This window comes from Pelobates fuscus, chromosome 1, assembly GCF_036172605.1.
Source record: "Pelobates fuscus isolate aPelFus1 chromosome 1, aPelFus1.pri, whole genome shotgun sequence".
NCBI classification, from domain to species: Eukaryota; Metazoa; Chordata; class Amphibia; order Anura; family Pelobatidae; genus Pelobates; species Pelobates fuscus.
This window is the reverse complement of record NC_086317.1, coordinates 443211844-443283932: the sequence shown is the minus strand read 5'-3', so window position 1 is coordinate 443283932 and position 72089 is coordinate 443211844. Positions and strand designations below refer to the sequence as shown.

Here is a 72089-nt window from a genome sequence, read left to right as displayed (position 1 = left end):
GTTGGGTACCTCAGGAGGATGTTCATGCTCCCCGTCTCCGCAGGGCATTTCACTCTCGCTTCCCTTCTCGTCCTGGTTCCTTCCGCCCGGTGGGCGTATCTGAGAGGGGGGGTACTGTCAGGGTACCTGAGGTCTCTACCTCCGAGAGAGGTAGAGACTTAGTCGTTCATCCATCCGGACCGCCTGTTTTCCCTCTTCCTCGCGGTCCATCCGGTCATGCAAAGCCGGCCGCGAGGGAGTGACTCCCTTTTATAGCATGACGCCCGGAAGTCGACGTCAGGACGTCAAACCGGAACGACCTGTCACTCAATTGGTTCAGGACCAATCAGGACTCGTCGGAGGTGTGTCTACTTATCTGAACAGGGCATTTAACAGTGCTTCTTTCGTTAGCTCATTGCCCTGTCGTGGTTCTAGCTTGTTCTAGTCACTCAGTGCTCGTGTTTTCTAGTTATCCATTTTGGTTTTGACCCGGCTTGTTTGCTCTACTCTTCTTATCTCTGTTACCCTTGATTCGGCTTGTCTCTCGCTTACCTGTCTTCTGTTACCCTCGACCTCGGCTTGCCTTTGACCATTCTCTACTGTACTACTTACGTTAGTCCGGCCATTCTAAGGTCCGGTATACGTATCTGGCTACTGTTTGTACTCTGCGTGTTGGATCCCTGTCCCGATCCTGACAGTACCGATGCTGTTGTCATGTATTTTTGTGATATTTAAACATTGTATGTAAGTTTTCCTATTTGAGAAATAATTGGATTAGCTTAATTGGAGCTCAATTATCTCTCGAACACAATGTCTTGTGGGAAAGGAAACCCCTGTGAGTTTGTATTGGAGACCCCATGCTAGGGGCACTGCATAAAAAGCTGAGTGTGGCCTAGTAAAGTTCAGATTGCTGCTTTTACCCAATACGACTGGTTGTGTCCATTATATTGGGGAAACTCTACACACAGGGAATACATTTACTATATTCAGCACATCTTGAATTAAGACTAGTTCACTGACAGACAACATGCCCTCACTGATACACATACACTAACTGACAGTCATTTTCTCATGTCTCACACACTGTTTAACCAACACACACGTTCACTAACAGACACACACTGACACAAACACACTCTCAGATACACATGCACTCACTGACACACACTCTGACAGATACACACTAGCAGATACACACTGACAGTCACACAAAGACACACTAAATGACAAACACACAGACGTCACGACAGACACAGATGCTGACAGATTTGACTAGTTTTATTAAAAACACCTAATCTAGGCAAAAAATAATGGGGGTTTAGTTACACTATATGATCATACATTGCATAAGCCTGCCACAAACGTCAATGTACATCCAATTATTTTTTGCCTAGATTAGGTGTTTTTAATAAAACTAGTCAAATCTGTCAGCATCAAAGTAGCTGTTTAGTTGATAAGTGAGTGCGCTGGATTTCTATTTTTACATACACATTGACTGACACACTCATTCATTGACAGATACACACATGCTCACTGACACACTAACACACAAACACTGACAGACACTAATTGACAGATACACACTGATAGTCACACACACACTCAATGACACTCTCACTGATTTGACAGACACTCACAAACATACACACACACACGCACACTCACAGACACACTCCCAGACACACACACATACACTCACTCACAGACACACATACACATTCTCTCACACACATTCACAAATTATCAATATTATTATTAATTAAATTTTTCCACCCTGCCTGCCTACCTAGGAGAGCTGGCATGGAGCTGTAGTTGGGGTCCAGTGGGGCTGCTGTGAGGCGGGCGGCTGTGTTTACATCAGAGGCAGTGAGAGAGCTGTGATCTTCCTACTCTGCTCCCTTGCGCCTCGCGGAGCCAGAATGACATCATATTCTGGTTCCTGCGGAATCAACAAACGGCATGCAAGGGAGCAGAGCAGGAAGCTGATAGTTCTCTCACTGCCTCTGATGTTAAAACAGCCGCCCGCCACGAGGTGGCCAGCCGGCTAGCTCTTGGACCCCCCCCCATAACAGGAGACAGCATCACAGAAAACACCAGGGACGTCCAAGTGGGCATTTTAGGATAGTGCCATACAGCACTGGCTAGTAAACACATTCTTGGGATGATGATGACAAAGAGTGCGACTGTACCCATCAACTAGTGGCAGTAGTTTAAGACTGAGCTAGTGGACACATTGTTGGGATGATGATGACATGGAGTGCGACTGTACCTGTGGACTAGCGGCACTACGTTCAACATCCCTCCTGCTCTGGCTGTGCAGAATCAGATACATTAACAGTGGGCTTGTTGCCTGCCCTTGTACTTTCTTTTGCTTCTTCTTTCCTCAGTAATACAGACTTGTGATGTATTTGTATATGTTGATTCATATCAGAACTAGTTAAATGTCCCATCATTCCCCCCCAACTCACTTTCTGGCTGCAATTACCCTTCTTGGAGGGACTTCAAGAAATCTCAAGCTTTGCTTTGGCACAATATACACAGAGCTGTGATGTAGACATACCCACACAATAAAATGTATATGTATAATGTTCCAAGCTATCCCTTACTCTAACTCTCCAGCCCTCTAGAATTTCTAGCTGTCCTTTTTCAATACAGACACTCCTCACTTACCGACCGAGTTCCGTTCCTACGATCCGGTCTAAAAACTAAGTAGTCGGTAAGTGAAGATGCGCTAGTGAGCATGCGCAAGAGAGAAGGTCTACGTTCGGGGGAATTCCCCCAAACATAGACCAGTTCACTAGTGCAGGGAATTCCGCGAATCTATGTTTGGGAAAACTTCCCCGAACATAGATTAGCTCAATAGCACAGGAAATCACTGATATCTATATTCAGGGAAAATTCCTTGAACATAGACCAGCTCTCTAAAGAGGGGAATCCCTTGAATCCCAACGCTAGTTGGCTGGTTGTAAGTGCGAGCCGTTGTAAAAAAGGTAGGTCGTAATGTGAGGACCACCTGTAATTTCCAGTAGTCTTCCTGCTATGAAAACTTTAACTTTCTAGTAAATATTGCTGCTGCTGTTATGAAACATGTCAGCTACTCCTGACTCACTATTACATCTGCTGATTGATCATATTTACAGCAAAATGAGTATTAGAAATCAAGTATTGATACCGGAGAAACTGACGGAAGCCAAGCACAGAGAGATGGACACAGGTTTCTTCAGGAAGGAAGAGATTCTTTATTGGATCACCGATCGGGACTCAGAGGGACTAGCGTCACCAAAATACAGCAAAGTCTGAGTACTGAATACATAGAGTACATTCCTTATATAGCACTGTAGCTCCTCCCACAATTAACTACACCCACACATACCCTTAACCTATTTAATAAATAGAGTCTAAACTCATCCATCCGGTCTAACCACGTGGCTCATCTGATACAAAGGAGAGGGACGCGTAATTCCAGTTCTTACATTCCTGCACCTGGTCAGTACAGTGATAACAGTATCTTAGCTACGTGTAATTAACTAACTGATACTACAAACACATATACATACATATGCCTTGTGGCAATCTTAGCCTGCTAAACTTGTATTTTACTGGAATTACATCACATTCCCCCCTTTGATGCCTCTGATATTTCACAATTACTTGAGGCATCACTTAACCTTGGTTTGCATATACCTCAGGTTACCATGAACCAGACCAGACTTATCTTATGATGTGAATCTTTTAACACTCATCTTCCTGCATTGGTTCTCCTTGATCTAGAGCCTTATACTTATATATCGCCATTATCTGTGCAGCAGCCTTCCTCTCTGCTATACTTCCTATCAGGCTTTGCACAGACCTAACTACTAAGGGTATAAGACACGGTAGGAGTAGACACAACAGTAAAATCAGTAGGACTCCACCTACCACTGCCTTAAGCCCTCCAAACCACTCATACCAGCTACCAAACCAACTACTTGGATTGTACCCTTTCCATACCTGAGTAGGCACATGCACTAGTTTAACCATATGGCTAGTAAGCTCAGCTATTGCTTGCCCTTCGTCATCTATTTGAAGACAGCAATTGCTCAGGTTAAACTTCCCACATACACCTCCCTCTACTGCCAAAAGGTAATCCAAGGCTAATCTATTTTGGTACACTGCTGTCCTCATCCTGGTATTATGCTTCGCTAGAAGATTGAGTGCTTGTGAGGTCTCATTAGTAATAATCTCAACCACCGCCTGTAATCTTATAATACGGTTGAGCATATAAATTGGGGTTCTATAACCAAAGGTACCATCTTCTGCCCACGTGGCTGGCCCATAATAATCTATGATACGCTGGGGAGGCCATTCATTATCTTCCCAGGTGCCTATCTCTAAGGGTCCCCTTTTCTTCCTATGATTCACATCATACACTTTAACACCTAAAGTCTCACCTGTTTCAATCGGTAACAAGAAGAAGGATGGTTTGAGCATACCCAACACACATGCCCCTTCCCAGTCCTGTGGCAACTCCGAATAGGCTTTCTTACCACAGATCCAGTACAAATTTGCTGGGGCTCTCCAGGTAGATGTGATGGATAAATCAAACCACACATCCTTTAAACTGGCATATCTAGCAAACGGGTTAGATGGTTCTGAGACATTTGAAGCCGACCACCAAGTTGTATTTTTAGTATCATCATCATAAGCTTTTTGCCCTAGACAAGTTAATTCTCCTACAGAAGTATTATACATTATTCCTTTCCTTGCTATGCAAACATAACCTATGATGGAGGTCTTTAATCTCCACTCAGATTTACCTCTAACACTCAAATGATAATCGGCTTGTGTAGATATTAGTTGGTCAACTGCCTCAGAACCGGACATTACCTCCTTTGCTTCCCAAGGCCATTGGTCTCCCATGTTAGTACCTCCACACACATAGCAGTTGGTAACATTAAGACTACCGGCAATACTTTCAGCTAGGTCAATGAACAGGTTTTTAGCGTTATGGGGGATCTTATTATCTATACTCATCTCTTCATAAAAGGAATGGTATACTTGATGAGTCTGGGAGGATACCGTATCAGTCTCTATTCCTATAAACAATAATGTCCCAGGATCTAAACCCGTCCCGTATATCTGAAACCCAAATAAATTTCCATACTTATCTAGGAACTTGTCGGGGTTATTAATAAGTATATGGACTGGGTTGCATTCCATAGACTTACAATAAGGGCTAGTCGGCAACTTAGTCACTATCATGTCTTTATCTACTGTCTGTCCCCAAGTCGCCCACCCCACACAAGACCAATATGGACAAAAGTTATAGTCTTTATTTGGGCATCTAGGACTCACATATTTATTTTTACTACTGGGACAAATATATTTATCATTAGACCCATACGTCCTCTCCCATCTAAGATCCCCACATACATTCCACGGTTTTCTACCACTTGATATCGCCTTACATGCATCAAATAGCAGAACACCCGAAGAATGTACGGATTCTAACACCGTCTTATTAATTAGGGTCCCCTGAGGATCTCCATTCCTGAGAGTCAACCAAATTGTACGAGGTTGATACTCTGGACTGAAGCACTTAGGTTCTCCTACTCCTAAATGGCACACACTATAGTCTATATTTAGGTATCTACATCTTGATACCTCTCCTTTACATTCGTATTGTGAATGCCAAATTAGGGTTTGGGAAATATGGTTACCTGTTCTCGTAGTCTTAATGCATACCTCACAGCTAGGAGTGTCGGTACCTCTACCTTCCTGAATATAAAAACACATATAAATAAACACAATCAAAAGCACATCTTTCGCCGTCATCCTCAGTCTTCGTCCGTGCGATGGAACCTCAGCTTCCAGGATGTGAGGGCTGCAGGGAATGGAGTTCTGCTCGTCTTCACAGGTGTCCCTTCGAGACTTTCCTGGCTTATACACTATGTGTTGGTAAGCGGACAGGCTTTATTATGGCCTTCTCACTCACACCTGTAACAATAAAATTTGTAATCCACAATAATTCCTCGTTACTCCGACTGAGTAGTGCGTTTCAACCGGATCTTGCAGGGATTCTCTGGATCTGCTGTAATTTGCCAAGAATCGACTGCTGCTGGTTTAACCCTGGAGTGATGTATCCACGGAGTTACTTCGGCTACTTTTATCGCTGTAGGGGTAGACAAAAGAACAACATAAGGACCTCTCCACTTGGGCCCTAACGGTACATTATTCCACTCTTTAATCCACACTTGGTCTCCTGGATGATAACTATGAACAGGGGGATAAATATTCACAGGTAATCTATCTTGTACCCATTTCTGTACCTCCTCCATAGTCTTACCCAACTCTACAACCTGCTGCCGGGTAATTCCTTCTCCCAACTGACTCAAGTCCCCCCTTAAGTTACCAAGTACGGGAGGTGGTCGCCCATACATGATTTCAAAAGGAGAGAGGCCCATCCTTCTGGTAGGGGTACTGCGGATTCGCAATAAAGCTATGGGTAAGAGAACGTTCCACTTAAGTTGGGTTTCCTGACACATTTTAGCCAACTGGTTCTTTATAGTTCTATTCATTCTCTCTACCTTACCAGAACTCTGGGGTCTATATGCAGTATGAAGCCTCCACTTTATACCAAGCATATGAGTCAGTTGTTGTAGGCACTGATGAACAAAAGCTGGACCATTGTCCGATCCTATAGAACAGGGTAGTCCATATCGGGGTATTATTTCTCGTAGCAGGAATCTTACAACTTCTCCTGCTTTCTCTGTACGAGTAGGACATGCTTCTACCCAGCCTGAATAGGTGCACACAATTACCAACAGGTAACGATGTCCACCCGATTTAGGCATTACTGTAAAGTCTATTTGTAGATCGGACATGGGGAGTCCCCCCATAAACTGGACTCCTGGTGGCTTTACTGGTCCTTGTCTTGCATTATTCTTAGCACACGTTACACATCTGCGTACAATGGCCTGAGTCAAGTTGGACAATCTTGGTATGTAGAAATGTTTCCTGAGAGATTCTTCAGTACTGTCTCTCCCAGAATGTGTCCCGTTGTGATAATTTTGGACAATTTCTACCGCTAGTGATGCTGGTATGACTATTCTTCCATCTTCTAGCTGATACCACTTGTTCTCCAAATACTTTCCCGGTTCAGTCTTTAACCACTCCTCTTCTTGAGCTGTATAAACTGGAGTCCATTGGGACAGTGGAGTTGGTATAAGAGCAGCTATATGCCCCACATACTCCTGTCTTCCTGATTCAGCAGCACGCTTAGCTGCACTATCTGCCATCCGATTTCCCTTGGTTACATCACCATCTCCTCTCAGATGCGCTCGACAATGTATGATACCGACTTCTTTCGGCTCCCACACTGCTTCCAATAGTTGTAGGATTTCAGCTGCGTACTTGATTTCTTTGCCTTCTGAATTCAGTAGTCCTCTTTCTTTATACAAAGCTCCGTGGGCATGAGTGGTTAAAAACGCATACTTAGAGTCCGTATAGATATTTACTCTTAAACCTTCAGCCAATTGTAACGCTCGTGTTAGTGCTATTAATTCTGCCTTTTGTGCTGATGTTCCTTTCGCCAGTGGCCGAGCTTCTATCACCTTGTCTATTGTTGTCACTGCATATCCTGCATAGCGGATCCCTTCTTTCACATAACTACTGCCGTCGGTGTAATATTGAACATCGGGGTTCTGGATGGGAAAATCACGAAGATCTGGTCTACTTGAAAATACTTCATCCATTACTTCCAAACAATCATGTTGACTTTCAGTAGGTTGCGGCAAAAGGGTAGCTGGATTTAAGGTGTTTACAGTCTCTAAATGCACTCTTGGGTTTTCACACAACATTGCTTGATACTTGGTCATACGGCTGTTACTAAACCAATGATTTCCTTTGTAATCCAACAACGTCTGTACTGCATGTGGGACTCGTACATAAAGTTCTTGACCCAGAGTGAGTTTATCGGCTTCAGCTACTAGCAGGGCGGCTGCAGCTACGGCTCTTAGACAAGGTGGAAGTCCGCTGGCCACTGCATCCAGTTGCTTAGACATGTAGGCAACAGGTCTTTGCCATGATCCCAAGTACTGTGTCAATACTCCCACAGCCATTCTTCTTTGCTCGTGTACATATAAGTAGAATGGTCGTGTGTGATCAGGTAGACCTAATGCTGGGGCACTCATCAAAGCCTTCTTCACATCTTCAAATGCCGTTTGCTGTTCTTGGGTCCATAAGAAGGGGTCGTGCTCTGTACCTTTGATGGCTGCGTACAGAGGTTTTGCCAGTATCGCATAGCTGGGAATCCATATCCTACAGAAGCCTGCTGCCCCCAAGAATTCTCGCACTTGTCTTCTATTCTTGGGTATTGGTATTTGGCAGACAGCTTCTTTTCTCTCTGGCCCCATAATCCTTTGACCTTCAGAGATATGGAATCCCAGATACTTGACAGTTGGCAAACACAACTGAGCCTTCTTCCTGGACACCTTGTATCCTGCCTTCCAGAGAATATGTAGTAGATCGTGCGTTGCTTGCTGACAAAGGCGGAGTTAACCATTCGGGAATTGTCTGCGTCTTCCGGATTAAAGGGGGTATACAAGCGGTATGCCTCCAATAATCGGTCATAAAAGACACTGGGCGCTTCATCGCTTTTCTGGATCACCTCAACTGTCTTCGACATGTTAATGGCTTTCTTTCCTCCGGCTTTCATGCCAGCAATTATAGCGTCTCTATAGGCTCTGAGTTGAACCATATCAGCACCATTTACGTTCCAATCGGGATCGGTGTTGGGATAGTGTGTCGCGGCCCATGCTGCTGGATTGGCTTGGTTCAAAGCACGGGCTCTATCCTCTAATGCTTTAATGGCTGCTTGATTTATTCTTGTCCTTTCCTCATTGTTAAATAAAGTCATTAGTAACTGCTGGCAATCAGCCCATGTCGGATTATGCGTCTGTACTATTGAGGTGAACAGATCAGTCATAGCTTGTGGTTTCTCAGTATACGAGGAATTATGGGTCTTCCAGTTTAAAAGATCGGTTGTGGTAAATGGGACATATACGAAGACTGGGTCAGCGTGTGCCATTTGACCTGCGGCATCGATATAAGCTGACCCGGGATTCAGACGAAGAGGCATCTGATAGTGCTTTAATTGTTGGGCACCAGTCAACTGTCGGGTTTGGATGGGGCTACGTAGAGAGGCGTCAGTCATGGGTTCCGGTCGGGGAGAGATAGGGTATGGGGATGTGGGAGGTCGGTTTTGGGAAAAGGTCGTAAATAAAACACTTCGAGCCGAGCTAGATGAAGCTTGACCGGAAGTCTGAAGTGGCGCCAAATCAGGATATTCGTTTCTAATGGGGGTGGATTCTGGTTCCGGAAGGGGAGATTTAGTACGAGGGGGGGTGGATCCTGTACTGGAGGAGGAAGCGGAAGTGGATGAGGGTAATGAGGGGAGGGGTGCAGGACTTCCTGCGTTTGCGTCACTTCTTCTTAACGGAAAGTAAGGGGGCGGCAAAGGGATCTCGGACTCAGGGGGCGTGTCCAAAATGGGCCTAACACCAGTCCTAGTGGACGAGCAAGTCCTAGTTACCATGAGGCGACACTGCTCCTCGTGGCATGTCTGGAGCCATTTTGGCGAGTCATTTACGGCCTGTCTCCAACAGTCAATATAAGGAAACTGGCCGTAAAGTTCAGGCCTACCCGATACAGCCACGTGTAAGCGCTGTACCAGAGTTGGATCCAAACTGCCACGTGGCGGCCATGCCGCAACCAAAGTAGGCCACTCCCTAGTACACAAAGTGACCAAACGTACAGGAGACATCTTTACCCCAAAATCACAAACTTTGAATCCCTTTTTAAAATTCTTAACCATACATCCTAAGGGATCCGGAATCGTTGACTGCGACGCACCCATACTTAACAATGGAACGTCGTCGACAACGAATACTATACACGCGTACTATTCAACAGTCACACCCGTTTCCTCTGGCAACAGCACCACGTGGTACGGTTACCAAGTGAAACGTACACAATAACAATAAACACTCAGGGAATTCCCGTACACACACAGCTGTTACACCAGTCACTATATAATCAATATTATGCCCTTTGGCGTAACTATACAGTCACCCACGCTATAATTCTCTATATACGAATTACCCGTCTATAACACACCCCAGTAACATCGTCTTTTACAAATAGCGGTTACAGTACGGTTAGCATAGGTCAAAGCACAAGTTAAGGTCACAATACAATTATTAGTGGTTATGGTGTTAAACATGCAATGGACGACAATGATTAGTACTTATTATATAATGTCAGTAAATATACAGGGTTATGGTACCGTGCACTATAATACAGCAACACACTATTAACACTCTCGCTAGACGGCTGAGCTCGCGCTATCTAACAAGATATACACTTTACTAAAACAATCGTTAACACATTTACAATTCCCAACTAAACTATTGGCCAGTACCTTGAATGGACTACCTAAAACTATATACACCCGTTTTGGTTAGCCACACTGCCCAATCACCACATATATAGCGAGCTAGAGAACCGAATTTACACAGGCGCCTCTTAGTCGCACTATCAAAAGTCTAGTGGGTTCCAAATTTACACGCCTTCCCACTTAGCCCAGATAGGATGAGAACTAGCGAACCGAATTTACACAGGCGCCGCTTAGTCTCCCGGTCCCTCCGACCTAGCGAACGTAATATACACCCTAGAACGCTAGTCTAGACAAGACACCGGTGTCCGGCTAGGGCTATTTACACCAGGACCCCGCCTGACTAACCAAATCAAACGGTCTGACTAAAGAGCGTTCGATCGAGCGGTGCGCCTTCGCTCCTTCCCTCCGACAGAGGGGGCAGATACACAGATTCAAAACCCCTTTGGGCCTACCGCACAATCGGTATACCCCTAGTGGGTCCTGCCGTCTAAAACAGCAGTTGTCTTACCTCCTCGTTCCTGAACCTGAGTTCACACTCATCGACGGGGACACCTCAGCACTTCTCACGTAGAGGCCGATGATCTCCTGGACAACAGACCAGTGGCGCCGAGACGAAGGGAGGTCCACGCAGAAGTTCAGGGGTGCAGCCGTATAGAACGTGGGCAAAGATAGACCGTCTCACGCCTCTGCCTCTCAGCTACCGTTGAACGATGAGCTTCCCGGCCAATGCACCAAATGATACCGGAGAAACTGACGGAAGCCAAGCACAGAGAGATGGACACAGGTTTCTTCAGGAAGGAAGAGATTCTTTATTGGATCACCGATCGGGACTCAGAGGGACTAGCGTCACCAAAATACAGCAAAGTCTGAGTACTGAATACATAGAGTACATTCCTTATATAGCACTGTAGCTCCTCCCACAATTAACTACACCCACACATACCCTTAACCTATTTAATAAATAGAGTCTAAACTCATCCATCCGGTCTAACCACGTGGCTCATCTGATACAAAGGAGAGGGACGCGTAATTCCAGTTCTTACATTCCTGCACCTGGTCAGTACAGTGATAACAGTATCTTAGCTACGTGTAATTAACTAACTGATACTACAAACACATATACATACATATGCCTTGTGGCAATCTTAGCCTGCTAAACTTGTATTTTACTGGAATTACATCACAGTATGAGTATAAAATGTAGTATTTTGCCTACTATTGACAAAAGGCGGCGATACCTTTTGACAAGCTGAAAAAGTCTCTGACCATGGGGAATTCCGCTGATGTTGGCTCCTGGCAGTTGAAGCGCCAGGAGCTGAAGAGGACAATCAGGAAGAAGATGGCGGCTGCGAGGGACAGGTTTAGGTAAGTATAGGTAAGACCCTAGACAGAATCAGGTTAAGTGAGTGCAGTAGCATTGGGGAGCACTTTTTTTTTTATTTATACTCTGCACAACAGTTTATTTATTTATTTACCATAATTTTTATTTTAGTTTTAAAATGATTTTTTATCATATTAAAGTATCAAAAATATATCAAATATATATAAAGAAATATATAACAATATTACACAAAATATTTTTCATAATTTTCAAAGTTTATTAAAAAAATTATGAAATAATTTGGAAAGCTTATCCAACAATATTAAATCAAGGCCTTAGTCCTGAGGGTTTTATTTTGATCGTATATCTTGGAAATACATGTTAACAATCATTAAGACCTTTTCATAAAGAATCTGTCTTTTTGAGAAAAAAAAACACAAGTCACAATGCTACTTTCTACCAATTTAACATTTTTTTTTGTAGGTTAATGTAAAAAAAAAAACACGTGCTTTTATGGCCGATAATGAGAAATGGAGATATTTTGCCTGGGTTTCTGGAATCCTACAGTTAATCTAAGTAATACAATGCCACCAAGTGGTCACTGTGAGCTGCAACATGAATATTAAAAAGTATAGAAGCAAAACATCAGACCCAATATTACAATTTACAGTAGAATGTCATGATAGACCACATACAGACTCAATGATTCAGGTCAGGGTACCCGATGACAAATTTTAGGTAAACACTTAAAGGGACTCTCCAAGCACTATAAAATAATTGCATAGGTTCTGGTGCAAGGAGATCCACTGTCTACTTGCTCACTCACTGATTTAAAAAAATAAAAATACAGGAAAAAAGAAGCCAGTCTTTGGTTAGAGACATTTTTGTCCCTTGCTTGCAGTTTAAATTTCTATGTTTCTTCTCTGACTGCACTCTCCGAGCCAACCCTTTAATAACCGCATTAATACTCCCATAAAAGAACTTTACTACTAAAAATATGACCTTTTCACTGTTTAGTAGATAATCCCCCAAAGAAAAAGACATGTATTTTGTTTTGCATGTTTTCTTTGATATATATGACAAAAATGCTTACAAAAGCTGCAGACCTGGTGTTCGCAATTGTTGCAAGCTCTTTTTTCAAACTTTTAGTCTCTGCCGGCAGACTGATGCATGTGGTTGCAGCAGAGTATGATTGACCATAAGGTGACTCTAGGGCCCAGGGGTTAGACAGGGGCCACAGAACCATGAATTTTCTTGGCCCCCATTAACCATCCCTTTATGAATCCTAATAAAGCCTTATCTTGAAGGCCTCAACCAAAAAATGAAGGAACGGTAACCACTTAATGTTCACCAAGGGTCGCCAAGTAAAAATAATTCTGTGTTCATGGTCACAGCCAACTTCAGCGGGTATGGCTAAGATGGCTGAAGTCTACTGTGCCCGGGTCCCATATGACTAATAAAGGATTTACTAACCATTTAGTAAAGATGGTTGAATTCCTGGCAACGTGCAGGACAGCCTCCAATGATGATATGGTGGAGGCAGAAAGATGCTTCCGCCTCACGCTGTACCAATTCATACCAGGAATTGGGGCAGCGATTGGCTGACGCTCTCAGCCAATCATTGCTCCGTACCTCTGCGATAGCGTGAAGAGGAGCATATCGCCATTAGTGGATGGACTTCAGGCAGAGAATCTCTACTAAACAGTGTACGTCTGGGAGATCGTTCCTTCCCGCTGATATTGAACACGTCATTTTATTTATTTTTTCCTGATTTTTTTTTTATGCATTATGAATATTAAGAAATAAAAAGCAAGTCTATGAGGGCCATTAAACAGATTAGATATTTTTTTCCAACTATAGTTCACAATGTTTTTATTTTATAATTTCTTATCCAATCTGATGCTTCTCAAAGAAGCATTGAGAGGCACATTATGTAAGAAGTACAAAGCAATCATTAAGAGCACTCTCCAGGCCGGCTGGCTTACTGTAGGGCAAGTGCAGCTTAGCAAACTGAAGTGCTTTAGGTGTTGGTGTTGTCTTTATGTAATTTCTATATTTGCCATATTTGGCATTTGAGGTGCCCTTTAGTATGAACAGATTTCAGTTCCTTTGCAAAACAGCAATGTGACCTCTCTACTAGGACATTGTCCCTTTAAGAGTGTTCCTTCCCCCAGCTCCTCAGCTGCAGAATAGCAGCTCTGACGTTCTCAGCAGCACGTGGCACAGTGCAGGCTGCCCTGACTGGGTTGACCACGTGACCCGACCAATCAGACCGCCGCCTCGCTCCCCCCCCCCACCGAGGAGTCACGTGACCCGAGCGAGGAGCCTCTGGCAGACGGCGCGAAAAAAAAAAGGCCTCCTCTTCTCAAAATGGCGGACAGCGAGGAATCGTGTGATGGCTGCCAGCGCTCCGCGTGTAAGTTGTGGCGCAGCCCAGATATTCCGCAGTAACTGTGACTTGGTTTTATACTCGTGCTATTCTGTGGGATGAGGTTAGTCAAAATGGGCGCCCTCCCTCCCCTCCGTGTGGGAGACAGCTTCTATAATACTCTGTCTGTCTCTGGGGCCGCAATGCATGTTGGGAGTTGTAGGCCTGCAACAACTGGGGAGCCACCATCCTCCGTTGCTGCCCCTGATGGGATGTCTGCACAATCGGGCAGCTGTAAAAGTTCATTTAATGGGTAGTTTAAAGTTCAATAAAAGCTCTTAAAGTTAATAAAAGTTATCTTATAGTTTTCCTTTTTGAATTTAAATTACAGGCTGTGTATAGAGCATGGGGCACAACATGTAAATGTGCTAACAGCATGTGGCTGCCTGAGACACTGCTGTAGGAAATGGCAGCACACATGCCCTGTTATGAAATGTCACAATATGTGGCCAAACATAGAGCATGCAAAGAGGGACCTACTAAAAGGAATGACAGTATGAAATGCCCATAGACAATAAAGGAGGAGAAAGGAATGACCATAGAGAATAATGAAAGCAAACTATTTGAATTAGAGACAGAACTATTAGACATATCAAATACATATTCTGCTGGCATACACTCCAAGTTCAGTGGCAATTTTTTTAAAATTGAGATTAAGTGGGATTATCATTGTTGTCTATGGAATGACTAAAGAGAATGCCCATAGAGTATAACGGGAAGCAAAAAATAAAAACTAGTTTGCAGGCAAATCTGTGTTACATAGCAAATTAACCTTTACCACAGGTGTTCCCCAAGTATAGCAGCAGATTGTAAAATTAAAAGTAACTGGGAAAATAACTCTTTTCTATGGAATGACAGGTGACTGATACAATGGAATGCCCATGGAGTATAATGGGAAGCAATATGTGACTTGGAACTACAGCCCCAAACCACCTACTAAAGCCCTTTAAATCCAACAGCAGCCCCTATTCCTTCACTGCAGCCCCAAACACCTCTACCACAGCTCCTTATTCACACTGCAACCTCTATCCCTAAATGTAGCTCCTATTCCCCACTACAGTCCCTACACTCCAAACAAAGCCCCTATTACCCTACTACAGTCAGATACCCCCAACCTCACTACATCTTACCCAATTTCAGCCCATATTCCCAACACTACAGCCATTTTCTCTAATTGCAGCCATTCCCCAAATCAGCCGCTAACCCCTGTAACACAGCCCATATACCCCCCCACTAGATATCCTAACACCCCCTCCTCATTAGAGGCCATACACTCCACAACAGCCCAAACCCTCCTAATGCAGTCCCTACCTTCCTAATATAGCCACTGACCATCCTACTTCAGTCCCTACCTCTCCACTACAGCCTCAGTCCCCTACTACAGCCCATTGCCGCCTACTAGAGCACCTATCACCCTATTACAGCCAACTAACAGTGCCTCTTCCAAGATTAGGTTCTGGATCTGCCCCTGGCACTGATTAGCTATTTTGGGACACAGATGGCACTGATTAGCTATTTTGGGACACAGGTGGCACTGAGTAGCTGTATGGGGACAGAGATGGTACTGGGAACCAGGGCACAAAGATAGCACCGATAAGCTTTTTAGTGGAAAAGCTGGCACTGTACTAATTGGGTGACACTATGGGCATTCTCTTTAGTCATTCACCCTTGTCATTCCATAGAATAAAACATTGATAATCGCACTTTATCTCAATTTTAAAAATTTACACTGAACCTGGAGAGTATGCCAGCAAAAGATTTACTTGATATGTTTCATGGTTCAGATTCCAAGTCACATATTGCTTCCCATTATAGTCTATGGGCATTTTATTGTGTCATTCACCTGTCATTCCATAGAAAAGAGCTATCATCCCAGTTACTTTTAATTTTACAATCTGCTGCTGTACCTGGGGAGCACCTGTGGTAAAGATTAATTTGCTATGTAACACAGATTTGCCTGCAAATTAGTTTGTTTTGCTTCCCATTCTACTCTATAGCAGGGTTTGCCAATTAATTGTTCCCTTGGAACCCTTTGACATGGTATAGCAAAACTTTGGAACCCGAACAAAAAAAATGTGTGCCGTAGCGCAGTGCAGCGGAAACCTTTCAATGAGCAGAGTGTAATGATCTCTTTTGCTGGCAAATTATTTTTATATCTGGTTTAATTGTTGACAATTGTATTTGCATGTCTGCAGTTGATACTTTGTTTTTGTAGCAGAGCGAGAATTCAATTTCACATAAGTATGTGCTGGCGAATGGCAACAGAACTTTGATTGCCCGCTTGGAATATTCTGGGTATTCTTTGCGTAAATCATCCCAAAAAGCAATAAGAGAAACTTCTTTAAATTTTTGGCTTAGTTGACTGTCAGAAGTTATATCAATCAGATTCTCAAAATCTACATCAGAAAAAATGTCTGGCTTGTCTTTTATGAATGGATTTTGAATCCACTCATTATTGTTTTCATTCAAGAATGGAAAATACTGATTAACCCCTTAACGACGCATGGCGGAAATGTTCCGTCAAGGCAGAACTACCCTTAAGGACGCTTGACGGAAAATTTCCGTCAATTACTAAAGTTAACGCCAGATCGCCGCGATCGTGGGGTTAACGCTGTTGCTGGGTGCCTCGGCGTTTGAGGAAGCCCAGCAACAGCCAATAGCGCTGTCCCAGCACATGTGATCGCTATGACAGCCAGTCACAGCGATCACAGTGCTGCTGGGAATTCTGATCCTCCTCCCTCCACCTCTGTGTGTGATTAGAAGTGGAGAGAGAGGGATCGTTTGAAACTTTGTGTCCCTGACAGACACAAAGTGTTTAAAAGTCTAAAAAAAAACCTTACCCCCTTTACCTTTAAAAATTAACAAGGGTTTAACCATTTGATCACTGGCAGCAGTGATCACAATACTGATCACAGTACTTTACTGAGATAAGAGTTTTTTTTTCACCCTCAGGGGTTAACTTTATTTTCTTTTTAACCCTCAGGGGTTAAATATATTTAATTTGTTTTTGTTTTTACTATTTTCTGTTAACCCCTTAAGACCGCAGCCAAATGTACAAGTTGTGAACAAAACGTAAACAAAACCTGGCATTTGCGCTATATGTCTGTCCAACCGTAATTCACCTCTTTCATATTAAATGAATCCCCCCTTATTATATATAATTTTATTCAGGGGAAACAGGGCTTTCATTTAACATCAAATATTTAGGTATGGAACATAATTTAATATAAAAAAAATATAAAAAATGGGAGAAAATTTTTTTTTTTTTTTTTTTTTTTAGTTCTACGTGACATTTTAACTGTGGATGTCAAAATACTGTTTGCTTTTACTGCAATACAATACACATATTTGTATTCAGCGATGTCTCACGTGTAAAACAGTACCCCCTATGTACAGGTTTTATGGTGTGTTGGGAAGTTACAGGGTCAAATATAGCATGTTACATTTGAAATTGAAATTCGCCAGATTGGTTACGTTGCCTTTGAGACTGTATAGTAGCCCAGGAATTAAATTTACACCCAGAATGGCATACCATTTGCAATAGTAGACAACCCAAGGTATTGCAAATGGGGTATGTCCAGTCTTTTTTAGTAGCCATTTGGTCACAAACACTGGCCAAAGTTAGCGTTAGTATTTGTTTGTGTGTGAAAAATGCAAAAAACGCCAATTTTGGCCAGTGTTTGTGACTAAGTGGCTACTAAAAAAGTCTGGACATACCCCATTTGCAATACCTTGGGTTGTCTGCTATTGCAAATGGTATGCCATCATAGGGGTAATTTTCATTCTTGGGCTACCATAGGGTCACAAAGGCAACGTAAGCAATCTGGCGAATTTTAATGTGAAAAAAATGAAACACAAGCCTTATATATTTTTTTTTTTATAAATTCTTTATTTTTGTTGTGCACAAAATGAACAAACTGCCTTGGCGCGCCACAACAGCGACATCGAGGTAAGTTAGCAATCAGAGGTATTACATGTCATGGCAGTCGATGAACAGGCACATTTTTAAGTATAAGTTTTAACAAAGATTAACGTTTTTAGGTTTCAATGAAGGAGAATTGTACAGGTAGTCCTACCATACGTCTCCTCTGCATGAGCACGGTCTCTATACATGTTTAGAATTACAAGCACATTTCTATCAATTAATTAAGGGGCTTACATGTGGACAGAACTTCCAAGTGTTGTGTGATTTCAATTCAGATTAGATGGTCTGGCAATACCCTCATGTCACCGTACAATGTATACTTTGCAGAGCCCCGAGCATAGACATAGGTTAACTAACTTTTCTGGGGTATGTGTAAGGGATCGTCATCGCTAGGTGGCTAGGCACAATGTTGAGCATACATAGGGTGCAGGAGGATTTTCACTCAAAACCTAAGTATAACTTACTAACTCTTCAAACGAACAAGCTAAGTCAACGCTTATACGTTGAAAAAGGCAAAATAAAATATAGCAGTGTCAGATCATGCACAATTTTGTAGTTACAGAGGCAAGAGTAGATACTTGTTTGGTATCACTATCATGTGTTTAGAGCACAACGTACGTTCTTAGGTGTTCACTTTCTGGCTAGACTTTATAGGTTGTCTTTTAGCTGTACCTTTTACTCTAATAATAATAGGTGAGATAGACAGTGGAGCGATACAACATCAGATTAGGAAGATTGGGCTATACAGTTACGCAGGATTCAACTATCCGTCTTTGTGAACACCCAAGACCATGCTGTTATCGCCTAAGGGCGGTTCAAGCATGGTTGCTGGGTTCGACATAGAAAAGGATAAAAAAGCAAATAATAATAAACAGAATAAGGAACGTTGTAACATGGTTGCATAGGATATTACGTTATACTGTTTTAGCACACCTTTATGTTAAGTAGAGTTTGCATTGGGGCCCGTGATCCCATATACTGCACAACATGGGGCTCGCGGTTCCCACTGCAGGGTCCGGGTCATTCACCCTGTGCCAGATGCGTGGAAGGTGTTGCTGACATGCTGGTCGTCATGTAGGTCGTCGGTGATATCGTGTGCGTGGGTGTGTGTCCCTCTCTCGCCCATTACTGACTTAGCGTGTAGTGCGCTCTCTAATAAACTGGGAAGCGCCTACCTATTGGTGGAGGGTCTCCGGGTTACCCAAGTAGTCCAGTGACCCTGTGTCGGTCAAGCGCCTTGGCATATACTGTGGCCTGGCGGCATATTTGGCCTAAGTGTTAGCATGTAGAGTATGGCAGGACTGGATGTCCTCGGGTGGAGCAATGCCTACTCAGATGGGCAGTATAGTGTAGGGAGGCAAGGTTGGCGTTACCTTGTCGTGATGCAGCACCTAGGAAAACAAGGGAGGGAAAAAACAAAGGCATAAAAACAAACTTTTGAGTCCCGGTATAGATGTGCAGAGGCTCCATGGTCGGAGCAGCGGAGGTGGTTCGTACGTCCGCGTGAAAGTCAAGGGTGTGGTGAGCCTACAAGTGGCCGCTAGGGCTGGAGTCCTCCATGTCCGCTACCGGCTCTGTGACCGTTTGTGGTGAGGAAATGTGGGCCTCAGTGTCAGAGTTTATGTCCCTCTCAAGATAGCCTCATATGCTGGGGTGAGTCTTTGGTGAATCAATCTGTGTTTGCGGTGTGCTCCAGATTAGTCATCCTCAGGAGGCAGTCAAGGAGTGTTTGCGGATCTGGGGTTCTCCGGTCTTCGAGTCGTGTAGAACGCGGTAGGGTGAGGAAGTCAGGGCCAATGTGTGCGGTCCGTGAAACAAGTAAAACAAAGAAACCATAGAATCCAGGAAGCAACAGTTGGGTGAGAGTCCAGTGGCAAGATGAGCCGGTCCCCAGAGTCTCTGCGGGCAGCTCATGGTGTCGTGAGGATAAGTGGAGGGTCCCGTATCCCTCATTTATGTGGTAATCGATGCGTATGCGTCCGGCGTATTATGCCTGGGCACGAATGTGGTAATTCGTGTCGGGTCCCAGCTGTGAGTTGGGGAGGTATGGTCTTGGGATCCCGCTTGGGTGTGAGGGAGCTGTGGTAGGCCCATATTTCGCAGGAGATTTGCTGCGTCCTGTGTGTCGTGGACCTGGTGTGATTTTCCTTCATGCTGTACTAGGAGTGTTTGGGAGGGTCGCCAGCGGTAGGGAATATCGTGTCGTCGGAGTAAGGACGTGAAGTGCTGAAGCGACCTGCGCCAGGCTAGTGTGCCTCCGGACAGGTCGGCGTAAAAGGTCAGGTGCATGTTCTCCAGTTGCAGTGGAGTTCTGTCTCGGAGGGACGCGAGGACCGCCGCTTTATCTTTCCCGCTTCTGAAGGTGACTATGGTGTCCCTTGTGGCTGCAGCTGGGGCCTTGGGAGGTTTGGGAACCCGGAAAGAATCTACGGGTGTGATGTACTTGGCCTGGCCGGGTGGTAGAATGGCAGTCAGGATTCGTTTTAATGTTTGCGGCAGCTCCGTCTCCGGCAGCACGTCTGGGATCCCTCTGACCTTTAAATTATGCCTCCGCCTGGAGTCCTCTTGGGCATCAAAGCGCCGTTCCATTATTATGTTCCGCCGTTGGAGATCCTGCACTGCTGTCTGCAGTGAGGATATATGCTGTTGGCTGTCTTGGGAGGAGACCTCCAGTGTCGAAATGCGGCCTGTCAGGCCCTGCAGCTCACCTCTGAGAGCGGTGACGTCTGTGAGTATGTTTTTCTGCAGGTCCGCCAGCAATGTTTTCAGGACCCCGGTGGTTACCAAATCGGAGTCTGTGTCAGCCCTTGGTTTGGTGGGGTTCGGCTTTTGCTTAGGGGCCGAAGCTGGGGGGTAGTCATCCTCCGCATCCCCAGAGCAGTCATCCGAGTAGAAGTCGGAGCAGCCTCCGTGGAGAGCCGCCATGTTGACTTCGCCCGTGCCGCGTGCTTGCCGCCACATGTCTCCAATTGTCAGTCCCGGAGCTGGTCTGTCCGTCGGCGATTTTTTACTTTTTCGACCCATGATGCTGGGTATGTTCTCTCGTCGGTGTTGTTGTGTTTGGAGGTGAGATTTGCAGTAATTAGAGTCGGTTTTCCCGTTTTTCGCTGGGAGCTCAAAGATTGTGCTTCTGCTTGTCTCGGCAGTCAGGCTCCGCCTCCCACAAGCCTTATATTTGACGCTGTAACTTTTGAAAACACCATAAAACCTGTACATGTGGGGTACTGTTGTACTCGGGAGACTTCGCTCAACACAAATATTTGTGTTTCAAAACAGTAAAAAGTATTGCAGCAATAATATCGTCCGTGTAAGTGCTGTTTGTGCGTGAAAAATGCAGAAAACGTCACTTTTACTGGCGATATCATCGTTGTAATACATTTTACTGTTTTGAAACACTAATATTTGTGTTCAGCGAAGTCTCCCGAGTAAAACCGTACCCCCCATGTACAGGTTTTATGGTGTCTTGGAAAGTTATAGGGTTAAATATAGTGCTAGCAAATTAAATTCCCTATACTTTCGGCATGGGTTGTCAGGCAGGTACCGCTAATTGTAATTAATTAGGATACCTAATTATGTAAAATTATTACATAAATATATGTGTAGAATTAATATATGTATATATATATATACATATGTGTGTATATATACGTGTGTATATATATATATATATATATATATATATATATATATATATATATAGTGATATTAACATATATATTTATGTATATAGATATATATATATTATTTCGTTCTACGTGTATTTTGATATAAATATATATTAATATCACAATACAGTTAGAACGAAATAACACACATCTATATATTTTTTAATTATTTATTTTTAAATATTTTTGTAATTTTATTTTTTTACGTATTTAATTTTTTTATATTATATATAAATATATATAACAATAATTATATATATATATATTTAATCAGTATCAGTCTACGTGTAATTTGATATTAATATATATATATTAATATTTAAATACACTTCGTATGTGTGTGTGTGTATATACAGGGAGTGCAGAATTATTAGGCAAATGAGTATTTTGACCACATCATCCTCTTTATGCATGTTGTCTTACTCCAAGCTGTATAGGCTCGAAAGCCTACTGCCAATTAAGCATATTAGGTGATGTGCATCTCTGTAATGAGAAGGGGTGTGGTCTAATGACATCAACACCCTATATCAGGTGTGCATAATTATTAGGCAACTTCCTTTCCTTTGGCAAAATGGGTCAAAAGAAGGACTTGACAGGCTCAGAAAAGTCAAAAATAGTGAGATATCTTGCAGAGGGATGCAGCACTCTTAAAATTGCAAAGCTTCTGAAGCGTGATCATCAAACAATCAAGCGTTTCATTCAAAATAGTCAACAGGGTCGCAAGAAGCGTGTGGAGAAACCAAGGCGCAAAATAACTGCCCATGAACTGAGAAAAGTCAAGCGTGCAGATGCCAAGATGCCACTTGCCACCAGTTTGGCCATATTTCAGAGCTGCAACATCACTGGAGTGCCCAAAAGCACAAGGTGTGCAATACTCAGAGACATGGCCAAGGTAAGAGAGGCTGAAAGACGACCACCACTGAACAAGACACACAAGCTGAAACGTCAAGACTGGGCCAAGAAATATCTCAAGACTGATTTTCTAAGGTTTTATGGACTGATGAAATGAGAGTGAGTCTTGATGGGCTAGATGGATGGATTGGTAAAGGGCAGAGAGCTCCAGTCCGACTCAGACGCCAGCAAGGTGGAGGTGGAGTACTGGTTTGGGCTGGTATCATCAAAGATGAGCTTGTGGGGCCTTTTCGGGTTGAGGATGGAGTCAAGCTCAACTCCCAGTCCTACTGCCAGTTTCTGGAAGACACCTTCTTCAAGCAGTGGTACAGGAAGAAGTCTGCATCCTTCAAGAAAAACATGATTTTCATGCAGGACAATGCTCCATCACACGCGTCCAAGTACTCCACAGCGTGGCTGGCAAGAAAGGGTATAAAAGAAGAAAATCTAATGACATGGCCTCCTTGTTCACCTGATCTGAACCCCATTGAGAACCTGTGGTCCATCATCAAATGTGAGATTTACAAGGAGGGAAAACAGTACACCTCTCTGAACAGTGTCTCGGAGGCTGTGGTTGCTGCTGCACGCAATGTTGATGGTGAACAGATCAAAACACTGACAGAATCCATGGATGGCAGGCTTTTGAGTGTCCTTGCAAAGAAAGGTGGCTATATTGGTCACTGATTTGTTTTTGTTATGTTTTTGAATGTCAGAAATGTATATTTGTGAATGTTGAGATGTTATATTGGTTTCACTGGTAAAAATAAATAATTGAAATGGGTATATATTTGTATTTTGTTAAGTTGCCTAATAATTATGCACAGTAATAGTCACCTGCACACACAGATATCCCCCTAAAATAGCTATAACTAAAAACAAACTAAAAACTACTTCCAAAAATATTCAGCTTTGATATTAATGAGTTTTTTTGGGTTCATTGAGAACATGGTTGTTGTTCAATAATAAAATTAATCCTCAAAAATACAACTTGCCTAATAATTCTGCACTCCCTGTATATGTATATGTGTATCTATGTGTATCTATATATACCGTATTTTTCGCTCCATAAGACGCACTTTTTTTCCCCTCAAAAGTGAGGGGAAATGTCTGTGCGTCTTATGGAGCGAATATGAAGCTTTACTTACCTGTCTTGCAGCGTTGGCCGGCAGCACAGGGCGCACCGCGGTAGTGGAACTTGAATTTCATGTTCCGGTTTCCGGCGGGACTGAAAGGAAGTGTGCACAAGCTGAGTGCGCACTTCCTTTCAGTCCTGCCGGAAACCGGAACATGAAATTCAAGTTCCACTACCGCGGTGCGCCCTGTGCTGCCGGCCAACGCTGCAAGACAGGTAAGTAATTATGGGACAAGGGGAGGGGGACAGTTTGGGAGAAGTCTATGGGGAGGGGGGGGGGGAGGAGATGAAGTCTATGGGGAGGGGGGGGGGAGGAGATGAAGTCTATGGGGAGGGGGGGGGGAGGAGATGAAGTCTATGGGGAGGGGGGGGGGAGGAGATGAAGTCTATGGGGAGGGGGGGGGGGAGGAGATGAAGACAATGGGAGAGAGGAGAGGAGAGGGAGGGGGGGACACTATGGGACAGGGGAGAAAAAAAATATTCTGTACAAACTGTCCCATAGTAAGAAACACTATGGGACAGTTTGTTCAGAATATTTTTTTTCTGGGTTTCTTCCTCTAAAAACTAGGTGTGTCTTATGGTGAGGTGCGTCTTATGGAGCGAAAAATACGGTGTATATATATATATACTTAGATCATATATATATGATCTAAGTATATTTTATTTGTAACTGTATTTTTTTAATTTATTTTTTAACTAATATTTTATTTTTTTTACAGGAGAGGGGCAGAGACCGTGTCAGCCAGTGATTTCACATCACTGGCTGACACACCGGATCAGTGATCACAGTGACTGCCTGTCACTGTGATCACCTCCTGCAGATTGGGTAATTGACCACAGGGGGGAGTGCCTGGGTGGTACAAGCACTCCCCCCTTCCAATCTGCAGGGGGATCATTGTGCCAGTTACGTGTCAGCCTATAGGCTGACACATGTAACACTGATCGCAGTGACAGGCTGTCACTGCGATCAGAGCGCTCTGAGATCGCAGTGACAGCTTGTCACTGCGATCTCAGACTTAGCAGATCGCGGTCACTGACCCCAGGGGGACTGCCTGGGGGGCCAGGTAAGTCCCCTGACCGCGATCTGCACAAGGGGAAAGCCGCCGGCCACGTGTGTCAGCCGATTTGAAATCGGCTGACACACGCTGAATACTGATTGCAGTGACAGCCTGTCACTGCGATCAGAGACTGCAGATCGCGGTCACCGGCCACGGGGGGGTTGCCTGGGGGGCCAGGCATCCCCCCCGACCGCGATCTGCAGCGGGCGATTAGCGCCGGCCACGTGGGCGGCCATTATAGCGAGGACGTACAATTACGCCCACCGGCGTTTAGAGCCGGCTCCTGCAGGGCGTAACAGTACGTCCTCCGGATTTAAGGGGTTAATTAGTTAGCTGGGGTGGATTGAAGCTAGGGGGAATTGGGGAATCTAGCATTAGTGTAGCTAGGAAGCTGAAAAGTTTTAGAAAGTTATTAAAAGTTTGTAAAAGTTATTAAGTTTATAAAAGTATAAAAAAAAGTGAAAAAAGAGAACAAAAAGGTAGTTTATTTTAACCCCTTAAGGACACATGACGTGTGTGACATGTCATGATTCCCTTTTATTCCAGAAGTTTGGTCCTTAAGGGGTTAAGTCAAAGCATTTCTGCTTTGCTAGGTGTAAGCACTGTGTTTAGCGGTGATCTGATTTCTGTTTTTACCCACAGGGGTTCATTTTTTAAAACGTTTTAAAAAAAAGTTAAAAAAAAAAGGATTAAAAAAAGATCAGAAAACAAAAAAAAAGTTAAAAAAACAAAACAAAAAAATACGTTATTTAGTTAAAGTTAATTTTAAACTTTCACCATGCTTAGAAGGTTTAGTGCCGAGGAGGCATATAATATATTAGCAACCGACACTGCCTCAGAGAGTGCAGAGGGTGACTATGTGCCAGACACAGATGAAGAAAGTGACGATACCCCTGGCACTGCTCCTGGCGCTGATATCTGGGTGCCCCTTAACAATTTTGTCCCCGACATCCCTCTGTTCACTGCGACTCCTGGTATTCAGGGAGACGTGACCAGCTATAACTCCCAGGATTTTATGGAGCTGTTCCTTGGGGATGAAAATTTAGGGCAGATAGTTACACGAACAAATATTTATGCAGCGCAGTATCTGGCACAAAATGCAACAAGTCACCTTGCCACAAAAGGGAGCTGGTACCCCACCAGTGTGCCAGAGTTAAAACAGTTCTGGGCACTAACCATGCTAATGGGAATTATAAAAAAGCCCAGCATCCGAATGTACTGGTCCAAAAACCCAGTATGCAATACTCCCATTTTCTCTCAGACCATGAGTAGGCCGAGATACGAATCAGTACTGCGTTTTCTGCACTTCAATGATAATTCGAAGTGCCACCCCAAAGATCATCAGCAGTATGACAAACTCTATAAAATCCGCCCCCTAATTAACCATTTTAATAAAGAATTTGGCATAATTTATACTCCCCAAAAGAATATATGTATTGACGAGTCCTTAATGAAATACAAGGGTAGACTGGGGTTCAAGCAATACATCCCAGCCAAAAGATCCCGGTATGGCATCAAGCTATACAAGTTATGTGAAAGTAGCAGTGGGTATGTTTATACCTTCAGAGTATATGAAGGTAAAGATAGCCACCGGGAAACCCCAGGTTGCCCGATTGTAGTTGGGACTAGCGGAAAAATAGTTTGGGATCTAATGAACCCGCTACTGAACAAGGGGTACCACCTCTACCTTGATAATTATTACAATAGCATACCCCTCCAAAAAATGCTATATTGTTTTGAGACTGTGGTCTGCGGCACTATCCGCAAGACACGCACTGGCTTCCCCAAGGCTCTGGCAGAGAAAAAAATTAAAAAGGGGGAAACGGCTGCTCTATGCCAGGACGAACTGCTGGCTCTGAAATACAGAGACAAAAAGGAGGTGTTCATACTGACTACCATGCACAGTGAACACACACGCAGGGTCGCAGTCCGTGGCAGACAGGAAACAAGACGGCTGCCTGTCTGCATTAAGCAATACAATAAACACATGGGGGGAGTTGACCTGTCTGATCAACTGCTGCAGCCATATCTGATAATGAGAAAGACCAGGGCCTGGTATAAGAAAGTGGGCATTTATTTAATGCAAATGGCTACTCACAATGCATTCATCCTTTTCAAAAAGGCAAATCCTCAGCTGAAATGTACTTTTCTTACATTTCAGTTTCAGCTAATTTCTGTGCTGCTCACTGAGTGCCACACTGGGGAGCAGGGCCTAGCAGCAGAGATATTCAGACAGGTCACTTCTGCTTTCGGATACCACCAACCCCCCCCAAAAAAGACCCCCCAGAAAAGGTGCAGGCTGTGTTACCAGAGAGGCATTCGAACGGAGACCAGTTTCTACTGCCCTGATTGTCCCTCTCAGCCCGGCCTTTGTATTGGGAACTGTTTTCAATTATTTCATACTCAGGGCCAATAAATTCTCAATACAATTAATATTCTTGTTGTAGTTCTTCTGATATTTAACCACTAACTATATATATATATATGTTTTATCTTTTATTTAGTTAATTGGGGTGGATGATAGTTCCTGGGGAATTGGGGAGTTTAGTGCGTATGCTAGGGGTAAAAAAATAAAAAATAAAATAACATTATTATAACATTGTTTTGTTAAAGTTCTTGTGTAAAAAGTTCAAAATGCTTAGGAAGTACAGTTAGAGAATTCTGACAGCGGATTCAGAGGTGACAGACAGTGCCTCAGAGTTTGACCCAAAATGGGACATGGACCCAGCGTAAAAATTCAAAGTTTGAAACAGACCTGAAATTGCCGAGTCTCAAATTTGCCCCTCCAACATCCACATATACCTGGGAAAGGTACACACGGGGGTATTGCTGTACTCAGACGACATAGCTGAGTGACATATGAAGCATTATACTGCCGTAGCACACCTAAGGATTGTAAACTATGCAGTAAAATCTCAAAGTATGTGTCAAAAAGGCAGAGAAAATGCTTACTACTACTAGACTTGGTACTCACTAGCGAAAAAATGATCCCACCCTAAGGTTCAAAATGGGCCTTTTGAAATACCCTGGGGTGTCTACTTTAAAAAAATGGTAGGCCTTTGTGGGGAAAGTTTGAATAAGCAACCTGCTATTAGAACCCAAAATGAGTCATAAACCTATAAAATTCTGTAAAAACTGAAATGGTCAGGTCTCCTATATGGCAGTGTAGCGTCAGGAAATACGACTAAAGGCATACATTGGGGGTATCGTTTTACTCACAGGAGATAGCTCAGCATAATTTAGGTTGTTTGATCATATTGGAACATATCAAATATACAAACTGCCCAGCACAAATGTAACGCATAAGTTAAAAATGCGAAAAATATTTTTTTACCACAAACTTTGACATGTAATGGTGAAAAAATGGCGACATGTTAAGGCACAATATATGCCATATGAGATGCTCTGGAGTGTCTACTTTCACAAATGGTAGGCCTTTTTGCGGTTTTTGAAACAGTCAAACTGCTATAATGGCCCAAATTGAAACATAAGCCCTGCAAATCCGTCTCTCAAAATTCTACTCTAAAAACTGAAATGGTCAGGTCTCCTTTATGGCACTGTAGCGTCACCAAATAGTGTCAAAGACATACATTGGGGGTATTGTTTTACTCAGAAGACTTAGCTGAGCATAATTAGGGGTGTTTGATCATAGTGGAACATATCAAATATACAAAATGCCCAGCACAAATGTAATGCTTAAGGAAAAAATGCGGAAAATATTTTTTTAACACAAACTTTGACATATAATAGTGAATAAATGGTGACCCGTTAAGGCAAAATATATGCCATATGAGATACCATGGAGTGTCTACTTTCACGAATGGAAGGCCTTTGTGTGGTCATTTGAACAACCAAACTACTATAATGCCCCAAAATAAGACATAGGTCCATTAAATCCATATTTGAATTTTCTAACTGTAGAAACTGAAATAGTCTGGCCTCTTATATTTCATTGTAGCTTCCCAAAATAGAGGCAAAGGCATACAATGGGGGTATTGTTGTACTTAGCAGATGTTGCTGAACACAAAATGGGATTTTGACCAGGAATAGCACACAGCAGCTTAACAAAATACACATTTAAAAAACCTTGTTAAATGTGTGTATTTCAAAAAACAGAAAAAACACAATTTTACTACAATATGTAGCAGAGATTGGTGGGGAAATGGCTATGTAAAAAGTGTCAAAATACCCTTAAATAAATAGCCTGTGATGTCTTCTTTATATAAATATATACTTTTGTGTAGCAATTTTGTTTTCTGTGACAGCTGTCAAACTTACGAGTCAAACATACCAACTTCGAAAAAAAATTCACATTTAAATTTTATATTACTCCTTGTATTTTGTGACCTGTAACTTTTAAAATAAGCTGAAATCCGTTACATATTATGCACTTTGAAAAACAAGACACCTAAATGAATTTACTTTGAATTACTTTTCCTAAGCTGGACATATTATGCACACACTATTATTGCCAAAACTGTGAAAAATATATATATTTTTTTCATTTTTTAATGTTTTTTAATAATAAATTAGATTTTATATATGTATAAGTCACATCAAAGTAAAGCCCATCTTGTCCTTTAAAAAACTATATATAATATGTGTTGATTCAATAAATGAGAGCGATGCAAATTGCAGTTGAACACAAACAGCAAAAAAATGCAAAAATAGCTTGAGTCCTTAAGGGTATGTCCAGCTTCTGAAGCTGCGTCCTTAAGGGGTTAATAGATGTGATTAAATGGCAAAGATGATCTACAATTTCATTGCAAATTTCATCTTCAAGTTCAATTTCTGATTCTTCAAGAAAATCCTTAAAGGACCACTCTAGTGCCAGGAAAACATACTCGTTTTCCTGGCACTAGAGTACCCTGAGGGTGCCCCCACCCTCAGGGACCCCCTCCCGCCGGGCTCTGGAGAGAGGAAGGGGTTAAACTTACCTATTTTTCCAGCGCCGGGCGGGGAGCTTTCCTCCTCCTCTCCATCTTGATCGCGGCGTCATCGGCTGAATGCGCATGCGCGGCAGGAGCCGCGCTCGCATTCAGCCGGTCGCATAGGAAAGCATTTACAATGCTTTCCTATGGACGCTTGCGTGCTCTCACTGTGATTTTCACAGTGAGAATCACGCAAGCGCCTCTAGCGGCTGTCAATGAGACAGCCACTAGAGGATTTGGAGGCTGGATTAACACTCATTATAAACATAGCAGTTTCTCTGAAACTGCTATGTTTATAAAAAAAAGGGTTAATCCTAGAGGTACCTGGCACCCAGACCACTTCATTAAGCTGAAGTCGTCTGGGTGCCTAGAGTGGTCCTTTAAGTGTTGGCAAAGAGTTCAAATTATTTTGCTCAACAGATGAGGTCCAAAACTGAATCTTATGAGACAGTGAAAATATTTTATCTCTTGCATTAAAAATATTAGTGTTTTTTCCTTGTAATAAACATACTTCATTTAATTGTGTGAATATGTCTGCAAGATATGCTACTTTGGATAACCACAGAGTGTTTGTTAATCGATCAGATAATCCAAATTTATAATCCTGGAAATATGCAAACAACTCCTGATGCAATTCAAACATTCTAACAAGGACTTTACCTCGTGATAGCCAACGGACTTCTGAGTGCAAAAGGAGAGCAGAGTGGTGACTACCCATATCTTCACATATTATTTTAAATAGTCCGGACTGTAATGGTTGACTTTTTATAAAATTAATCATCTGGACCGATTCATCTAGCACAGTTTTTTAAAGGAACACTATAGGGTCAGGAACACAAACGTATTCCTGACCCTATAGTGTAAACACCACCATCTAGCCCCCCTGGGCCCCTCATGCCTCCATAAACATAGTAAAAATCTTACTGTATTCAAGCCAGAAGCTGTAACTCTGCATGCTGTTTGCCTAAAAAAAAAATAGTCTGCTAACATCATCAGAAGTGGTAGCCTGATCCAATCACAATGCTTCCCCATAGGATTGGCTGAGACTGACAAGGAGGCAGATCAGGGGCAGAGCCAGCATGATTCAAACACAGCCCTGGCCAATCAGCATCTCCTCATAGAGATGAATTGAATCAATGAATCTCTATGAGGAAAGTTCAGTGTCTGCATGCAGAGGGAGGAGATACTGAATCACAGAATGCTGTGCACAGTGCTGCCCTGTGCTCTGCTGACAGCAGATCTGAGTGGATTGAGGAGTTTTATGCCTCAATGAACTCGGAAGTCCCTCTGGTGGCATTCTGAGTGACTGCTACTGGAGGTGTTCCTAGCTTTCAATGTAAACACTGTATTTTCACATAAAACGTTACAAAGTTACAGTTGAAAATAAAATATACTCAGATTATATATATATATGTGTGTGTGTGTGTGTATATATATATATATATATATATATATATATACACACACACACACACACACACATACATACATACATACATACATACACTGTTAAGTGTATTTTAATATTAAAATATATATATATATATATATATATATATATATTTTAGCTCAGAATCTCTATTATGTTAATGGAATGTAGAGAAAGAGAAAAGTTGGTTGAGGTGTGCCGAAACCATCGTACGAGTAGTATAAATATATATTATCAAAATACACATACAATGATATTGATGAAATATATATATATAATTTTCATTATATTTATATTAAATATGTAAATACTTAAAAAATAAAACAATAAATAAATATATATGTTTAAATTTGTTCTAACTGTATTTTAAAACTAATATATATTGATCTCAAAATACATGTAGAATAAAAAAATGTATGTCCATATACATAAATATATATATATATATATATATATATATATATATATATATATATATATATATATATATATATATATATATATACACACACATATAATAATTCTACGCATATGTTTATGTAATAATTTTACATAATTAGGTCATTTTATTAATCACAATTTGCGGGACCTGCCTGACAACACAGGCCAAAAGTCCAGGGAATTTAATTTGCTAGCACTATATTTAACCCTGTAACTTTCCAAGACACCATAAAGCCTGTACATGGGGGGTACTGTTTTACTCGGAAGACTTCGCTGAACACAAATATTAGTGTTTCAAAACAGTTAAATGTATTACAACGATGATATTGTCAGTGAAATTGACATTTTTTGAATTTTTCACACACAAATGGCACTTACACAGACGATATAATTGTTGTGATACGTTTTACTGTTTTGAAACACTAATATTTGTGTTCAGCGAAGTCTGCCTAGTATAACAGTACCGCTCACATACAGGTTTTATGGTGTTTTCAAAAGTTACAGAGTCAAAGATAAGGCTTGCGTTTCAGTTTTTTCACATTGAAATTCGCCAGATTGCTTATGTTGCCTTTGAGACCGTACTGTAGCCCAGGAATGAAAATTACCCCCATGGTGGCATACCATTTGCAATAGTAGACAACCCAAGTCATTGCAAATGGGGTATTTTCAGTCTTTTTTAGTAGCCACTTAGTCACATGAATGCCACCCTATGAAGTATGTGCGCACAAGAGAGCAATGACGCTTCCAAATGGAAGCATCTGATTGCTCCCTGCTCGCGCCCGCCTATTTCGTCATTTTGACAAATAGGGGGCGCGGCTTCACAAGGCTCCCGGTGCTGGAACCAGGTGAGTAAAAATGGCTGCCTGGAGAGTCCCTTTAATATGAGATGTGTCTAGTCTTTTTTAGTAGCCACTTAGTCACAAACTCTTGCCAAAGTTAGTGTTAATATTTATTTGTTTGCATTTTTCACATAAAAACTGTCCTTTCATCGATGATATCGGCATCATTATACGTTTTACTGCTCTAAAACTCATGTTTGTGTTCAGTGATGTCTCACGAGTACAACAGTGCCTTCCCCATGTACAAATTTTATGGGGTTTTGGAAAGTTACAGGGTCAAATATAGGGCTTTAAAATGTAATTCTCTAGATTCTCTGCCTATTTGGTGGTAATGAAGTTAAAAGATAAATAAAGGGTTAAAGTTATGTTTAACATTGATCTATGGTCATAAGCTTTGCATGAACCTTGCGTCGTAGCCCATTGAAAAGTTTATAAACTGTGTCTGTGTTTATTGTGTGGTCTAATTTATTATAACAATATTATCTACGATCTCTAAACTAAACGCTACTGTAACCGTGGCTGTAAATCAATGATGTGTTCCTTGTTAACACAAGGATGTTTTTATGATCCAAAGGTGGGGATACAATCCGTTTGTTGTGTGGACATCTCTTATGTGCAGAAAGCTCCTATGAACCAGATTCCATGAGTCTGTTGTGCCCTGTTTGTGTGGTAAGTTTATGTAATTAGAGTGAGTTACTCCTAGCACCATGACCATTTCAGTGATTTGAGTAAAGCCTTTAGCTGCCTGAGGTGTATCTTAACCAGAGGTCTGGTCTGGCTAATGAAAATTCTATGCATATTTGGCTGTTGTCAGTATGCAGACCATTCAGATACCAAACTATGTGCAATATTAAAAGAACACTATAGGGTGATGGACACAAACATGTATTCCTGACCTCATAATGTTAAAAACACCATCTAGCCCCCATGAATCCTCTAAATATAGCACAGTCTTACTGTTATTCTTGTCTGCTGCTGCTGGCTCTGCCCCTTATCTGCCTGTTTGTCTGACATCATCAGAACTGATTCTCTCAGCCAATTACAATGCTTTCCCATAGGATTGGCTGAGACAGTCAAGGAGACAGATCAGGGGCAGAGCCAGCACAAGCCAAACACAGCCCTGGACAATTAGCATCTCCTCATAGAAATGTACTGAATCAATGAATCGCTATGGAAAATTCAGTGTCTCCATATAGAGGGTGGAGACACTGAATAGCAGTGCTGCACACTGTACAGCACTGCCCTCGGACGCACCTCTAGTAGCCATCTGAGGAGTGGCCAGTGCAGGTATTCCTAGGCTGTAATGTAAACACTGCCTTTTCTCTGAAAAAAAAAAGTGTTTACAGCAAAAAGCCTGAAGGGAATGATTATACTCACTAGAAAAAATACAATAAGTTGTATTCTGGTGTTAAATATATAATTGAAGAGGTGTAGTCAGCTTTGATAGCCCTATTAGAAGTCTAAATGTGGAATAGGATAGCTCTGCCAGTTTTTTTGTTTTTTTTTAACTTGGCTTAATTAGTTCTGGTAGCACTACAGTTTGGTTAAAGGAAAACTAAAGCATTAGGAATACAAACCTGTATTTTAGTGTGGTTGCTGCTCACTTATCAAACCTGCATAATGGTTTAAATCCCAGCAAAAAGTTAATCGCCACATTGAGCTAATTAAATCGCCATTATGTTGTCAGCTGAAAAGTTATTAAAGGACCACTCTAGTGCCAGGAAAGCATACTCGTTTTCCTGGCACTAGAGTGCCCTGAGGGTGCCCCCACCCTCAGGGACCCCCTCCCGCCCGGCTCTGGAAAGGGGAAAAGGGGTAAAACTTACCTTTTTCCAGCGCTGGGCGGGGAGCTCTCCTCTTCCTCTCCGCCTCCGTTCCTCCCCGTCGGCTGAATGCGCACGCGCGGCAAGAGCTGCGCGCGCATTCAGCCGGTCACATAGGAAAGCATTCATAATGCTTTCCTATGGACGCTTGCGTGCTCTCACTGTGATTTTCACAGTGAGAATCACGCAAGCGCCTCTAGCGGCTGTCAGTGAGACAGCCACTAGAGGAAATAGGGGAAGGCTTAACTAATTGATAAACATAGCAGTTTCTCTGAAACTGCTATGTTTATAAAACAATTAGTTAACCCTAGCTGGACCTGGCACCCAGACCACTTCATTAAGCTGAAGTGGTCTGGGTGCCTAGAGTGGTCCTTTAATAAAAGGTTACTCCAAGCATCATAACCACTACAGCACCCGGGTAGTAGTTATGATGGCAGGAGTACCTTGGTGCAGTTTCCCAGTGATGGGAAAACCATTTGCAACTTTCTGCCCTCTGAAGTGGATCCAACCAGGTGCCAAACCTCCTCTAATGGCGGCTGAACTGCAACTGGCTTCTGCAGAGTTGGCTATCATTCATTAACTGAGTGCATCAGCCAAGAGCGCTCAGCTACTAAGTGACCCCCTGCACACAGAAATATTCACATAATTCACATTGGCCACCCCCAAACTCTCATTCTGGACTGGCTAATGACGCTGATGGAGGTGGATTTATTCCTCTGGCAGGTAGCACAAATTATCTACTTATGTACAGCACTTCATACTGAAACGGAGCACATACAGACTTTAAGCACCATGATTACCTCAAACCACTGAAGTGGTCATGGTGCTTAGAGTAACCCGTTAACTGAAGATTGCTTATATAAATGCATACACCTGCTCTGTGACTCAGAAATCTGTGCACAGGACTCCGGAATTTAGATGTGAGCAGTTTAGGATGTACATGTATCTGGATGTACATGTATCTAAGTGACCTGTATTGCCACTGTTTTAATTTTAAATATTCTATATTAAAGAATATTTACTTTTTCATGTTTTGTCTGAGCACACTGCACAGTCAATTTTGTTTTTTGCAGCCTTATTCATGACAGGGGCTTTTGAGCTTTAACAGGTTATCATGGAGCTGAATTAAAGAGCAAAACAGACTACAAAACAAAATACAAGACACTTGTAAAAGAAAAAAGCTCAGTCACATGACGCACATATTTTAAAATGTATTTGAAAAGTGGGAGGAGGGACACCTCCAAAATTAGGAAGAGGTACACTAAACCATTAGAAAGGTTTTGTTAATCCACTAGTCAATGAATCATTACACCTTTTTTATACTGAGAAAAGTATAAGAATATAAGTATATAAAGTATAAATATATAGTATATAAAGTATAAATATATAGTATAAGAATATAAGTATATAAAGTATTTTTTTATACTGAGAAAAGTTTATTTCATAAACAGGCGTATACATCCACAACCTACGAAATACAAAGTGACTGTGAAGCCAACTTGAATGACAGAGACCAGGCCATGGATGTTTCTGATAAGTATGTTTGTTTAATAGAGAGTGCACTATCCCACCAAGCAAAAGTCCTAAACTTGTTCCAGTAATCTATTAATAATTAGCTTTTCCAATAATGGTTGTGGACCAAAGGTGTCAGCTTCCCTAGCGACCCTCCCTTATATGTCTTTTAACACATACATCAAAAAACACGATAGTGGGATGCAGTGTAAACCTATAAAACTACAGAAAATAGTGTAATTGGTGAAATGTAAGATTGAAAACCTCAGAGAAAAACATTCAATCTTCATCATTGTATGTTTTTCTTTTATGCTTTTAATTGTAATGGTTTTTGCTGGTTACACATCTGGGTTCTTGAATTCCTCTAGAGTGGAGAAAATGCGTAGGACCTGTTTGTTTTTTGTTTATATGATACATTGTGATTTATTTAAAGTAGTAATAAATTATTTTATTGTGGATTTCTGCTGAAGTCTTTTTTTCTAAATCCGGTGAACAACCAGATTAGGTGCAAGGGAGCCTTCCAGTATATTGGGATATTGGATGTCTGTCTGTTTTTAAAGTTGTTTTTAGTCTCTGATTTCTTTTACGGTTTTATTTTTTTCTTCCCCTTATACAGTAAATACAGCAACTTAATTTTTCTATACTTTATTTAAACATAAGTAATTTTATTTATAATGTCCAAGTTGTAGCAGAGTAGTAGTATTATCCACGGTATCTCTGTTGGTAGACAGGATGAAGCAGGTAAAATGTAGGTAAAATGCAGGTAGCGTAGTTACAATCCTTTTCTCCCAAGAACTAGACGACACCTAGCTTGGAGGTTTAAACACTGGCATCTCACCAGGCTGAGTCACTCTCTTTATTATTTTCAGCTTACTTTAAAGGGACACTCCAGGCACCCAGACCACTTCTGCTCATTGGAGTGGTCTGGGTGCCAACTCCCACTACCCTTAACCCTGCAAGTGTAATTATTGCAGTTTTTCATAAACTGCAATAATTACATTGCAGGGTTAACTCCACCTCTAGTGGCTGTCTATTAGACAGCCACTAGAGGTCACTTCCTGGTTTCTAGCACAGGAAACCTGTGCTAGAGCGTCGCTGGACGTCCTCACGCTGTGTGAGGACCTCCAGCGTCGCTCAAAACCCCATAGGAAAGCATTGAAATGATTTTTCAATGCTTTCCTATGGGGAGACATAATGCGCAAAGGCACTGTTAATAGGACTCCTAGCATCTCCTTATCACCATCCCTACAGAATGATGGAAAACAAATGGGTGTGGCAACATAAAACAAACATTTAAATGAAACCTGGAGACTGGGAATCCCAGGGATGGATTACAGGAATGAACCCAGAAATCCCAGCATAAAGAAAACCAGACATAGAATAGAAAACCAAAAAAACCAAGAAAAACTAAACAGGAAACGTAACAAGAGTACTAGATACTAGAAGCCAAGACCAGACATCTCCACAGAACAGAGCAGGACGTGACACTAACATCAGGAGGGCACAGAAGGGATGCACAGGAAAAGAAATGCAATGTGTAAAGTTGGCAATGTTCATGCCCCCTATGCTGTACCAAAATGTTCCAGCACAACCTCTCCTTTTTATTCTGTACCCTGGCGAACAGGCGCCGAAAGTTGAACAATGTGCAACACTAATAACCAAGTTTTCAAATTGAAAAAAAAATAATAATTTTAATAGTATTAAAATCTCTTTTTTTGTGTGTGTGTATAACGGGATATATATGGTTTTATTTTTATACTTTTCAGGGAAGAGATGGACATTACACAAGAAGAGTCTGTTCAAACAAACTTTTGCAAGACTGATTGTGGTATGATTTTATAAAGTAGCTCTTCAAAATTGTAATTATGAATAATTTACAAAAGTGTTTTACATGAATGCCTCTCCGTTAATTGTGCATCTGTTAGTCTGTTCACTTTGCAATCAAGAAATGTGTGTTTTCTAAACATTGAGGAGCAACAGTCTACTTTTATAGTTTATAAGCCTTTATTGAAATATAGAAGCAGACACACAGAATGTCAACCAGTGTTGATTCATGACTGTTGCCTACATTGAGTAGTCTGCAGATATGTTGATATATACTAACAAGTGCAACTGACTTTCAACATCTCCAAGCAAACAGGTGCACCAGGTTCCACCTGTACAGGATGGATGTAGCAGTATAATGTAAGAGGATGTCCACATCCTCAAATGGAGGCGGGTATTAAAGTCTGCTGTGATCTCAAGCACTGCTTTCCAAAAGTTTTGCAGTTTTTGTCATGACCACCAAACATGGACCTTATTGCCAATATCCTCTGAGCATCTCCAGCAAACATTTGAGATTGTAGGAATACAGTCATGTAATAATTTTGGCAGCTGATCCACCTCATTCTGAATCTTTGTAGAAGAAGTACTTTTGTGTTGTGATATAATCACTTGTCAGTCCACTCTATCTAGTGAAATCTGTAGAACCTGCTGCCTCTGAATTATGCAGGGAAAGAGGGTTGTTCTGTTAACAATGTGCATCTGATAAATAGTAGAAATAGGCCTGGTGGGCAAATTATTGTTGTCTCACAATGTTTCAGATGGGATCAATTCCCGTGTCAAGCTCTGTTGCTCTAGTATGAAAAAAAAAGGTAGTGAGAGATTTGATTGTGTATAGAAGATTCAAAAATGGCTAATATTAAAAGAGGGTACACATATGGACCCCACACACACTTAATAGGGAGATCCCAGCAAATCTTTACATAGTTATGTGTAGGGGGAGAATATGTAGAACTTCTGGGCCTACTACAGTCCCCAGGCTGATCATAGCTGGGCAAGATGACATGGCCGGGATTTTGAGACGCTGACCCAGTCTTTGTGGTCTAGGAGACAGAGGTGCAGCAGCTAAACTGTGGAGACTGCCAGTCTGTAACTCTAACATCTGAGAGGGATACGGCCCTGGTGAATACGGGAGCATCCCCCAGCGATCTGTAATAACTGTTTTAATTAGAGCAAAAGGGTTGCCGCATCGATTGGCTTCACAGAGGGTCAGTGTTACTTGTCTCCGCACTCTTCGAACATTGTATCTGGAAATGTCCTGATAAAGTTGTACATCATGACTTAGGAAACTGTTGATTCAATCCCTGCAGGAAATCTAAAGTAGCATTAGTAGCATAGCCTGCAATGCAGCGTGGTGGCCGTTGTTTTAAAGCCCAGTATGCCTGGATCATTCGGTCAACGGTGTCCGACGATTGGACGAGCATTTGAATGAAGTTGGCCCTCAGTGTGATTGAGATGTAGCCTCTCAAAGTTGACTCTACAACTTTATCTATGTTGTCGAGCCATGTAGTGCGCATGACTAGAAAATTGGCAGTCGCTGATTGAAGACTGTGTGGTATCCATAAAAGAATAAACTTCTATCTCTTTTAGAGAGACTCTAAAACCCAAGAACGCTATATATCCAAAACTGAACAACGTTGTCTTTTATCACTCGGGAAAGGTGAGTTGTAAACTGAAAGATGTCATCTTCAGTGGATAATGTAGAGGCCCCCACTGTCCAAGCTGGTGGATGATCCACTCTAGTGTAAGGTGATGCTGTAGCGGCCCTGTAAGCCTGAAGACTGGGTGCCATATTTGAGTCCTTATTCTAAGAGGCAAGGACTCATGGTGTCTCCATGTAACTCCGAATGGAGGATGTCATTCGGGGCCTGGGTGATGCTGGCTCACCTGCTTTTTCTTTGCATTTGACCTCATTGCCCCTAAAAAAGGCATTGATAAGTGCTTTTGAAATGCTGTATGAGCGGATCCTTAAAATCATGCTGTCATCTTTTCAACTGCTAGCCACCCAGTCTTTTGACAGCAAACGTTTACACGTAAAAATATTCAGAAATGTTGTTAACCAAGGAGTGTGGTGTTTTTTTCTGTGTTCTCTCTCTTTTATGGATTAAACACTCATAAGGGTGCAGAGACCACAACCCTGTTATCTTGGCAATATGGACTCTTGAGTGTGGAGCATCCCTTTGACACTGTTGTAGCTAGTAAATCATTATGTCTGGGGAATTGTTCACTAGTAGAGCAAATCAACGCAGAGCGTAGGTGACTGGAGGTGGGTGTTAAAATATGGCAGCACTGGACTTGAGAGGGAGTACGTTACTATCTCAAATGTAACTTATCTCTATGTTAAATTATATTGATTAGCTGGGGGGACAGGGGCTTTCTGTGGATTTTTATGGATTCGGTTTTTTAGCAAGTTTAGTTTTTTTAAATTATTATTGAAACTAAATTCCACAAGCACTAGGCTATGTGATATATATGTATGGTGGAAGCAATGGTAGGATTAACAGTTTTTCAGGTTAACTATATGGATGTTGGGAAAGTTTAGTGGCTGGGCAAGTATGAGGGCAATTCTGCTGAACTAGCTAGAATTGGTGGGTTATAGGCCTCTTTGACAGAGATGGTTAAGGTTTTTAAGCAGAAAATTAGTCTAACTCAGACTTGGGTAGTAGTACAGCCGGAAAAGCATGTCAAGCACTAAGAAAAGAAAAAAAAAGTTAGCAAGTGAGCATGTCAAACAGAAGATTTGATGAGTGGATTTATTGTTGCTTCTGCCTGTATCAAAGGAATTCCATAAAGGCGCGTGGTTAAAATGCGCGATAGCTTCCTGATGCTTTTCTGTGAGAAAGCATTGTATTGGCTGACATCATAAAGATTGGTGAACTCAGCAATGAAGTTGGGGCCAGCCACGTGAGTAAAAACACCTTTTCAGGGGCTGAGGACTTAAATAGTTAAACACTATAGTATCAGGAAGATTGTGGTGATGTCTTTTTTCCAATGCTGAACTATCCTAGAAGACAAATAATTACAAAAAATATTAAACATGGTAAAGTGTGCAATTCACATTGCAGTTTGTGTTTAATTGGTTTCCTTTTACAGAAAAAGAGAATTTACAGACGCCCAGATCAAATAACGTGGATGTTATCGATCCCAAGGTGATACATATTTTTTGTTTTTGTGTGTGTGAATAAAGGCAAATTGTTTCAGATAGCGTTTGCATATGTTTAGAAATATATTCCAAGAAGTGGAGCGACATTTAGGTGATCAGCCACTTTCCACAAGCAACCAAAATTAAGAAATGAAGGAATAGGTATACTTATACGCTTCAATGGATAGTAGTCGTACGTTCAAAGTCATATGTTGTGTATATAAAAAATAAAAATTTAAAAATGATAGTGCAGATCTGTATATATGGTGTTTGAAATGCACCTTTCATATAGTGCTACTTAACACATTTAGATACTCCGTAAATGTAATCATTAAACAAACAAATCTTCACATAAATCATTAACCCCTTAAGACCGGAGGGCGTACTATTACGTCCTTTTAAAAGCGGCTCTAAACGCCGCCGGACGTAATAGTACGCCCTCCGGTTTTTAGTAACTTACCCGGTCGCTGGCGGTCCCACGCCGGCGATCGCGGTTCAGGGGACTCCCAGGGAGCCCCCCGCGGCACGTCCGCCCTCCAGGAGCCCTCCCGGCCATGTGAGAGTGAGGTCCTTGCGAGGACCTCACAATCACATGGCCGGTATAGCTGCCTGCTGCATTGCCAGCAGGGGGACCAACTGTAATGACAGTTAGTCCCCCTGCTGGCTGGAAATAAAATAAAAATGTTTTAAAACAGTGTAAAAATAAATAAATTATATACTTAGATCATATATATATATTATATATATATGATCTAAGTATATATATACACATATACACACATACACATACACCGTCTAGGTGTATTTTAATATTAATATATATATAATTATATATATATATTAATATCAAATTACACGTAGACTGATACTGATTAAATATATATATAATTATTGTTATATATATATTTATAAATAATATAAAAAAAAATAATATGTAAATACGTAAAAAAATTAAATAAAAAAAATAATTAAAAATAAAATATTAAAAAATATATAGATGTGTTTTATTTCGTTCTAACTGTATTCTGATATTAATATATATATATTTATATCAAAATACACTTATAACGAAATATATATATCTATATACATAAATATATACGTATATATCACTATATATATACCTATATATAAATAAAAATATTAAAAAAAAAATATATATATATATATACGTATATATACACATATGTATATATATACATATATTAATTCTACACATATATTTATGTAATAATTTTACATAATTAGGTATCCTAATTAATTACAATTAGCGGGACCTGCCTGACCACCCATGCCGAAAGTATAGGGAATTTAATTTGCTAGCACTATATTTAACCCTATAACTTTCCAAGACACCATAAAACCTGTACATGGGGGGTACTGTTTTACTCGGGAGACTTCGCTGAACACAAATATTAGTGTTTCAAAACAGTAAAATGTATTACAACCATGATAATCGCCAGTAAAAGTGACGTTTTTTGCATTTTTCACGCACAAACAGCACTTACAGGGACGATATTATTGCTGCAATACTTTTTTACTGTTTTGAAACACAAATATTTGTGTTCAGCGAAGTCTCCTGAGTACAACAGTACCCCTCATGTACAGGTTTTATGGTGTTTTCAAAAATTACAGCGTCAAATATAAGGCTTGTGTTTAATTTTTTTCACATTAAAATTCGCCAGATTGCTTACGTTGCCTTTATGACCCTATGGTAGCCCAAGAATGAAAATTACCCCTATGATGGCATACCATTTGCAATAGTAGACAACCAAAGGTATTGCAAATGGGGTATGTCCAGTCTTTTTTAGTAGCCACTTAGTCACAAACACTGGCCAAAATTGGCGTTTTTTGCATTTTTCACACACAAACAAATACAAACGCTAACTTTGGCCAGTGTTTGTGACCAAATGGCTACTAAAAAAGACTGGACATCGCTTATTTGCAATACCTTGGGTCGTCTACTATTGCAAATGGTATGCCATTATGGGTGTAAATTTATTTCCTGGGCTACTATACAGTCTCAAAGGCAACGTAACCAATCTGGCGAATTTCAATTTCAAATGTAACACGCTATATTTGACCCTGTAACTTCCCAAAACACCATAAAACCTGTACATGGGGGTACTGTTTTACACGTGAGACTTTGCTGAATACAAATATGTGTATTTTATTGCAGTAAAAGCAAACAGTATTATGACATTGACAGTTAAAATGTCATGAAGAACGAAAAAAATAAAAAAAAATCTTATTTTCTCCCATTTTTTTCATATTAAATTATGTTTCATAGCTAAATATTTGATATTAAATGAAAGCCCTGTTTCCCCTGAATAAAATGATATATAATAAGGGGGGGTGCATTTAATATGAAAGAGGTGAATTACGGTTGGACAGACATATAGCGCAAATGCCAGGTTTTGTTTACGTTTTGTTTCGTTCACAACTTGTACATTTGGCTGCGGTGTTAAGGGGTTAAATGTTAAAAAATACAAGGTATAAAACGGTATGTAAACAGATAACTGCTTACTAGATATGATGGTGAGTGCAACGGTATATAATCCCGTGACTCACAAGCACGCTTTCCCACACTGGGAGATGTCTCCTGCAGATTTGGTCAGGCGAGGTTTGAATCTATGGAGTCCGTATTGCCAGCTGCTCCGCTGTACTGCAATCGCCGTTCAAAATCTCTCGGCTTTCGCTTGGCTCCTCCCACCTTCTGTGCATATTGACGTCGTCTACGCGTTTCGCCGTTCTCAGACGGCTTTGTCAGGACGTAATGAGGCTTCTTTCTTCCGTGTTCCCAAAGTACTTTTATAGGGCAGAATGTCTCTCTAATTGGTGCATTTTGCATTATACGTTTACCGCCCAATGTCTGTATTGGTAATTAGCCTTTGAATTCCATTGATTCAGCAGACTCTTCATATTATCAATGAAGGCTGCTTTATCATAAAGCCATCTTTATCCACTTATACCACCAAAATAAAGCTTATAATAAAGCTTATAAAAACAATTAAATGCAATATAAAAATCATCATTAAATCAACAATGTGTATATGCATAATAAATAAAACATGATTAAAATGTAAATGCAAATGGAACATGATGAACATACATATTATCAGTACCTAATTTCGTAGAGATAGGGGGAAAAAACCCCACAAATGTCAATATCATTCTTTCAGATGTATATACAGAAATCTTATAACCATCCCCACTATACACAATTTAAAGTGACAGTGTAAAATATACAGATATAAAGAAAAAAGTATTATGTGCAAATTCAATTAAAAATGAATGGATAAAAAATAAAGAATAAAAATGATTAAGGATAGAGGTGGATATTTTATTACATTCCCTCTATTATATTGCTTAGACTGAATACTATATTGTAAATTTAAAAATTCTAATTAATTTAATTTAAAAAATGACAGATTTCAAAGTCATTATTAAGTCCATTGGGGATGAGGGTATTTAGTTCAAATATCCACCTCATTTCTGTGCAGCCTAGATTTTGAATAAAATTACCGCCCCTTCCAGTTTTTATTTATCTGTTGGGAGGGGTCAGAATTGTGGAACTTTTGGAAATGTAGAGGTACCTGGTGCTGTTGATACTGTCTCTTAATATTATAGGCATGTTCACATATCCTAGTTCTTAATTGTCTAGTTGTCCTGCCTATGTACTTTAGTCTGCAAGGACAGGTTAACATGTAAATAACATTTTGTGTGTTACATGTTATCAATTCCTTTATTCTATATACCTGTCCATTAGCTTCAAAGTCTTTAATGCATTGTTTTCGACTCTGAGTGTTACGGCAGGCATTACAATTGCCACACCTATAAAATCCTTTTAATTGGTTTAAATTGGACTTAAATTTATCTGCATTCGGAATATTATTAGTTAAAATTCTTTTCATATTTTTTACTCCTCTATGTACTATTTTTGGATTGGAGGGTAAGAATGTTGATAGAGTGGGGTACTTTAGCAGCCAGTGCCAATGTTTGGAAATTATCCTTCTAACTTGATTATTCTGAAGTCCTGAAAATTGACAAATGAAGGGGACATTTAGCTCCTGTTCTTTCTTTTTTTAAAATTTTATAATCCAACAGTATTTCACTATCTAATTGCTGGGTTGCTTCAACAGCTTTATATAAGGTATGGTCTTTATAACCTCTCTCCTTGAAGTACAGTTTCTTTTTATTCTGGTTAGTTTCAGTTTTGTGTTGGCCCCACAATAACCCACTACCTCTTAATTTTTTTTTATACAAATCTTATCTCTAATGCATTCTGTTCCTTTCACCTTTTTAGACTGATACATACTGTTAAGAGGGACATAATAAACAGAAATTAGATATACTTAATGCATTAAAATTCTGTACAAATATATATAATATAAAAATTTAGCTTTTACACAGATGTCCTGCAGCCGGCCAACTCATCCCTGACCACCAATCAGGGACATCTCATTCTGGTCCATTCTGGTTTATTTTTTCTTATGCCATCAACTTCAGTCCATTTAGGGATATGTAGTATTCTGATTATAGAGAAATATATAAACGAGTGGAGCAGTATAGTGAAGTAAACATTTAGGTGATAAACCCAAACCAAATCTAGATTGTGAAAGAGTTGTAGTAATATTTAAGTCAGTAGATGGCCCCAGGTCGACACATCTCAGCACATATAAAAATAAATGCATAAAAACACATAACGGTGAAACTGCCTTAAACGAGTAATGCTTTAACATTGTATGTACCAAGATTCCCATGAAGTTGCCCAAATAATTAGGTTAAGGGAATCAAGTTCCAGTCAAATAGTGAAAAGCTCAGTTTGTGTCAATAAAGTGGAAAACAAATGTATTAAAAATTCTGTGGTGATAAAAGATAAACACACGGTTTCTTACAGAAGAGCGTGGTTAGTAGGCTTGGCATACGCCGTTACTCACTGCCAAGCTTAGTCACAATGTATTTAAATTTTTTAAAACTTTATTACAGGCACTGGGGGGGACTGCCTGGCATTCCAGACAGGCTCATGTGATCGTGACCTCATTGCGATCACATGGCCCGGGAGGGGCGGATCAGCCGTAATGGGACTCCCTGTGATGCCAGGCAAGTCCCCCCCATCGTGATTGCTGGCGCATGATCGCATTTGCATAGCAAGGATTTTGGGTTTCTGGAAATTGCAATTTAGTCATCCGCTTTTTATTTCTCTAGAGATACTGTCATGATCTTGATCAGGTCAGCTAGGAGACTTTGAGCAGGGTTGTTATTTGAGACTTTATTGGTGCTTTTAGACATATTATGGAACTTGAGAAAAAACAGAATTAGGGCAATATGCCACAAAATAGGATACTTGCAAATAATAAAGAAAGTCTGTGATCTCCAGGTACGGTTGAAACAAAGGCAAGTTGGTATCAAAGGCAGGCTGGTTACAGTGGAAGGCTGATAACAGAGGCATGCTTGTAACACAGGAAGGCTAGTAACAGAGGCAGAGGTTAAAATCATACGTAAGAGTGGAGCAGGGTTGAGGGGAAGTCTGCAGCAGGTTCACATGAGCCAGGAACTGAAGTCTTTCAGGCAAATCACCAACTTCAGTGTAAATGCCCTGTTGTGAGCAGGGTGTAGCCTTATGAAGCCTCTTCATTAGTCCAGGCAGGTGAGGATGATAACGAGGAGATTAGTGGCTAGGGAGGCCACTAGAGGCAAGAAACAAGTATTACATGAAATAACAGAAGAAAATGAAACATGTTCCTGGTTGTCAGGATAGGATCCTGACAAATACATGGTATAAGATCCAGAATTCCACAAAATATGTATCTCTGCCATAAAAACTGTACAGAGTTTAGCATGTAGAAATTATTGGTAATAACTTAGGCCAAAAGCTATAGAATGCATAAACGCTGTTGATGCTTTGAGTGGCCCTTGAATAATTTTAGTGTTGCAGCCAACAACATATAAACTATGTGCTCTGGTTTAGTCCTCAAAGAAACATGCAGACCATACATTCATAACCTGTGTAGCAGCTGTGCAGGACCCCTAATCAGCCAGAGAGGACCTGAACAGAATGCATAAAATGTTCATATATCATTTCCTTTATAATTTACCACACTATCGTATGCCATTTAACATGTATCCTTGTAATTCTTAACAGGCAACATACAAATAAAAGTACAGAGTCACAGCGTGTTACCCAAATATAAACCAACAACGCTCAAAACACCCATGTGGTAACCTCTCTATCCACACTAAAAATCACAGCAAATCATATACATACAGTGGGTGGAATGTTGTGGTTCAAGATTAGATACAGTGATATTGAGGTCGATGAAGTAACTTTAGGCTGCAGGAGGGTGGACTCTGCTGGCTGGGAGCCTGGGGCTGATGTGGGTGTGGGTGTGACTGTCCTCCTCTCCTCTACACACTCGGTGTAGAGGAGAGGAGGACAGTCACACCCACACCCACATCAGCCCCAGGCTCCCAGCCAGCAGAGTCCACCCTCCTGCAGCCTAAAGTTACTTCATCGACCTCAATATCACTGTATCTAATCTTGAACCACAACATTCCACCCACTGTATGTATATGCTTAACAGGCAACAGTTTACTAAAATTGTTAGAGGAACTAGTAATTTGTTTATGGCATTCCTTAAAAAAACAAACAAGATTAAGTTTTAGGGGGCGGGGCCAAGCACCAGGACGGAGCAGACGCCATCTTTCAGAGCTCCGGGCCCAAAACTGGCTAATCTACCCAAAATCAATCGACTCAGGCCCCATCGACAATCGGTGAAAGGTGAACTAGGTGCATAAGCACACAAGGAACTCACTCATGCCCTTCACATACGACTCGAAGGCCAAATCAGCCCGCAAGCTCCGGAAAACACCCAGGCCTCACGACCTGAGGAAGGCCGCGGAATACGCTGAGGCCTTTGCAAACTGGGCCTGGCACTCACCTCCGTCTGAAGCCGACTCGCCTACAGCATCGATGGGCCGCACGAAGCCCAAAACACAAACAGGCCCGCAAAAGGGGAGGGATATCGGCGAAATGCTCTCCGGCTCGACAAAACAGACGCCCGCAGAACGGGCGGACGAAGAGCACACCACAAACCCACCAGAGGACGAAAATGGCCGACCCCCCAGTAGGCCTAGCGGCTCCCTCCGGTTGCTTCCAGGGGAACCGGAGCACACGCAATCCTCCGATCCCTCGACCAAGCAGGATATCTCAGACCTCTACGACCGCATTAAAAAACTATTTGATGCAGACATCGCCCTAGTGAAAGAAGAAGTACAAGCGGTCACAGAACGAGTCCGGGTGACGGAGGAGGATGTAACCGACCTCAAACGAGGCCTATTAGCCCTGGAGGAGACAACACAAAAGCTACAAGCTGCCCACAGCAACACGATCCTCAGACTGGATTCCCTCGAGGATAAAGGCCGAGAGAAAAACCTGAAAATCCGGGGGGTTCCAGACACAATAGCGTCAGAGGAGCTGCCCCACCTTATTAGACGCCTAATAGCCTCCGTGTTGCCAGCAAAAACGGCTAAAGCAATAGAGCTAGACGGTGTATACCGCATAGCGAAATCACCCAGGGCACCCACAGCCTCCTCGAGAGACATCATACTTCGCTTCCACGCGTACGCTGACAAACAAAGACTCCAACAGGCACTGCGGGACAAAACACCTCTCCACTTTGAAACACACAGCCTGACCTTCTACCAGGATCTTACCCGCTCCACACTTCAATGGCGGCAAGCCATGAGACCCATCACGAAGAGGCTCCAAGAAGAAGGCATAGCATACCGCTGGACTGCCCCAAGGGCCCTAACAGTGACAGTGGAGGACAAAACCTACAGAGCTACGGCACCAGAGGAGGCACCACAGTTCCTGGCCTCACTTGGACTGGTGAACAGGCCCCCAGAGGAGCAGAGACGCCATCCCGAGCACTCATGGGACATTTCGAACATCAGGCCGTTCGTCTCGGCCAGAGACCAAAACGCAGGGACCTGACTCGTAACATGCTAACTCATACCTGTTATATACATATGTTTTAAAAACTTGTTTATCTGTTGACCCAGTTTAACATGTACCCAACACACTACAAACAGGACACCCACAGGCCGCCGACACACCACAGAGATGGAATATCCCACACCAGAACGAATAGCACCGACCATAGGGAACTGCACAGACGGTATACCCAAGAATAGGCCCACACCTAATGCAGCACTCCCCCCCCCCCCCCCCCCTCCCCGCTATCCCCACGTTAAGGGGCCCACATGATGACTCACACACACGGCGCACAGGACACCCACATCCCCTCCCCAATCCCCTCTAACCCGGACCGCCCAAGATGCCAACTAGGGCGGAAGGGTACACAAAGACCGAGAGACCTACACGAACCTAACCCACACGACGTACTAGCACAAGAACTCCCAGGACTAAACCCAGTTCTCAGGGGAGCACACCCGCTACAAACGCCCTGTCCAGCCCACACCATCAGGCTAAATCAGCCACTCAAAACCCACATCTACGATCACCAAGCAGTCTCATATAGGCATCTTCCCAGACAAACACCAGACCCAAATGAGACTGACCTATTACTCAGACTCCTGTCATAAACCAAAAATGTGCTACGATTCCACATGTCATGAAAATGTCTCTGTATATATGTACAAGCTTGCATTCATTGTTATGGCAACAAAGATTAACGTGTACCTGAAGCTATGCATGACGAAAATAAAGAATAAAAAAAAAAAACGCAGTCAGCTCATATTATACGATTACCATAACTATGCTTCTAAATGATATTAATATATATATTATTTATTTATTTTAACAAGAATGTTTGCAAAAAAATTGAAGAAGCTTTGATCATTTCAAAACGTGCTTTCCAGCAACTGGATGAAGCCCTACAGGTACTTTTTTTAAATTTAATTTGTTTAGTTTTTTTTAAATTGAAGCATTGTTCAGCATCAATGCCTTTTGAGTTTGATTGGATTTAATGAAAATTGTTATAGAATTGTTCTGAAATAACCCAAATAAGGAACATATTAAATGGACACTTCTAGCATTGCAAGTATTGTTGTGATGGTGATGCAAAGAGGACATAGGTTTAGTCCCATATCTTTTTTGAAGAACTATTCTTAATTGGGTTTTATTAAAATTGGGCATTTCTGGGCTGTAACCTAAGCTCACCCCCCTTTGCCACTGACATAATGAGAAGGTTTCACATCCCCATATTATTTATTATTTCATTATTCAGTCCAAATGTTTTTCATAGGTTTGCAGGATTTGGCCGGGTAAAATCATCATTAGCACCTTCATTGCTGCTGAATCTAGACCATCTCTCCATGTCACAGTCAGCCTTGGTTGCTCTGCCTACTTGATATTCAAATAACCTAGATTTTCTGGCACTGAGAAAATGGACAATGGTTTCTATCCTCTAAGCTGGAGCCTATGAAGTGAAAATATTGATTCAATTAAATGAGATTTAAATGGATTCTATAGTGTTAGGAATACAAACCTGCAGAGCGTGAGGACATCCAGCGTCAGGCCACCCAGAGTTCTGTGAACTCTCAGAAGTGCCACTAGTGGCTGTCTGGTAGACAGCCACTAGAATCTGTCTTAGCACTGCAATGTAAATATTGCAGTTTCTCTAAAACTGCAATGTTTTACAATGCAGTACTAAGTGGGACCGAGACACTGGGTGCCAAAGTGTCACTTTTAAAATAAATAAATACATTTATGTATAAGAAAAAAAGGACATCCTTGCCAGATTTTATTGATAGCATGGCTGATTTGTTTAGCATAGTGTATTGATTATATGTCATTCCCCAAAAGACAGAAGCACTATTTTCTAGCATTATCACAAAAATCAAACAAACTGGTGCGCATTTAACCAAGAGAGAATCCGAACCAGAAAATTGCTCTGGTGAAGAGCCAGATATCCTTTATATAAAATAATGCAGCTTTAACAAAATAGCGTAGAAAACAAATGTAAAAATATATACGATCAATGCATTATGCTCCTTTCATTTATGCTGGTAGTTTGTCTACATGATGACTGTAATTATTGTGTATTGTTTTTTTAATCAGACTGTAAAGAATTTGGAAGATAGAAGTAAGGAGGCAAAAGACAGAGCAATTGAAATGGTTAAGCAGGAGTTTAAGAAAATAGCCCTTGAGCTTAGTGCCAGGTTGGTGGATTTAATTTGTTTTTTAAATGTTATTTTATAGTTGATTTTTTTTTTTATATAGCAAATAGAGTGTCAGCATGTTAAACTGGTAAGGTAAACTCTAAGCACCATAACTGTTGCAGCTTGATTTAGTGGAAATGGTGCCAGCTTTTACCTATGTGTCAAACCGATTTTTAAAATGTAATTATTTTTTTATTATGTTGTGCAAGAAAGAACATACATGCTTGTGATACCACAACAACTTTGATAAGCATTCCAGTTAAATACATAGCGATACATTGCCATGGCATGAGATAAGAGCACATTTTTATAAGGAACAAGCTGAACATAGAATGTGACGGCAGATAAGAACCATTCGACCCATCTAGTCTGCCCAATTTTTAAAATACTTTCATTAGTCCCTGACCTTATCTTATAGTTAGGATAGCCTTATGCATATCCCACGCATGCTTAAACTCCTTTACTGTGTTAACCTCTACCACTTCAGCTGGAAGACTATTCTATGCATCCACTACCCTCTCAGTAAAGTAATACTTCCTGATATTATTTTTAAACCTTTGTCCCTCTAATTTAAGACTATGTCCTCTTGTTGTGGTAGTATTTCTCCTTTACTGTGTTGATTCTTTATGTATTTAAATGCATATCCCCCCGTCTCGTCTTTCCTCCAAGCTATACATGTTAAGTTCCTTTAACCTTTCCTTGTAAGTTTTATCCTGCAATCCATGAACTAGTTTAGTAGCCCTTATAGAACAAATACATGAAAGTGGACTTAAAAGCAAGGCAACAGCAGGATGGGAGTGTGATCTGAGGAAGCCGATTTTGTGGCGAAACGCGTCATCACGAACGTCCCGTGGTTAGGTCATCAAGCTCCGCCTCCAGGAAGTGTTTGCGGTATTGTGCTAGCCGGCAGCCATACCGAACGGACTACATTCCATAGAAGGACTGAGGGAGCTAAGTGACACCACTTTGGTGAATTTTAAATTATGAAGATTTGCTGAAATTAAAGAGTTTTTTCGACCTGCTGCCGTCTTGTGATCCTTGGCTTTAAGCATATAAAAAGCGGATACAGTTAGAGCAGACTCATCTGCTCTCCACTTGTGAGTGCATTTATATATACTCTCTCCATATTATATTTGTAATACTGTATTACACTATGTAATTCCTTTTGTTTTTCATATATATATGTACATATAATTCGGAGCAACTTGATCTAAGGTATATACAGCTGGACATTGTAAGTGCTCTGTTTATTTTATTTATTCTATTTCTCTTTTATTTTCACTATAGCACTGGTATATTAGTGGCATTTGCACCTTCGCACTTTTGTGTATTGACACCAGTGTATGTAATATCAACACACTTTTATATGACAGAGGTTGTGAATTGATATAAGCACCAGAGTGTTTTTAAAGGAATATTGCAAATTTTTTGTCTTAAAGACACAGCGCACCCTTTTTCTGTATTATTTTATTGTATTTTTAGTGTTTTAAGAGCTATTGCACTTTATAAGGGAGCTGTTTCTTATGTTTTAAGGTTTTTGTATATTTATTCACGATTTTAGACGTGTATTGAGCACCATCTGCTACTTGTTATTTTCTTTGGTGTACACATTTCTAATAGAACAAAGCCTAATTTTTTAAATAGAAAGAATACTAGCTAGGCACAGAAGAGTGAGCTACTAAGCAGGTTGCTTAATCTAGTACCAAGTAAAACAAGCCTCTTTTACAGGAAATAAAACAATTCTATGCTTAGTAGCTGAACTAGACACTGAATATTTCAATAGGTAATTGAGATGAAAAGGTCACTTAGTGTGAACTGATCGTATGGGAGTGGTAAAGCTACTGGGAAGCAGACTTAAAAGTAAATAATAGAACAAAGAATGGAAATGGCATTGTATAATAACAGCTGAAAAACGTGACCGAGAACAGTAAATAAATGCAGTATTGAGAGTTTAGTTAAAAGTAGCTGAGAGTTTTGCTGTGCTTTTGTAAGGGGCATCATGGTATTGGATAGGGGTCACACTATGCCGTAAGCTGGCCACAACAGGAAGGCAGTCTTTTCACCAGGCACAATTGCACCTAGTCCCCCTTGGGGTAACTTGAAGGATAGCTAAGTGGTTACTTGGTATGTAGGGCACAGCCCACAGCTTCTCAGCCCCACATCTTCCCAAGCCCCGACTATAGTGGAAGCCGTCTTCCTTAGTCCAGGGATCCCTTTGCGACAGGATCTCGGCCCCTGAAGTATCCTTTCGGGAAAATGGACGGTGGATCGGATGACGATCCAAATAAAATACAGAAAATACAATATAGTGTAGATGGTACTGAAAAATGGCTTCACAGTGATTAGAATGATATCGTGCATCGTTATTGCAGTTCTTAAGTCTTAATATGTCTCTTTTTATTATTGGTGTTCCTACACGCAAGACAAGTACCACACCCGAAAAAACCCTTTCCTTTATTTAGGAAGGTAGTAGTTTTAGTTTTTTTAATGTGGTTCTTTACCAAAAGTCTGTTTAAATTAGCTGCACCCCTAAATATTATCTTGGGTTTTGGTGGTAGAATCTGGGATAGGGCATGGTCCTGAAGTAAAATAGGCCAGTGTTTATAAATGGATTATAATGGATAAATTCCATTGAACCCAGTGTTTATAAACACTGGCCTATTTTACTTCAGGACCATGCCCTATCCCAGATTCTACCACCAAAACCCAAGATAATATTTAGGGGTGCAGCTAATTTAAACAGACTTTTGGTAAAGAACCACATTAAAAAAACTAAAACTACTACCTTCCTAAATAAAGGAAAGGGTTTTTTCGGGTGTGGTACTTGTCTTGCGTGTAGGAACACCAATAATAAAAAGAGACATATTAAGACTTTTAAGAACTGCAATAACGATGAGGAATTCCCTATTAAAGAACTTATAACTTGCCACTCAAACAACGTAACATATTTATTGGAATGTCCTTGCGGTTTAAAATATGTGGGACGCACTAGGATTGAGGAACACACTAGAAATATTAAGAAAAAATTTGAAGGACACAGTGTATCACACCACTTCACCCTAGCCCACAATAGTGATCCCACTCAATTACTCTTTATGGGTATACAAAAGGTTAAGGGTAATTGGCGGGGAGGCGACCTCAATCAATTATTGGGACAGAGTGAGATGAGGTGGATATTCAACCTCGGGACTTTAAAGCCCCTGGGTTTGAATATAGACGTCGAACTCTGCCATTTCATTTAAATGGGTATCCCCCCCTTTTTTGGGTTCAATGGAATTTATCCATTATAATCCATTTTACCCTTTTTATACCCCTTGTTTTTCTTTTATACATTCTTCTTATTCATTTCAATCATTGGCATATTATGTATGCCCAAACACTGTGAATACCACTTAAAGAATATTGATTTAACCACCTTTTGGGAAAATACCCAATAAGGATATCTATTCTAGCACATATGTATGTAATATCACCTTTTTAATGTTTAAAAATATATGTACCACCAGCACAGTATGCACCTTTAACAATGTGAATGTATTCATTGTCTATATGCACCACTATTTACATTATATCACTATGAATTTAATATTTGACATTATGCAATTTCACTGTCATTTCAATTCTGCAGCTCTATTTGCTATTTTTCAAAAAGGGAAGGGGAAAGGAAAAAAAATGTTTTTTTGTTTTTTTGAGGGGGAGTGGCCAAACGGACTTGGCTGGATGGCGATCACATGATTATGTGATGTCACTTCCGCCAACCACCCGGTTGAAAACAAGCACTTCCGCCAACCAACATTGCCCACCAATGAAAAAATAGACAAATAAAGGCGTCAACATCATTAACCTATTAAAGGTACACACACACACACACACACACACACACACACACATTATGTGAAATTGAATCTGATTGGACAGAATGAACTTAACTCATTAAAGGGGAAGACCCAGATGGCATTTAAAATGGAGGATTCAGAGGACTAACATTACAGCTGACTGAAGAAGCTCTATTTGAGAGTGAAACGCGTATTGGCCATTTTAAAAGGACTTTTATTTGAGGACTTTTATCATCTTTGTTTTTATGTTTATTTTAAACTAATAAATTCACCATTTTTATTCAAAACCTCATCCAAGTCCTTTTTGGAGCCTCCAAGGAATCCTCACAGGGGAAGTGCCATCCCCATTCAAATTGGCACAAAGCCTACACACCTAGAGCCGGGATTCGTAGGCTCAGGACCAGGTGAGCATCCCATTTATTGAACACATATCTGTGTCATTTATCACCATAAGTCTACACATTGGTCTGCTTTCTTCCCTTCTTTTTCGTGTTCCCGAGAAATTCTTCAAGCCGAAGTAGGAGGGTGGTGCTACCATAACAGCACACAAGCCTTTATACTGAGCCAGTGTTTTCTACATACAGGCTCCTTGAAATGTGAGTGTAATATTCAGCACGATATCATTCTAATCACTGTGAAGCCATTTTTCAGTACCATCTACACTATATTGTATTTTCTGTATTTTCCTTTGACATGTACCCCATATTTTACCATTGAATGAGACTACGTTTTGGTAAGATTTATCTGTGTTTGAGCGCTCCACTTATAGGTGTAGGTCCTTGTCACTTACACCGCACCAATATCTACTAAATTTATTCAGTGGAATAGAGGATATTTCCACACTAGTGTGTTGAGCTGCCTGTAAATCACTTTTTGACTCTTTTGAACACTTTTGTTATACACACTCCTCTGTAAAAAGAGGCAACCTTTGATTGGTATTCGACGATCCAAATAAGCCCCCAGCCCAGAGGAGAACTCAGAAGCTTGAGCAGTGGGCCGCGTTGGCGGTTCATCAACAGCATTGGAGGTCTGAGTTCGGCGGGTGATCCCCTGCCAAAACACTCCTCAGAGCTTGTCAAATCTAGCATCAAAGAGATCCCTCCATGTCTGGCCATCCTGCAGTGCTTGCTCACTCGGGGGGAGCAGGGCAGCAGCCATGTTAAGTCAGCCACGTGGTTCTCCGGTATAGCTGGAAAACTGGCCAATAGTGTGAAGTAAGGAGCTTTCCCAGTGGGGACCAGGAGAACCCCCCCCGGTCCAAAGGTCTGGGTCACACTGCAAATGGAGATGCAAGGAAAGTGGCTGCATTCCAGTATGCTGTAGGAGGATTTGTCGGGCTCCTGATGGCTCAGGGTTGCGGGTAAGGTATCAGTAGATGCACCAGGTCACCCCCAACATGGGTAGTGCCGTCTGGTAGGTACAGTAGTCCAATAGCCAGAATTGTTGCCCTAATATCGGTGAGATAGCTAAGAGCCCTCATGCCACATGTCTGGACAGCTCAAATGATCTAGCTCAAATTATCTTATCACTTCTTCTGTAAATATTCAAAAATATGAGTTTGCTTTGACATGTCACTCCTGAGCCTCAGTCTGCTTTCACGTCACGCCTTATGCATGACAGTAAGTGATGTATGGTCAATTTATATTAGTCAAAGCATTTATTACAAAAAGCAAGGGTGGAACAGCGCTACAATAACTGATCACAAGGGTGCTGCACACCTGACAAGGAAGGTAACCCTCAAACCCTTCAAGGATAAATCGAAAAAACAGAACAAAGGATACAGGTAGCGCCAAAATAAATACAATAGTGTGGTAAGTAATCAAAAAAGGTACCAAGTAAAAGTCTTCAAATGTTGAATAAGATGTCTATGGAGTGGTATCACACATCAATGGAATATGCAAAAGAGAGAACAGGAGACCAATAGTGCAGTATTGTAAGTCATGGATTATATAGACCACATAGAACAAAAAATTGCCAACTCATGTTTTTCAGAGCTACATCCAGCTCTCGGTAAAACAGCTTACAGTGATATTTCAACTCCCCACTTGTAGGATATCCCTCAAACGGTAGTTGTAGTGTAGTTTACATGCAATTAAAGAAAAGGAAGACCTATAGTGCTCTCCATATTTGCAAATAAGTAGTAGTAAAATTAAATATAGTAGTCTAAAAATCTTTTATTTAAACAAATAATAAAATCACAACGCGTTTTGCCCTACTGGACTTCTTCAAATGAGATCTCACTTGAAGCCTAATAGGGCGAAACGCAATGTGATTTTATTATTTGTTTAAATAAAAGTAAGATTTTTAGACTACCTATTTGCTTTGGGGCAGTCTTTTATACTTTAGTATTTTATTTTATTTGTACCTGGCGCAACCTATTTTCCACACACATCTGCCCGTCATCAAAATATCCTAGTTGGTGATTGTTCCACCCACGCTTTTACCATAGAGCGGTTTGCCTGCTCTCGTAATTGTAAGTATATTTCATTTTACTACTACTTACTTGCAAGTATGGAGAGCACTATGGGCCTTATTGTTTTTTTTTTTTTTAATTGCATGTAAATAATTTATCAGGTTGTGTATAAAATTACTGCTAAAATGCTCTTATACCCCCAAGACGACCATATCGGCTTAACCCCTTAAGGACCAAACTTCTGGAATAAAAGGGAAACATGACATGTCACACATGTCATGTGTCCTTAAGGGGTTAAACGAAATATATTTCTAAATGAGAATTACAGATTATACAAAAGAATGATAAAATAAAATATGTTGAGTCAAATTAAATAAACATAATAAACTTCATGAGGTCTCTTATGTCAACTTACAGGTTTCAGCATGAGCATGATGATGAGGCCCACAAGGTCAAAACTAGTGAATGGATAGTTTCTGGTCACTGATCCTTTTAAATCATAGTCCATGCTTTGGTTTAAAAGTAGCTGTGTTTAAACGAGTGTTCATTGCTAAGGGTATATGCAGCATGAAGTCTGAAACTCTGTGCTAATTTGCATGTCAAGCTGGGAACTTTGTAATAGTTGTGGAAACATGATTTCTTGAGTTTCTGTGCTCTACAAGGACCCCTCAAAGTCCAACTTAAGACACGCAGCTGGTGCATAGCTGTAATTTTTTGCTATTGAAGGAGACAGACCAGCAATGATTGTGTGTTTTAACATTTCTGTGCATGTATGGAAATAGGCGATGGCTTGTGCCATTGATCCTAATGTGAGACTGATGAAGTGGTTAGGCTACTACTGTGCCTTGTTAGTGCCACTTACACTTGCTTTGATACACCTTTTTAGAATTATCTTTTTTGTGATTAAAAAAAAAAAGTGTTTTTTTTGTGTATATTTCTTATGAGAGACAGATTATTTAATTTGCACTGTACGTTTCACACTGTGGACAGAATCACTCACACTACAGACTTGATATGTGAGAATGCTTTCTTATTCACAGGTTGGAACAGGTGAGTGGGTTGTTAATTGCCCACTGATTTTGCCATTTGTTTTTTCAATTATTTTTTTCTCTGAAAATTAAAAGTACTGACTCTGCTGCTGCTTTAAAGTGAAAAACAATCATTAAAATAAAGTTATTATATTTTTTTAAATTATTATTATTATTAATCCAGATACAATAATGTGATTGACAACTCCCAATTGGCATTTCAGGCTTGATATAACTGTTTTTGCAATGCTGTTCACTTATAGGCACATTTTCATGCTAGTTTGTTTTGTCCATATAGTTTTTCCTGAAACGATTGCTTGGATGAAATACAGCCGAGCTGAAACGCGACAAAACTTGGTTTGAAACTTTTTATTCAGACAGACCAAATATTTTTTTTGCTGTGCACAAGTATAGTTTACAGCTGTGCTTTCTTGTGAAACTCTAGTTGAGATCATCATCTCCACAACCTACCCAGCGTTTGGTAAATTATCTCAGTCATGCAGTGTGATCGGTTACATATCAGACTTATCCAGTCTCTTCACATGTCCGGCTACCGTATTTATTTATTCTTCATGGGTTGGGGCAATGTTTTTTCTCATTTTGAGGTTAGAGTTGAAATGATTCGTACAAAGTGCACAGCCACGTTGGTATTAAAGCTTTGTTTGTCAATATCCTTCTTTATAAGTATTGTACCAGAGGCTTTTAGGACGTTAGAACTTGTTTCCAATTGTTAAGCATCAGTTCATATTTAAATTTGTATATTGTATGTACTGTTGTGTTTATGAATAGTATAGTATTAATACGTAAACATTTTGATATTTTAGAATTTCTCAGATTCCCGATTGTATTTTTTTTTTTGTGTGAAGATGATGCTATTATGCTATTATACACATATATATATATTTATATTTATTTCCCCCCCATTTGTTAGGAAATGTAAATTGATTGCTGAGATAAAAGCAAATAGAGAAGTTTATTCAGGTGATTTAGCAAAGGCTGTGGAAAACATCATGGAGAAGAAATCCTCTTTGGAAGCAAGAGTTACAATTGCAAAGACTGTATTAAAGTCGCCATCGGAGAGCACATATTGCAATCTGGATCAGGTTTGTATTCTTTAAATATGATCAATAACTACTAGCCCCAGTATTTTACTACGTATCAGGTAAAGATTCCTGCAATGCGTATAGCATACATCGTGAAGACACAGTTGCCATCTGTCCTGAATTTGTAGGGACACTCCCGTGTTTGAGCTCATGTCCTAGAACCTGTCTAGCCTTCAAGAGGTAGAAATACCAGTAATGCAGCCAGTGTAGCAAACAAAGAACTTACAGGAAGCTGGATAAATATGTTTTTGTTAATTCTGTGTGTGTGTCCTTTCTTGCCACCAAGTGTCCATTGAAATGTTGGCAACTATGTATCATGTAAAAGCAATATAACCATCAGTCAGAGGGAAAAAAATTGGTCAGCTTTTTTTTTAAGCCTGCCTTTATATTGTGGTGGGTTGACAGTGTTTAGTGGGTAGTGTTGGGACAAATATAGAGGAATAGCATACAAATACACACGGACAACCAGTAATGTCCCTCTATTCACACATGTCCAGTTTCCCACAGCTTACAATTCACTGGTACTCAAATCTTCCACTTGTTCACTTTAAGTTAGTGAAGTGACACAAAAGGCTGTAATGTGCATGCAAGAGCTGTCCAGCTTTAGGACCTGCCAGTATTGTGGCATGGAATTTTCCCTGAACAAAGACAAGCGCACCAGAGCAAGGAATCCCTTAACTCCTCACTTACCTACCAATTCGTTCTACGGAACCCGGTTGGTAAGTAAGGAGTTACCTGTGTGTGTGTATAACTATATATATATATATACACACACACACACACACACATCCCATGGGACTTCAAGATCCAGACAGACTAGCAAGTGCTGGGTGGATGCGGCAATACCATCAGGAAGAAGGAACATGAGAAGGTGGATACCAAGGACTGAAAGAAAAACTAGAATGGATGTGGAAAGGGAAGGCAGTAGTATTCACAGTTGTGATAGGAGCACTCGGGGCTGTGACTCCCAAGAGGAATAAACATATCACCCAGGAGGGGTGAGAAAATCAATTTACATGTATGGTGGTAATTGAGGGTTAAGCTGCCATTGTTGTATGTATATGAAAAGTTAAAGGAACACTATAGTCACCTAAATTACGTTAGCTAAATAAAGCAGTTTTAGTGTATAGATCATTCCCCTGCAATTTCACTGCTCAATTCACTGTCATTTAGGAGTTAAATCACTTTGTTTCTGTTTATGCAGCCCTAGCCACACCTCCCTTGGCTATGATTGACAGAGCCTGGATGGAAAAAAAAAACTGGTTTCACTTTCAAACATATGTAATTTACCTTAAATAATTGTATCTCAATCTCTAAATTGAACTTTAATGACATACAGGAGGCTCTTGCAGGGTCTAGCAAGCTATTAACATATCAGGGGATAAGAAAATCTTAATTAAGCAGAACTTGCAATAAAGAAAGCCTAAATAGGGCTCTCTTTACAGGAAGTGTTTATGGAAGGCTGTGCAAGTCACATGCAGGGAGGTGTGACTAGGGTTCATAAACATAAAAGGGATTTAACTCCTAAATGGCAGAGGATTGAGCAGTGAGGTTGCAGGGGCATGTTCTATACACCAAAATTGCTTCATTAAGCTAAAGTTGTTCAGGTGACTATAGTGTCCCTTTAAGTACAGTTCATGATAAGCTGGCTGGGGATTGGATGCAGGCCTTGAACGATAGAAGCGCGGGAAGCAAGTAAGATTTCATAGCAGAAGCATGAGTGCCGTCCTGTCAGCCATTTCTAATGAGGGAGAAGCGCAGACGGACCTTCTCCCTCCCCTTTTATTCATTAATTTTTTTATGACTATTTGTCGTGGTGGTATCAAGCATTCGGGCAAAAGTCATCCTCAGGGTCAAGTTCTAAGCAAGGATATGGTGGTAAATGGTTTTAAATGAGAGGCGGTCGGGTCTTCTAAGACTGAATGACCATTCTGTGGTTGGTAAGGTTAAGTTTTTCAAAATCGTTATTTTATTTAAATATGTTTTATCCCTCTAAAATTATAGTAGTAAGCATCTTGAGATTTGAAAAACATCACTGCCTATCCCATTGAAATTTACATATAAGGCCAAAATAGATGAACTAAAAAATAAAATCTCAGTTAGCTATGCTTCCAGTTTAGCTACTTTGGCCTAAAAAATTATTTCATTTCATAACTCATCCTTAGAGATACATTAAAGTATTGCTTGCTATGCTGTTGAACATGTTACAGTATTTTGTATATAATATTGTCTTGTTGCATAGTTAGATTGACATGAATTATATATTGTTTCTTTTTATTGTTTTTCTTAAGCTTGTTGCACTTTTGAAAGAAAACTTTGAAAAAGAGCGCTTGGTGTCTGATTCTCTCAAGTCATGTTGTAATGTAAGGTAAGCAATTAAATATTTAGATTTTTACAGATAAACAAAGTTATGTTTCAGTTTAAAGGACCACTATAGTGCCAGGAAAACATACTCGTTTTCCTGGCACTATAGTGCCCTGAGGGTGCCCCCACCCTCAGGGTCCCCCTCCCGCCGGGCTCTAGGGGGAGGAAGGGGTTAAACTTACCTCTTTCTCCAGCGCCGGGCGGGGAACTCTCCTCCATAGCCACGTCATCAGCTGAATGCGCATGCGCGGCAGGAGCCGCGGCGTGCATTCAGCCAGTCCATAGGAAAGCATTCTCAATGCTTTCCTATGGACACTGGCGTCTTCTCACTGTGAAAATCACAGTGAGAAGCGCGGAAGTGCCTCTAGCGCCTGTCAATATGACAGCCACTAGGGGCTGGATTAACCCTACTATAAACATAGCAGTTTCTCTGAAACTATGTTTATAGAAGAAAGGGTTAATCCTAGCTGGACCTGGCACCCAGACCACTTCATTAAGCTGAAGTGGTCTGGGTGCCTATAGTGGTCCTTTAACAGACTCAAAGGTCTTGAAGATTTTATTGGTGGATAGTGCAGGAAGTAATAAATAGAATTCTGTACCCCCTTTTTAAGGGGCCTATCCCATTTCGACCGAAAAATTGTCAAATCTGCCTAAAATTACTGAACTCTAGTTCTAGAATGTGTCACGCTGTGGCTCCTCTTGACTGTCACATGACTATAGGGTCAGGGACACAAACATGTATTCTTGACCCTATACGTGGCTTGTCCCCCCCCCTAAGTCCCCCTATAAAAGTATAAAACTCACCTTATTTCCAGCGCCACACGGGTCCGCCAGCACTGGACCACCCCCTTTGCGACATCATCGATATGGCTGCTTTTTAGCCAATCCAATGCTTTCCTTATGGCTAAAATCGGCAAGGGGGCGTGGCCAAATGCAGTTTTCTCCAATCAAGATCTCCTCATAGAGATGAATTGAATCAATGCATCTCTATGAGGAAAATTCAGCGTCTCCATGCAGAGTGTGAGGACGCTGAACGGCAGGGCTGCTTACCGTGCAGCCCTGAGCCAGGAAGCCCCTCCAGTGGCCACTTGGAGGTGTCCCTAGGGGCAATGTAAACACTGCCTTTTCTCTGAAAAGGCAGTGTTTGCATGAAAATGCCTGAAGGAGCTATTATACTCAACAGAACAACTACATTAAGCTGTAGTTTTTCTGGTGACTATAGTGTCCCCTGTTTCTCTGGAACTGCAAGGTTTTACATTGCAGCACTAGGTGTAAAAGGGACACAGCACCCAGACCACTTCAATTAGCTGAAGTGGTCTGGGTGCCTACAGTGTCCCTTTATGTCTATTATATTGTCTCAGATTTTGCATACTAATCAAAAACATAGCCATGTTCCTCAATGAACCCTGTCACAACCCACTGTGAACTACTAATTGCATTGCCCTGACAAATAACCCGCTCCCTCCCTAAAATAGTTTGCCACATTTTTGTGTCAGTTAACCTCTTTTCTCCCCAAAATGTCTTACCATATTCCCTTGCCAACTAACCATCTCAAGATTAAATACTCTGAACTTTGGATTTTTTTGTCCCCTTTTCACCTAGGTCGCATTTTTGCAGTTTTTTTCCCCCAGAGTGTTTCAGGAAACCAACCTTTGTCTAAGTCCTAGTTAGTTGTTGCGTTAATATTTCAAGTTTGTTGTCAATGCACCACATCTTTCTTTTCAACAAAGAAGTCACACTGAATTATACTTTCTTTTATTTTTTTGGAGGAAGGGAGAATTAATGGTATCCTGTTTACATTTTAGGATTCATTTTAACAAAACCATCATTCAAGAATTGAAGAAAATAGGGAAGGTCTTTAGTGGTGAAGTTAGAGTGTAAGTTGTATTCCTTTTCTACCATTATACTACTTATTTATGTTTTGTATCTGGTAATGAATTTCTCTATGACCAAAATTAATTCTACAGTTGCATTGATTGGAAAAAAATATTTTTACAGCAGAGCACAAGTAAACAGCCTTGACTCGTCAACTCAACAAATTTTTGTCAAGGATCATATTGAGGTGTCAGATTACAAAAATGACAAAAGTGGGATACCAATTGAAGTGGAATATGAAATTGATCAAAACAAGCAGGGACATCATGAAGAGAAGCCAACAGTCCACCAGGAACACAATTTATCAATATCTCAAAGTACTCTTGCTGGTGTTTCTCAGTCTTTTTCCGATCCTGATGTAATTATTGAAGAAATAATATTTGAAGATGATAAGCAAGCTTGTAAGTATATTTTTTGAGTGAAGTGAAATAATAAAATGATTTGCTGGATTAATTTTTCTTTATGATTTGGGAAATTGTCTGTAAAAGACCTTGGTACATCTTAATTTTCATTGGCACACCTTGATCTGTCATTCACATTTGCTGTATTATATTATGAAACTTATATTTGCGAAAATAAGTGCTGGTTAACGAAATTGAATAAATTTACTTATTTACAAAGTAATCATGTTTTACACAGATATTGTCGTTCTTCCACCCAGATTACATTATATCAGGAGTACCTAAAAGGATGTTTTAAAACTACAGCTTTCATGATGCTTTGACATTCTAAAGGCATTCAAAGCACCATGGGAGTTATAATTCTGCAACATCTGAGCATTTACCTTTTGGGCACCTCTGCATCATATGAAATAAGTGGTCATGGAGGCTGGAGTAATCCATTAAAGAAGATTATTGTAAAACTGGAAAATTCTGCAGAGTCAGGCTGTAAAATTAATAAGCAAGTACATGGTATAGGTGCTCGCTATATCTTAAGAGATGGGTAAGGGCAGCAGACTATCACACAAGATTTCCCCAACCTTGTAATAGCCCAAATAGAACATACCACCACCACTACTGCGGCACATATATCATTTGACCGGGATTATACCGTCCACACCCTTCACAGCACAGCTCTATATAGGTCTTGAAACTGTGAGTGTGCTTTCATTTCAATATACCACCCTATAGGTTTTAAAATTACCACACTTAGATTGTGTGTGATCTCGGTTTTTGTCTTTGAGAGATTCATCTATCCGCAAGATCCTGTTGTACTCATGTATGTATATATCTAGGTAGACAGATTGATACATCGCGCCCTATAAAGTGAATATACAGTGCTGATGGTGTAAATGACAGAGGTATATATACTTCTATATCTGATGACATCTGTGACTTCAAAGTATCTTGAAAAAAACAGAACAGATATACACGAATAGTGCAATATGTAGCAGCAATATTTAATGTCAGGTAAAGTGTATAAAGTGCGCACTCACAATTAATTGAGCTACTGAGAGCTCTGCTGATAATCGCCTGGACGGTACAATCCCCGTCTGTGGATATATGTGGATCTGCAGTTCTTATCCTCCAGTATATATGGGGAGACACAATAAAAAACTTTATGGTGTAGTATGCACAAGCATAAATAAAGAATAAAAAAGTGGTAATAAGAAAAATGAATCTTAACCCCTTAAGGACGGCGGGCCTGCTATGCCGTCCTTGGGGACCCGGCTCTAAACGCCGGCGGGCGGCATAGCACGTCCACGCCGTCGAGGGGACTTACCTGCTCACTAAAGATCGCAGTGGGGTGACTTACCTGGCATCCCAGGGAGTCTTCCTGCTGCTGATCTGGCCCTCCTGGGCAATGTGATCGCGAGATCCTTGCGAGGACCTCATGATCACATGGACGGAACAGCAGTCCATAGCAGTGCCAGCAGGGGGAGTGCTTAGGATGGCTGGTAGTCCCCCTGCTGCCTGAAATAAAGTTAAAGTTTAAACGCAGTTTACAATTAAATAATATATACTTAGATCATAGATCATATATATACACTTTATAAGTGTATTTTAATATTAAAGGGACACTATAGTCACCAGAACAACTACAGCTTATTGAATTTATTCTGGTGAGTAGAATCATTACCTTCAGGCTTTTTGCTGTAAACACTGTCTTTTCAGAGAAAATGCAGTGTTTACATTACAGCCTAGTGATAACTTCACTGGCCACTCCTTAGATGGCTGTTAGAGATCCTTCCTGGGTCATGGCTGCCTAAAATGCATCCAAACATTCATCTCCTCTCTCTGCATGCAGACACTGAACTTTCCTCATAAAGATGAATTGATTCAATTCATCTCTATGAGGAGATGCTGATTGGCCAGGGCTGTGTTTGAATCATGCTGGCTCTGCCCCTGATCTGCCTCTTTGTCAGTCTCAGCCAATGCTATGGAGAAGCATTGTGATTGGATCAGGCTACCACTTCTGATGATGTCAGCAGACTGTTTGTTTTTCTGAGTCGAACAGCATGCAGAGTTACAGCTTCAGGCTTGAATACAGTAAGTTTGCTATATTTATGGAGGCATGAGGGGCCCAGGGGGGCTAGGTGGTGTTTTTAACACTGTAGGGTCAGGAATACATGTTTGTATTCCTGACTCTATAGTGATCATATATAATTATATATCTATTAATATCAAAATACACGTACAATGATATTAATTAAATATATAAATACGTTAAAAATGAAAAATAAAATAATAAAAAATTCATTAAAAAATATATATAATTTCGTTCTAACTGTACTTTGATATTAATATATATATATATATAGAGAGAGAGAGCGATATCAAAATACACTTAGAACTGAAGAATATATCTATATACATAAATATATATGTATTTATCACTATATAAATAACTATAAATACACTTAGTCAGTGTTTGTGACTAAGTGGCTACTAAAAAAAGAGTGGACATACCCCATTTGCAATACCTTGGGGTAATTCTCATTCCTGGGCTACAATACGGTCTCAAAGGCAACATAACCAATGTGGCAAATTTCAATGTGAAAAAACTGAAGTGCAAGCCTTGTATTTGACTCTGTAACTTTTGAAAACACCATAAACCCTGTACATGGGGGGCACTGTTATACTCGGGAGACTTTGCTGAAGAGAAATATTAGTGTTTCAAAACCGTAAAACGTATCACTACAATATCGTAACTGAAAGTGCCGTTTATGTGTGAAAGTGCAAAAAATGGCACCTTCACCGACGATATCATCATGATACATTTTACTGTTTTGAAACACTAATATTTGTGTTCAACAAAGTCTCCCGAGTAAAACGGTAGCCTCCATGTACAGGTTTTATGGAGTCTTGGAAAGTTACAGGGTTAAATATAGGGCCTGCGAACCAAATTCTGTGGACTTTCTGCCTGGGTTGTCAGGCAGGTCCCTCACACCGTAAATAATAAAATTACTTAATTATGTAAAAAATATTACAGAAATAATATGTATAATTTAAATGTGTGTGTGTGTGTGTGTGTGTGTGTGTGTGTATATATATATATATATATATATATATATATATATATATAATATATATTTAATGTCTGTTCAGTTTCCTTGAACCTTGACTATACTATTTTAAATACTGGGTGCATTCTTGTAGCCAATGCCAAAAATATAATATAAATAGTAAGACTCACGGTCTTTTCACCTTTGTAAAATTCCTTTATTTCATATCCATATTAAAACTGATCAGTTTTAATATGGATATGAAATAAAGGAATTTTACAATGTGAAAAGACCGTGAGTGCAAGCCTCTTACGATTTATATATGTGTGTGTGTGTATATATATTGTGACCGAAAGCAAGGAATTGTGCTGGAGGGAATCTATATACCTCCCCAGATTTTGCAAGGATCCTACTTTGTGTAATTAGCCCCAGGGAAATGTGTTATGTTATAATGAATGTTGCACTTTAAATATGTGTATATTTGGGCCCTGGGGTGGAGTACTTGGAGAGTAGGGTGGGCCAGTGCTCCACTCCACATTTTGGAAGTTGCTTGTAACCTACAGGTGAGAAGTCTAGTTCCAGAGTTTGAATCCTAATTTAACTCACCTGAAAAGGATTGTCAATTACCAGTGCTATTAAGTACTCCCCTGCCAAGGAAGGAGAGAGATTGTGTTTGGTTTCTGTGAGTGGAAAAAGAGAGCTGAAAACCTGAAACAGTAAGGTTGTTTATGTTGGGAAATGGACAAGCCATCCAACCCAGTTAGCTGATTATTTTGTTTAGTTAGTACTCAGAAGAGCAAGGATTTTTGTTTTGTATATTTTTGTTACCTTTATACCTTACTGTGCATTTATTTTGGAGCCACAATAAAAGAGCAAGTCCTTTTACCTCATCCAGCGTGTGAAGTGTCTCTAAAGCCTGAAAAGACTGTGTGTAACACCCCAATCCCAGGACAAGGTACCAAGGGAAAGGAGTACTTTTGTCACTATATATATATATATATATATATATATATATATATATATATATATATATATATATATATATATATATATATATATTTTTTTTTATATTTTAATAATATAGATATATATCATTTTGTTCCACATGTATTTTGATATCAATATATAAATATATTAATATCAAAATACAGTTAGAACGATTTTACACACATATATATAATTTGTATGTATTTTTATTTTTTTATATTCTATATATATATATGTACAATTAATATCTTTAATATCTTCTAAGTGTCTTTTCATATTAATATATATAATATTAAAATACACTTACTCATTTATAAATATTAAAATACACGTAGAGACCGTGTATGTATTTATGTTTGTGTGTGTGTGTGTGTGTATATATATATATATATATATATATAATGCATATATATGATCTAGGTATTTATAATTTACTTTTACACAGTTTTTAAACTTTTCTACAGGGGGACTGCCTATCATTCCAGGCAGGCCCCCTGCAGGCGCTGCTCTGGACGGCTATTCCGTCCATGTGATCAAAACCTCATCGCGATCACATGGTTCGGGAGGGCCGGATCAGCTGCAGGGGGGACTCCCTGGAATGCCAGGCAAGTTTCCCCCCATCACGATCGCCGGCGAGCAGGTAAGTGCATAGGACAGCGGGGACGTACTATGCCGTCCGCCTGCGTTTTGGACCGGGTCCCCTAGGACAGCATAGTATGCCCGCCGCCCTTAAGGGGTTAATCAGTTCTTTCAGTGTTTGTTACATATTTTTTTTAAATCTGTAAAACATACGTCAAAATATTGTGAACCTTGGTCCTAGGTAGTGACACAAATGTTGTGGATGTTCAGAAGAAGAGAAAAGGAGACACTTTACAACAAACTCCTCATTTAGATGAAGGTATTTATCTTTTGAATCACAGATACATCTGAGCTACATTGTGGAGTCTCTTTCAGGACCATATGTAGAAAAAGCACAGACCATGTGCCTCTTTCTCCGTCTGAGTTATAATTGTTTATAATCTTATTCCACTTGTATCATACTCAAATCAAACGTCCTCTTGACGTGTACTTTGGCAAATAACTTCCGTTTCCTCCTATTGTGCTGCTGGTAGTTTTTTATTTTAACAAGCATGAAGCAACTATCTGTTTTGTTCCCAAAACTCTTAGATTGCTTTGTGCTAGAGTGCCTAGGGAGCCATTAAGCTGTCTTTTTTGCATAGCTTGTTGATACCATGTACATAAAGTCCTGCTCTAGATCAGTGGTTCCCAACCTTTTTTCACTTAAGAAACCCCTTGTCCATTTCCATAAATTGTACCCCTCATATTAGCGAAATGTTTGTAATTAATATAGTTGTTATTTCACATTCATACATATTTCTCTGCCCCATCTCCCACTTTTCTCTGCCTCCGGCTCCAGCTGCTCCTCCTTTGTCCCAGGTTCAGGCTGCTTCTCATCTGCCCTGGGGACCCCTGCTCTAACTCTGCCCCAGGCTCCTTTTCCTCAGGCTCTCCTTGCCTCTCCAAGCTCATCCTATTTCTCACTGGGCAGACAGACACACATGCAGATACAGACACAAACTGCCACACAAACAGATGTACACACACACACACACACACACACACATATATATATATATATATATATATATATATATATATATATATATATATATATATATACAAACACTGCCACACATACAGATGTACAGACACACTGATACACACACTAACACATGCAAATGTACAGATACACAAACTGCCACACATACAGATGTACAGACACATAGGTATAAACCCTGCCACACATGCAGATACACACACACACACACACACACCGATACACATAAAGATTGCAGGCACACCAATACAAACACTGACACACCCCGATACACACACTGGCACATGTGTAAATGTACAGACAGACACAAACACTGCCACACATGCTGATACACAAACACACAGATGCAAACTCTGACATACATATAGTTGCACAAACACTGACATATTATATATATATATATATATATATATATATATATATATATATATATATACACACTGACACAGATGCAAACACTGACACATACATACTGACATACACATCACACGTGCAGATACATAGACACACAGATACAATCTCTGACACGCTTACAGATACACACACTGATGCAACATGCAAGATACACGGATACACACACTGATGCATATGCAGATACACGGACAAACAAAGACACACAGATACAAACAATGCAACACATGCAGATAATCAGACACAGATGTAAACACTGACACACATGCAGACACACATACAAGCATTACCACCTGACAATACAGATAAATACATTGACACACATGCAGATTCATAGACACACAATCACTGATACAGATACACACATGCAGAAACACACACATACAGATAAACACATTGACACATACACAGCCATACAGATACACACACTGACACATACGGATACACACCATGACACACACATTACAAGGAAAGGTTAAAGGATCTTAACATGTATAGCTTGGAGGAAAGATGAGACGGGGGATATGATAGAAACATTTAAATACATAAAGGGAATCAACATAGTAAACGAGGAGAGTATATTTAAAAGAAGAAAAACTACAACAACAAGAGGTCATAGTCTTAAATTAGAGGAGCAAAGGTTTAAAAATATCAGGAAGCATTACTTTACGAAGAGGGTAGTGGATGCATGGAATAGCCTTCCAGATGAAGTGGTAGAGGTTTACACAGTGAAGGAGTTTAAGCATGCATGGGATAAGCATAAGACTATCCTAGGCTTAAGATAAGGCCAGGGACTAATGAAAGTATTAAGAAAATTGGGCAGATTAGATGGGCCGAATGGTTCTTATCTACCATCACATTCTATGGTATACACAGATACACAGATTGACAGAGACATACACATTTAGAAACACTACATACATACAGACACACAAAACACACTACATTTTACCCACCCTCCAGTTTATTACCTTGTAGGCGCAGGAGGGTTGTTTTTGCTATCTGGGCCGCATGAGTGTAAGTGGCTTGCTCACCTCCTGGTCCGCCCCCACTCACGGCCCTCCCCTCCCTCGTGGCAAAGTCTGTTTGAGTTGGGAAATTACAGTAATACTTTGACCTTTGCTGATCTTCAGGAGCAGCAAAGAAAGAGGGTTTTAGTGTATAGATCATGCCTCTGCAGTCTCACTGCTTAACTAACTCCCATCTGCCATTTGAGAGTTAGGTAACTTTTGTTTATACAGCCCTACTCCTCCATAAGCACTTCCTGTAACATTAGAGACGTCTAATATTTATTAAACTTTCCCCCCCCCCACATTTTGTTTAATTTAGCATTTATCTCCTGCTCCTGCTCTGTTAATAGCGTTCTAGATTCTGCAGGAGCCTCCTGTGTGTGATTAAAGATCAATTTACAAAACAGAAGATAAAAACTTCTAAAGTAAGCTAACATCTGATTGAATATGAAACCTTTTCCCCATGCACACTCTGTTGGTCACAGGCAGAGAGGTGTGGCTAAGGCTGCATAAACAGAAACAAAAGTGATTCAACTCCTAAATAGAAAAGAATTAAACAGTGAGACTGCAGGGGCATGATCTACATACAAAAACCACTTCATTAAACTAAAGTTTTGGCGCCTATAGTGCCAGTCCTAAGGGGCTAAATGTGTTTTGTGTGGCAGAATTATGGTGACTTGTGAGTAGTAAGGTTTAAAGTTGTTTGTGCAATTCCCCTGGTCTGTATTACGAGAACTGGAGCAACTGAATTAAGTCAATTTGGTTGCAGTTGAGCTATTATTGAATGCCATTACACCTTGTTATAAAGAGATTTAGCTGGTCTTAACAGACAACTGAACTACAGCCAAATGGAATTGCAGATTCTTTTGAAATAACCAGATTTGCCTTTTCAGAGTAGCTGAATGTGTTTAAAAAAAAAAAAAGAAGCAAACTTGTGACTACCAAACAGTGATTGGTTGCCGTTTAGTGTATAGTAAATAGACCCATAGATTTAATATTTTTTTATAGATAAAGCTACTATTATTGCGGTCACTAAATTTTC

General features: G+C 40.5%; 1 protein-coding gene across 1 annotated transcript; it reads left to right on the top strand.

Annotated features, from left to right (window-relative positions):
* Window positions 1–14097: 14097 nt before the first annotated feature.
* Window positions 14098–63126, top strand: LOC134583421 (uncharacterized). Its single transcript, XM_063440365.1, has 10 exons — window positions 14098–14151; window positions 33049–33143; window positions 35749–35834; window positions 37576–37637; window positions 40724–40779; window positions 49602–49676; window positions 50857–50957; window positions 59166–59337; window positions 61629–61705; window positions 63063–63126. Exons 1-10 carry the CDS (start codon window positions 14106–14108, stop codon window positions 63124–63126), a joined length of 834 nt encoding a protein of 277 aa, XP_063296435.1. The 5' UTR covers window positions 14098–14105.
* Window positions 63127–72089: the final 8963 nt, after the last annotated feature.

Excerpts from the sequence above, each read along its gene's own strand:
- LOC134583421 (XM_063440365.1), top strand. The coding sequence starts at position 14,106 with ATGGCGGACAGCGAGGAATCGTGTGATGGCTGCCAGCGCTCCGCGT. Across the intron at positions 33,144-35,748 it reads TGTTGTGCCCTGTTTGTGTG|GCGTATACATCCACAACCTA; the intron begins GTAAGTTTATGT and ends TTTCATAAACAG. Across the intron at positions 37,638-40,723 it reads CTTTTGCAAGACTGATTGTG|AAAAAGAGAATTTACAGACG; the intron begins GTATGATTTTAT and ends TTCCTTTTACAG.